The sequence below is a fragment of the Podarcis bocagei genome, assembly GCF_964188305.1.
Source record: "Podarcis bocagei genome assembly, chromosome: 16".
Classification (NCBI taxonomy): domain Eukaryota; kingdom Metazoa; phylum Chordata; class Lepidosauria; order Squamata; family Lacertidae; genus Podarcis; species Podarcis bocagei.
The window spans coordinates 29,564,876-29,635,329 of NC_138142.1; the positions used below are offsets into that span (position 1 = coordinate 29,564,876).

The following is a 70,454-nucleotide window of genomic DNA, read 5'->3' on the forward strand; positions in this document are numbered from 1 at the left end:
GAAACGTGCACTTATCTGAATTTGGCAATGACGCTCTCTTGCCAAGTAATGTGTACAAAAAGAATTATGCATATGTAGTGCATACAGTGGTACCTGGGATTAAGAACTTAATTCATTTTGGAGGTCCGTACTTAACCTGAAACTGTTCTTAACCTGAAGCACCACTTTAGCTAATGGGGCCTCCTGCTGCCGCCGCACTGCCACCACACGATTTCTGTTCTCATCCTGAAGCAAAGTTCTTAATCCAAGGTACTATTTCTGAGTTAGTGGAGTCTGTAACCTGAAGCGCCTGTAACCCGAGTCACCACTGTATACATTAGTGAAAGTAACATACCAAAAGGCATTGTATTAGGGGAAATTGCTTGGCAAAGATTTGTATATGAGGAAAAGATTGCACTGCAATGTTGATGAACTGTTTAGGAGGACTTTAAAAAAATAATTCACAAACTGTTTAGAAATGTTGAGAACTGAGCTTAAGAGTGGGGGGGGGGGAGGAGAAACTGGGAGAAATTGAAATTGGCAGATGGAATTTTCCACCCCACTGATCTCATTTGCCCCTGCATGGCATTCCCACCATGCAAAGATGCCACCGCCTCCACCCCTTCTCATGAGCAGTGACTGGGCAGCACGGGCTTCAGATAAGAGATGGGGGAGCCTGAGCATCTCACTTTTGGATCCCTTAAAGTTGGTCGGTAAGCAAGCAATGGAGTCCCCACTGAGACACTCGCAGCCTCAGTCACATGGCTGTGTAAGAGAGCCCTGCTGTTCCATAACACAAGAGCGCAAGAAAACAAAGGGAAGGCAGAAGGGGGGAGGAAGGAAGGGTGTTAACCGATCTGTGTGAAGTGCCTTGGAGCCTTTAGAAAAAAAACCCCACTGAGCCTTTTTTCCCCTTGCATTGCATTTCCGTCTCTGTAGTCTCCAAACCACCGGCCAAGAGCAACAGGGCCAGAGACTAAGCTGAACTGTGTTCTTATTTGTTCCAGGGCTTCATGAAGGACAAGCAGATCCTGGGAGGGAAGAAAATGAATGTGGAGGTGGCTGCCTAGGAAGCAACTTCCAGGTGGGGGCAGAGGAGAGGCCCAGGTGGAAAGAGGTGGAAGGCAGGATTGGGCTCACTGTTTTGGAGGACGGATTCAAGTGCATACTGGACGAGTCCAGGTTTGCACAGTTGAAGCACAACAAATCCATTGACAGCAACAAGAAGAAAACAGTGAGACTTTTTACAGTGAGGAAAGCAATGGGGAAATGTGCTGGAACATGTGGGATGGACTGAATGATGAACAGGAAGACGTGTGAATGCAAATTAAAACAGGATGAATGTTCAATGAAGAAAGACAATAGGAAAAAATAAGCACCCTTAGATGTACTGCTGGGTAAATGTTTCGTGGTTATTGTGTTTGTATTTGTTTAAAAACCAATAAAAATTGTGTTGGGTTTTGTTGTTGTTGTTGCTTTTTAAAAAAAGACTGGACAATGGGGTTCCTTCAGACAATATGTTTATTCAGGATTTATCCCGACTTGCCTGCACAAAGCTTAAGCAGAGCTTAGATTATTGCAGATCTTTATTGCACATTTGTTATTATTTGTCCGCAGGGAGGTTATACAAGGTCCTGCATTCATCCCAATTTGTTCGCATGGCAGTTATATGTCTTCCAGTAAATCATCTGTTCGTCCCACACTTTGCATTTCCCTGGCCACTGAATACACTACAGCCACCATCTCATTAAAATGCAAACGATATTCATTTCCTCTGCTAGCTCTCTTCAGCATCTCCTGTTAAGGTTGAGGGTGGGAGGAAGCCCCGTAGCTCTACTGTTCTTCAGTGTAGGTCAGCCTTCACCAGCCTGGGTCACCCCCCCCCCCGAATGTTTTGTTCTCTGAATCACCCATTGCCCCTGGTCATTAGCTGTGCTGATGGGAGTTGGAGTCCCAAACACCTGGAGGTGTCCAGTTTGGCAAAGGCTGGTGTAGACAATACTGACCTAGTAGGATTTGGCTTGGTAAGAAGCAGCTTCCTATATTCCACCTCACATTTTAGAAATGAAGTTTCATCAGCCTGGAGGAAAGCAGGTCAAGAATGCAAGCCAAACAGAATCAGAGTCCAAATACCATCAAGTCCACCCATTACAGGAAGTCCAGATTTTTTGTCCCCTTGAGTGATGCCATCCAGTCTGTCTTTCTGAACACAGAGCACGGAGCACGTCAGCCTTTTTCCAAAGGGTAAGATTAACCTCAAGCAGCAAGAACTGAACATCCCCCAAAGTCAGTCCACAAGCCATTCTCTCCTCTCCTTAAACAGCATCCTTTGTGGTTTCAGGCTTGGTGGTGTTGAGAAGGGCCTCCATCTGCTGTTGCTGCTTTGGGTCCTTCTGGCCCTGAGATCTGAACAAGACAGAAGGTCCATGAAATACAGTTTGCTACTCCCCCCAATAATGATATAATGTATGCCTGTGCATCTGACGGCACTTTGTAGATCAAACCCATTTGTTTCTCCTGTTCACATAAGTAAGGGGTGCTGTGTGTGTATGTAAGGTCCACAGCTCACTGGTAGAGCATCTAGTGGGATAAGAGAGCTGAAAATAATGCCAATGTATTTCACAACTGGCAACCCATGCACCCCTTTGTGAAACAAAAATGCTTGTTTACAAAGCTATTGCACTACCAACCTTATTGTATGCTTGTGAAACATGGACCACTTATAAACACCATCTCCAACTCCTTGAAAGATTTCATCAACGGTGTCTCCAAAAAAATTTACATATCACTTGGAAACACAGGAGAACTAATACCAGTGTACTGGAAGAGGCAAGCATCACCAGTATCAAAGCAATTCTTCAGCATCAACTTCTTGGACTGGTTATATTGTTCAGATGCCTGATTATTGTCTTCCAAAGCAACTACTCTATTCCAAACTTAAAAACGGAAAGTGTAATGTTGATGGTCAACAAAAGAGGTTTAAAGACTCTCTCAAGGCAAATCTAAAAAAATGTAGTATAAACACAGACAATTGGGAAACACCGGCCTGTGAGTGCTCCAGTTGGAGAACAGCCTTTACCAAAGGTGCCGTGGACTTGGAAGATGCTTGAACTCAGCACAAAAGGGAGAAATGTGCTAAGAGGAAGGCATGTTTGGCAAACCTTCACCGTGATCAACTCCCACCCAGAAACCTATGTCCCCACTGTGGAACGATGTGTGGGTCCAGAATTGGCCTCCAAAGTCACCTATGGACACACCATTAAGACCATGTTCATGGAAGACAATCTTACTCAGCTATGAGTGATCGCCAAAGAAGAAGATAAGGCAGCTTCCCTTCCTCCTATGAGGAATGTTGGGAAGTGTCCTGACAGCTTCAGTGCTCACCTGTTCTCAACCTGCTCGATTGTTTCTGGCAGCGAGGCATTGCGGGTTTCTGGCAGGAAGATGGCAGCGATCCCAGACACCACGGGGGCAGTACCGTAGATCAGGTGCGGCAGGTAAGGGAAGTACTCACCGGATATCTTCACCAGGGGGGCTGATATGCCACCCAAGCGAGACAAGGTGTTGCCTAGACCCATGCCAGTCTGCCTGCAAGTCAAGAAGCAAAAGCATTATCCACACAGCTTAGTGGACCCATCCGGCATCCGCAAAGGAGGCACAGTAAATGCAGCCCCACTCCCTGTAACAGGAACTGGAAAACCCACACACTCCAAGGTACACCGCAGAATAAAGGCTCAGTCCTCCCTCCCCCTCAACAGGGGGTAGTTATCAGCCTTTTTTTAACCTTCAGAGCAGGTGTGATGTTGTCATCTACCCGAACGCAGTGATAAAGAGGCCTTCAACTTTGCTTATTACAGTTTAGCCATAGAGGAAGTCAGCAAATGAAGCAAGGAACCAAACTGAGGCTGGCTGCCCTTTTCTTTGATGGGGTTCCTGCTTCATGCTAGCAGTTGAAATGGTGGTGCTTCTCTGCAAGATTACTTGCATTTCTACTTAAAAGCTAAAGGCTGCACTTCCGCTGGTTGTCGATCTTTGGTGAAAGCTCCTTGTATTTCAAAGCATGCAATCAGAAGAAAGTACCATTGAGGTTAGTGGAGCTTGCTCCTGCGAAACTATGCATAGGATTGCGGCCATCACTGATCCTAACAAATTGGGTAGCTGCTGCTGTTTGGTGTGTGCATAATAATAACAGAGGGAATTTTTGGACTCTTGTGAAGTGTTTGGCTACAGTGAGCTCTTGCACCTCAAAACCTCCCATTCTAGTTTAGTGCAAGGGTGGGGGGGCTTCTGCCCCAGAGGCTAATTGTGACCGTCTCCCCAGACCACCCCCCTCACTGGCCTGGCTTCACATCCTGAGTGCCTTTGCCTGGCTGGAATGTGTCCTTGGACTCTGTTAATGCCCCTAGCTTGCCTGGCAGAGAAAGTTGTGTGTGTAGAAGTTCACCTACCATGCAAATGGGGGGGGAATCACATTCATTGCTCTGCCCACTTTTACCTCTGGCTCCACCCACCACTGGCATGTGGCCCCCAGAAGATTTTCCAGAAGGGAATGTGGCCCCTGGTCTGAAAAAGCTTCCTCACCCCTAGAGGAAAAGGGTAGCACTGAAGAGGAGGTGAGCAAGGGATGTGAAAGGGCCACACCCCCAGGCCACAGGTGTCCCCTGCTTTTTGAGGCCAATCTATTCTTCAGCAGCCCCCTAGAAGACGTGTCTCTCTCACACACCTATTCTCCTCACTTACCGGAGCACCGTTGGATAAAGTTCTCCAGTGTACAAATAGATGCAGTTGAAAGCAGCAGCCAAACACCCCTTCCCGAAGACAGCCAAGGCAGCCCGTGTGGTGGGCATATCTGGGGCAAAGGAAGGAAAAGCTTGGTGATACATTAAGGGATCTCCACTGGCCCATTTCCTGGAATGAAGCCTTGCACTCTTCTCTGTGACAGAAGCTACGTTGGGAGGCAGCAGCTCTTCGTGCAGTCTTCCCTGGACCTATGTGGAGATGCGAGGGATTGAACCTGCGACTGTCTGCACTCTGGCATGGAGCTACAGGCCTCCATCGTGCAGGCTGAATGAGGCCTTCCAGTCCTCTCTGTGCCCTGGAACTGGGATCATGGGTGGTCGTCAACTAATTTTTACACAGAGCAGACTCAGTGAAATCCATGGGCCTACTCTGGATGAAGAGTGAGTTGCCTACCACCTAATGTCTCCTGTTTACCTGGTTGTTAGACATGTGTATGTGTGGAAACTCCCAGCTTCTGTGTGGCTGGAATGCCACCTATTGTGAAATGGTAAGGGTCAGATCTGTTGCTTTGCCTCCACTTTGGGGCTGCAGCTCAGTGGTAGAGCATCTGCCTTGCATGTAGAAGGTCCCAGGTTCAATCCCTAATGGCATCCCCAGGTAGGACTGGGAAAGGTTGAAACCTTGAAGAGCCACTGCTGCTCAGTGTAGTCAGTGTTGACATAGATGGAGCAATGATCTGACTTGGTGTAAGGTAGCTTCCCGTTGCTTCTGACCCACTTTTGTCTCTGGCTCTGCAAATGTGGCCCCCAGAATGCTGCCCAGAGAAGAATGCAGCCTTCCGGGTGAATAGGCTCCCCAACCCCTAACATCAGCCCTCAATTGACTCCAGATCCTTGCTGGAGCTACATGCTGGGTTGCCTCGATTCCTTTTCTGTATCCGTTCTAAATCTACCCTTCTCCACGGGGAACTGTCTGAGGTCCTGAAGGTTCACACAATGTGCAACTTCAAGCCCAGAAGAGACCCCCGTTGTTCCATCTCCAGGATAACACAGCACTTCTCCATTCCACACCATCCATTGCCAATTGGCTTGATGTGGTGTGCTCAGATAATTCTTAGCACCACCCACACCTCTAGGCAGAAGAAGAACCTCCTCTCTGACCTTGTGGAACAAAGATGTTAGCCAGGATGGTCAGCCCTGCAAGGACGAGTGTGGCAGCTTGGGTGAACCGGCGCCCAATGTAACTGATGGTGAGGACCGAGATAAACTTGGCTGGGAAGTCAACCGCCCCAAAAACCAGCTGGATCAAGTAGATGTTGACGCCGAAGTGCTGGAGGTCCATGACCAGCCCATAATAGGCAAAACTGGTGGAGAACCTGGGGGTGGAAGAATGAGAGAGCTGGAAGGGAACTCAAGGGTCATTTAGTCCAACCCCACATCAAATGGCTCAGGACTGCAATACCTCAAGGCCCTTCTTTGTGTGCCTCCTCCACGAGAGGTCTGGGAGCGGCAACACAAGAACAGGCCTTTTTTGCAGTGGCTCCCCCTTTGTGAAATGCTCCCCCAGGGAGGTTCAGCTGGCACCTTCATTATTCACCATTAGGTGCCTGGCGAAAACGTTCCTCTTTAACCAGGCCTTTAGCTGATTGACATCCAATGCTCTTTTAAAATGTGTGTGGTGTGTGGGTGGGTGGGTGTTATTTGGTTGTTTTTGTTATGTATTTTGTGTTTTTATATTGCGATTTTATGTTGTAACCGCCCTGAGACCTGTGGTTATAGGGTGGTATACAAATTTAAGAATTCATAATCACCATTCTCATCCTAATGATCCTTGTTGTCGTTGGCTATGCTAGCTAGAAGCCTGGTGGAAGCTGGAGTCTAACAACACTTGGAGGGTGAAATTTTGGCTACCACTCTGGTAACGTACAGAAGGACATGGCTAGCTGGAATGATGAGCCAAGAATGCTCCACCCTCCAGCATTTTCTTTCAAGTCCCACTTTGCCTATATCTGCAACTGTTAACTAACATCCACATTTCATGGTACTGACAGTGGGTGGGGGCAGGTTTTGAGAATTCTACCCCTGCCACTGCCATTCAATGTAATTTCATGATTTGAGGGCTGGAGCCTTTCAGTGTGGTTTTACACTACTAGAAACTGCACAGCAAAGGGAGACTCCACTAATTGTGGAATTGCACGGCCCATGGACAACTCTCCAGTCAGAACTCACCACACAAAGCAGAGGCAGCAAGAGATCCTGCGCATGGTTGGAGTCCGTACCAAGTCCACAATGGTATAGCTGGATTTCAGGGACGCCATTTCTTCCTTCATGTTGGATCTCAAGAGCTGGCAGGGAGAAAAAAATGAATTCTCTGGTTACTGGGCACAAGCAGGAAATATCTGGAGGGGGAACTGAGGTTTTGCTTCTCCCCACTCCCAGTTTTTATAAGTATCAAAGCTGGAAGGTTTGAAGGTATAGCAAGAAGATAGAAACCACTATGGGCTCTTGAATCTTTGCCAGAATCAAATAGTTGGCCATTTCCTCTCTTTGCCTGCACTAAGAGTACTGTTAGCCAAATCTATTTTGCAGATAAGAACACTTACATTTGATTCCGTTCTCATTTAAAGGCAAATCTACCTGATTCACATTTTCTGAAACAATATGTGAGCAAAAACATTGCCTTCCTTTGAATTTCACACCTCCAAATATTGCAATTTGCTTCTCCAGACAAGTAATTTGTACAAAAAATGCATAAGGTGTCCATAGAAATGCACACATTAGTGAAAATAGTTTGCAAAAAAAAACATTATTTAATGGGAAATTTATTTGCAAACAGTGCAAATCAGGTCAGTTCCAATCAAAATACAAACCCAGCCAAATTTCTTCCCCATCCTTATCTCAGACTGGTCTACCACTCAAGGTTATTGTGGGGATAGAATTTTGGAGAGAATTGTGTACACAGCCTTGGTTTCCTTAGAGGAAAGGTCAGCTACAAATGTAATACATGAACAAGTTAGTTGGTGTGTGTGTCCTCCCAATTTCACCTCGACATTTAGCTTGTCGCTGGCTTCAGGCTTCCCGTTCATCCTGGCTGCCCTCTTCAGCTCCTTCACAGCCTGCTCTGGCTTGCCAGCCAACACCAGCCAGCGGGCTGATTCAGAAAACCACCTGTTGGGTTAGGTGCAAGACAGTGAAGTAAGGAATATAAAGATGAGGTACACATTCCAGAGTCAACAAGGGCCCCTCCAGACTGAGGGACATTTAGGCGAGGCGTCATGGCTATGGGAAAATGTGCCTTTTAGGTATCAGAGAAATCAGTAAGATTGGAGATATGGACTCTGCTCTAGTTCGAAAATGAGAAGAAGAATGAAGCTGACAGCTAGCAATATAAAAAAAGTGTGAAATTCCTGCTTCCACCTGTGACCACAAACTGCCAGAACAGGAAAGTGCTGCCATATAGATGGTTTATTTTTGAAAACGTTTCCTTGTACCTTCTGCTTCATTTTGAGGAAGTGAACATTATATTTCATATGATGGGACTATGCATTAAAAATCTTTTGAATTCTGCGTGTCGGCAGAGGACTCTGTGGCTCTTATAAGGTCAGAGACTTCTCTTTCTCAGGTACCCAAATAAAGAGCTAAGAGGAATCTTTGCATGGTTGTTTGTTTTTTTAATCAAGATAGGCATATTTGTATATAATTTTGCCTATGTCAGGAGAAATTCACACTAAAATGCTGCGGAATCTTTATTGTAGAGATTGCAGACGGATGTGAACCAAAGACTGGGAGGGGGGGGGGAGGACAATGAGAAACTGAGAGGAACCCAACTTGACAGGTTTGCTCCTTCCCTTCTCCACCCTAAAACCACAGCTACGCAAAGACATTACCAGGAGTAGATGAAGAAGAGGAAATAGGGCAAGGAGACAGCCAGCTGCAGCCAGCGCCACTCTGGGATGAGGTAGGCCAACCCTGCCAGGATCATCTGTCCAATCGTGTAGGCCAAGCCGTTGTAGGTTGACAGCAAGGGCCGGGTCCTTGTGGGCGTCCATTCCACACCTGGCGGGGGGAGCAGGGAGAGAAACGGAAGCTGTGGGAGGCAGTCTGCCCCCTCCAGGTGACACCTTACTGGATTGTGGTGCTGCTATTCACTTCATGTACCTCAAGGAAAGAGAATCTCAGTCCCCAAGGGCCAAATGTGGCCCTCCAGGCCCCTCTACCTAGCCTTTGGGACTCACCTCAGACTATTACCTCTGCAGCCACACTCATTTATCCTGAGTCAGTCCCCCACCCCACTTTTTGGCATGAGGGTCATGTTTCCATACCCTCCAATATGACGTGGCCAAAATCTAGACACCATCTTCTGGGTCATGTGATGGGGGGGAAATGCTTTTTTCGGGGTGAGATCTTGGCTCACAAGAGAGCAAGCTGCTGCTGCTGCTGCTGCTTCTTCTTCTTCTCCTTCTTCTTCTTCTTCTTCATTTTATTTGAATTTATATACCACCCTATACCTGGAGGTCTCAGGGCAGCTCACATAACAAAATGGCTGCCATGCTCTCACAGGAAAAAACCCCAGGATGTCCCAGTTTTTCCAGGGCAGTTGACAGGTACGCATTTCCTTCTGGACAACCTTTCCTATTCTGTGAAGCATCCTGAGATCTTTTGACAAAGGGCGGTATATAAATTTAATAAATTGAAAATGATAAATAATAACCTCCTGGGGCCCACATGCCAGTGGTGAGTGGGGCCAGAAGCAAAAGCAGACACAGCCAGAAAAAGGCAAATCTTACCTTTCTACAGCAGCCTAGTTTCTACACACATGATTTGCTCGCTCACACCCCTCTCTATCCAGGCCAGCAAGATGTTCAAGGACATGTTCCAGACAGGCCAAAACATTTACAGGGGGTGGGGGGCAGGCAGGATCAGTGAGGAGCATAGCCTGGGGAGAGTCCTGCGGGCCAGGCAAAGAGAACTGAAGGGCCACATTTCTGGCTTAAAGTGAGGAGTGGGTGTAAACGGGAAGGGGAGGGGAATCCAACTCACACAGAGAGAAGATATTGAGGACAGTGCCAGAGTAGGCCATCCCTGTCAGGAAGCGAAGGGTGCAGTAGGCACTGAAGGTGGGGGAAAAGGCGGAGGCCGTCCCTGTGACAGCCAGTTGCAGGCAGGACCAGATGAGAATCAGCCGCCGTCCAAACCTGCGAGGTAGCAGAGGAAGGGAGAAGAGAGGAAGAAAGAGAGAGACTTTTGAGAAGCAACTCCTGGTAGGGACATTGGAAGGTCCCTTAAAGGTAAAGGGGCCCCTGTCCGTTTGGCCCAGTCACGGATGACTCTGGGGTTGTGACGCTCATCTCACTTTATTGGCCGAGGGAGCCGGCGTACAGCTTCCGGGTCATGTGGCCAGCATGACTAAGCCGCTTCTGGCGAACCAGAGCAGTGCCCGGAAACGCCGTTTACCTCTCCGCCAAAGCAGTACCTATTTATCTACTTGCACTGTGTGCTTTTGAACTGCTAGGTTGACAGGAGCTGGGACTGAGCAACGGGAGCTCACCCCGTCGCGGGGATTCGAACCGCCAACCTTCTGATCGGCAAGCCCTAGGCTCTGTGGTTTAACCCACAGCGCCACCCGTGTCCCTGGAAGGTCCCTTAGACAGCATCAAAGGCTATGTCTGTCTAGCCCTTTTTTGGCTGGAGGGCCACATTTTCCCCAAGGCAACCATCCAGGGGCAACTTGGCATTTGGTGTGTGTGACCAGAGGCAAAACCAGGAGCAATAATGGATGCACAGTTGACCTTGGTACTTGTAGGCTCACATGCACACACATGTTTCTCTAGACTCTGTCTAGGCAAGAAAAGAGTCGTTATCAGAGTTCAGGCACACATGCCAGCCATCTCACTGAGAGCCAGTGTGGTGTAGTGGTTAAGAGTGGTAGACTCGTAATCTGGGGAACCGGGTTCACGTCTCCGCTCCTCCACATGCAGCTGCTGGGTGACCTTGGGCCAGTCACACTTCTGTGAAGTCTCTCAGCCCCACTCACCTCACAGAGTGTTTGTTGTGGGGGAGGAAGGGAAAGGAGAATATGTTAGCCGCTTTGAGACTCCTTCGGGTAGTGATAAAGCAGGATATCAAATCCAAACTCTTCTTCTTCTTCTTCTCATACCACAAACACTCCATTTTATTTATTTATTTTATTTGTCCCGCTTTTTTGTGCTATAGCGTAAAAGTTCGCCTCCAGACAGCAACAGTGTGGCGACTATTGGGGAAGGTGGTAGAGGGACAGACGAAGGATGAGGATGAGGAATTTGCAGAAAAAGAGAAATTGATATTAATTAGAGACAAATCTGTGCAGCGTGTAAAAGTGGATGAATTGGAATATATCTGAGAGAGTGGGAAACCAGTTTTTTTGGGGGGGTGTATTAAATTAATATTAAATTGGTTTTGCTGTGTTATAAATTAATCAGCAAAAATTTTTTTAAGCTGATGAGTGGACAGTCACCGCTGATGTGTTGCTATTGGGTCAATTACATCTCACAGAGCACACCCTCCAAAGAAAACTCAACAATCTTCTGTATCTGCAGCTGGAGGACATTGTGCCTGGTGGTGTCCAAGGTGCTGCCTCTGCCTTGATTTCGCCTGTGGGCCTCAAGCTCCCCCAGAACTGGGCACATGTAGAGCAAATGCTCCACCTCTGACCTCCCTCACAGCAGGACAGGCTGCTTCTCTGTCTGGCCTGGTGTTGTCGGCTCTGGTTGGCAGTAGCTATCCTGGTTCTCTGGGAACTCAGGCAGGAAAGGGTCTTTCCCACTGCCTACTATTTGAGGACAGTTGCTGCCTGTCAGTGTATGCAGTACTGAGCAAGATGGATCCATGGCTTCCTATATTTTCCTTGAACTGTGGGTGCCCAGCATTGAACCTGGAAGCTTCAGCAATGGAATGCATGTGTCCTTCCACAGAGCCCTTAAATTGTGTGTGTGTAAAATGGGATTTGTATGCATTAAATAAAATATACATTATCAATAAAATTCGGAGTTTAAAACAAGATAACTTTAAAAAAAAGTTTTAAAACACAATAATTAATTTGATACATGTTAAAATACATGTCAACTTTGTGCTATCTGGATAGGCTTGTCTAAGCAAAAACAATTTCTAGGAGGCATCAAAAGCAGTATGGAATCCTGCAATTTAAGCATCCTTCACAGGTGAGTTTCGAAAACCATCACCAACAGTGGCTGAAATTCTAAAAGTTGGCTTTGAAAATGCTGCCACATTTCAGATGTGTGCAAAATTTAATTATGTGATGATAATGATGATGATTTTACAAAATGTTGAGACCACTAAACATCAAAGGCTGTACCTACTCAGAGTAGGCCCATTGAAAGCAACAACCCTACATTAGTCATGCCCTTTAATTTCTGTGAGTCTACTCTGAGCAGCACTAACATTGGATACAACCTTAGGATACCCTAGAAGTGCAAAAAAGAGAGAAATGCATAATATAAAGCCAATAAAACACCATAAAAACAAAATAAAACAAATAGCAGGCATATCTTCAATGCAATACTAGTGTAGCTCTGTAAAGGCATTTATTTATAGTCTTTTAAACAATTTGTATACTCTCTCTGCGTACTACTGCAGTTGCCTCTAAAGTATGTTGTTAACAAGCAAGCTAAGGCTGCTCTGTCAATTGCAGAACAGCACTTTGTACATGCTCCATAGACATTTCTCAGCATCTCAGAATCTCTAGAGAATTCCAGTAGGCCCAGAATATGGCCTAAGGGCACATCAAGTCATCACTCTGCTGAAGCTGAGCTGGTCTGGATCTGGCGTGTTTGCTTGGATGAACACCTGGGAAACTTAAACACATCGCCTTGGCTTCCATGTTGGAAGGAAGGTGGGAGAACCATTGAAATAACATAAATGAATGAAAACAAACAATTTGCTCCCTCTCCTCACCTGTCTGAGAGGCCTCCATAGACAATTCCTCCCACCAGCACGCCAGCCATGTAGAGGGACTGAGCCATCTGCTTCAAAGTTCGCGCAGAGCACACCAGGTCCCACTGCAACAGGGCGGGAGGGGGCGGCAGAGAAGAAAAAACAAAACGATTCATAAAGCACTGGGTGGTGTTGAATCTCTTCCCTCCTTAGTTAGACCACAAAGGCTAGTGACTTCAAGCCCTGCTTCTGGGTTTCCTCCAGGAGTCTGATTGGCCACCGTGAGAAGAAAGATGCCGCACTAGATGATCTAGTGCGCTCCTTTGACGCTCTGATGTTGTGGCGTCTATCAACAACATTGAACTAGGGAAGATGGAGCAAGCTCGTTTTCTCCTGCTCTGGAGGGTAAGGATCTGAACCAATGGATTCAAGTTATAAGAAAGGAGGTTTTCTGACAATAAGAGCAGTTTGACAGCAGAACAGACACCCTCAGGAGGTGGTGGGCTCTCCTTCCTTGCAAGGTTTTTAAGCAGAGGTTGGGTGGCCATCTCTCAGAGATTCTTTAGCTGCAATTCCTGCACTGCAGGGGGTTGGACTAGATGGCTCTCAGGGTCCTTTCCAACTCTCTGGTTCTATGATTATAGGGCAGCTAAATGGAGTCCCCATGAACAAGATGTGTCTACCATTAATTACCAAATGTGCAGGGAGGGATCAGGTATTTACCCCAGCAAATTATTTGTCAAAATTACAAATACAGTACCTAAATGCAGACGGTCATTTCCCCTCGCTAGATTCAACGTGCTGCCATCTGCCTTATTGCAGGGCAGATTTGAGGGTAAATCATACGTAGAAGGAGTCTGCCCCTGCAGCTTGATATAGGTAGAAACTGTCTCTCATGCCTTGTTACGCTGCCATTTCTATGGGGATATACACTCAGTATTTATTACCCCTGCTATGCAAAAATACCCAAATGAATCTGAACTTCAATGTCTAAAATCCCTGGTAGAGGACAAGGATCCTGAGATTACATTAAGGGTAGCCAAATTCTGTGTGATTGCCATAAAACTTAGGGAACAAGCTGTACTATCATAATGATTAAGGTTTTAAATGATAATTTTAGGTTATATGTTAATGACCAAGTTTTAATTTATATATTTTTTAACTGTTGCTATATCTGTATTGTCCCTGTTATACCTAATTGCAAATTCAAATGTATCCCTGTCGTTTTTTATGACTTCCTTGATATTGTATGTGGACTGGAACTGGTCTGCGACCGAAATAATAAATTCATTCATTCAAAAAGGGAAGGACTTTTGTCCTCATGCTGTGCTGGAAGCCTCCCAGAGTGGCTGAGGAAACCCAGCCAGATGGTGGGGCATAAATTTTTTATTATTATTATTATTATTATTATTATTATTATTATTATTATTATTTCCTTCTGAAGCCTGCTCCGATCCAGTAGGGTTCTCCTTAGACTTGTGACTATACAACATGAGGTGCTTCTAGCTTGCCTACCACAGGCATGGTGGGTAGACATATGCCTGCCAATTGAGATCTCAAGAAAGCTAAATTCTGCACCTACCTGGGACCCTACTCTGTGCTGGTGTGTGATGCAAACTTCAGCAGTCCACGATACACGCAAGCCCTGACCTCAAAATGCCTCTTGGTGTGCTTAGTAAAGGAACAGGCAACCTGCCTAAATTCCTGCAGCCCTTGATCTAAGAACGTAAGAGCACAATAGGAGCTTGAGCTGCTGGATCAGGCCAAAGGGGTCCCGTCTAATCCAGTTCTCACAGTGGCTAACTAGCTGCCTCTGGGAAGCCCTGAGAGCAACAGCAACACCCTCTGCTCTTGCAATTTCCGGCAACTGGTAGAATAATAGAATTGTAGAGTTGGAAGGAACCACAAGTGTCATCTTGTCCAAAGCCCTGCAATGCAGGAGTCTTTTGCCCAACGTGGGGCTCAAACCCATGACCCTGAGATTATGAGCCCAACGCTCTACCAGCTGAGCTATCCAGGAGAAGCATACCACCTCTGAGTATGGAGGCAGAGCATAGCCATCATAGTTGCTAGCCCCTGACAGCCGTTACCTCCATGAATTTGTCTAAACCTCTTTTCAATCCATCCAAGTTGGTGGCCATCACCAATTCTTGTAGGGGGCGGGGCGGTTTCCATAGTTCCAACTATGCACTGTGCGAAGAAGGACTTTCTTTTGTCAGTCCTGAATCTTAAGTGCCAAAAGCCCTCTCTGTGGCTGATTGGAAAGATGGCAAGCACAATCTGTCCCTCTCAGGGCATCCTGCTGGATGGGAGGAAGATACAAAGAGAAGAGGACTTCAGAAAGGGAAAGACAGAAGAGGGGGCCACAGAAAGAGCAGGATAGTAGGAAAAGAGAAGAGGGGGTAGAATCCTAGAACTGTAGAGTTGGAAGGGACCACAAGCAAGGCTGGGCGATATCTGGTTTTCAACATTGTGTAATATCACCAGCTAAACATCGTGATATACCGATAGATCACGATGTCTGAAGTAAGCATGGAGCTATGGAGAGGCATTGGCTGGATTCATGTTTTTTCCTGAATCGTGCTTTTGCCAGCGCCTGCCCTTGTGACTCTCTGCCCCCTGGCAGGAGGCAGGGGAGAGCTGAGCCGGCAGAGATAACAGGGGCTGCAGGAATCGAGAAAAGCATTGGCTGACTTCACAGTTTTCCCCACATTGTGATTTTTGCAGGGCACACACACACATATCATGATATGTGATAAACTGCCGGGTCAAAAATTATGAAGCCGATATCACTTCACATTGGTTTTGGATGATATAGCGATATATCTCCCAGCCCTAACCACAAGAGTTATCTAGTCCAATCTCCTGCAATGCAGGAATCTTTTGCCCAAGGTGGGAAACGAACCCACAACCTTGAGATTAAGAATCTCATGCTCTACCAAATGAGCTGCAGCCTGGTAGCACCTCCCACTTCTGAATCTGGCCCCACCTCTTTCGGTGGCCTTGCCCATTACCACCATGCGGCCCCAAAGGGATCACCTCAAAGGAAGCGTGGCCCTTGGATGGAGAAAAGGCTGCTCACCCCTGACTTAGAACAACACCCACCAACTCAGCAGCCTGGCCCTGAGCAACGCTGGTCCTCACCTCGGTGACGATGGTGCTTGGGAAGACCGTCTTGTCGTACACCCACCCATCCTTGCATGTCTCCGTGTCCATCTCGGTCCAGTTCGCTATGGTGGCATTCAGGAGCTGCCCCTGGTGGTGGATGAAGCGGCGACATTGCTCGGGCTGCCCTTTCTCATCCATGGGGATGGAGACTTTGAGGAGATCTTCTGCTTCCAGGCTTTGGTTCCCGGAAGTGCCATTGGGGTGGTGGACCAAGCAGTGGTGGCCTGGGGTACCTGCGGTGAAGTTCTGCAGGATCATGTGACTGGCCATCATGAAAATGGGGAGGGACAACAAGACCACATGGATGATCTGGAAGCGTCCCATGCTGCCAACGTGTTCCAGGAGCTCGGCAAAACCCATTGTGCCTGGCTGGAGAGCACGATGCTCTGGTTTAAGATGCAGTTATCAGTTTATGACAAGTCTACCAATCACCGGCAACCAAAACCGGATGCCTGGCAATCAACACAACAATGGGACTAGACACCCGTTGGCCACTAAGATGGGTTTTGGAGGTTGCCATAAAACCTTGCCAAGACCTTCGGAGGTGCGTTGGAATTTATCTCCTTGGATCACGAGATAAACATCTTTCCGACTTAGGGCAGTGTGGTACATCCCATGGGAGAAGCCTTCTTGATGGTGGCAACCTTTGCTGAGAGCCTCTCAAAGGGGCTGGGCTTTATTTCTGCCCCGTGAGTCTCAACCTCCAACAAACCGGCTGGGGAGGAAGCATCACTTGGGGGCGATATTTAAAGTCCATCATCAATGCCCTGGTTAAAGGATGACAGTGGTTTGGTGGTGGTGGAGGGGGTCAGAGAGTGCCAAAAGGGGGAGAGTTGAGAGGAAACATCTGGGTTGTATTCTAGCACAAAGTGCGCCTGGGGCTCTTTCTGACCCTGATTTCACGAGGGTGAGTGTATGATTCACACGTCAGTGTTAGGGATTAACTTTAACTGGGACCGATCCAGGCTGTCCTGAGAGCCACCCCTCAACTTGCCATTCCGGGGTGTGGGCTGAAGTGACCCACAGACTTTGCAGCCCTGTAGCGATTAGGTGGCTGCTCTGGAAGTCATACCGTCAATACCCTCCCCACCAAGGCTCCCTCATTACATGACTCATTACACAACTCTCTCATTTTGACAGACATTCCAGGCTTTTAATGAGTCATAGAATCACAGAATTGTAGAGTTGGAAATGTTCCCGAGGGTCATCTAGTCCAACCCCCTGCAGTGCAGGGATCTCAGCTAAAGCATCCATGACAGATGGCCATCCAACCTCTTCTTTAAAACATCCAAGGAAGGAGAGGCCAGCACCTTCCAAGGGAGTCCGTTCCACTGCCACTTACCATCAGAAAGTTCTTCCTAACATTTAGTCGGACTCTCCTTTCTTGTAACTTGAATCCTTTTTTTTTTTTTAAAAAAATGCTTTTTATTAAGTTTTCTATAATTTGAATCCAATGGTTGAGTCCTACCCTCCAGAGCAGCAAAAAACAAGCTTTCTTCATCTTCCATGTATTACAAGCATAGGTATTGTGCCACTAGGCTGCATCTTTTCAACTCCTACTCAGAGTAGACCCACTGGCATCAACAGACATGGAGGATTTAAGTCCATTAATTTTCAGTTCAGTTCAGATTTAAATATACACCTGCCTAAGAAACCAGCTAAACTGCATATAAATAGGTCCAGGGACTTTTGTTCTAGGCACCTTTCAAGTTGATTCAGGTGTGTGCGAAACTAAAAGGGAATACACTTGCCAGGTATGTTTTCTTCCAGTTACAAGCTTCACCTATCAGTTGCAGCAGAGCTCCCTCTCCTGATCCTGGTGGTTTCCTTAGGCTAAAGACATAAATTTCTATTTTGAAAAGCTGTTCCCTCTCCCCCCGCCACCCTCTTTTTTTTCTTACAAGTTAAGCTAAGAGAATTAATTTCACTTTTAGCAGATGCTTGTCTGCATCTTTTTTTTTATTACTGGCTCACCGAGATGCCACAAAGGGGCTTCAGAAGCTCCCTCTTTCAACTCGTGCCGCTTCGTACATATCTATTTTCTCTTCATACACACTACAAATCCCTCTGATTTCCCCCTGGCATGGGGATTAAGTGGAGCACTTCACCTGTTGGGTTTCTGCCTGTCAAGCATCTGTGGAGGGCACAGGAGCCCTGCCAGGGAGATGAAGGGCCCCTGCAGCTTCATGACTCCACTTTCCCCATCTACTCTCCCCCTCATCTTGCTTCCTCAGCTTTCCTGAGGGGCTATTGTTTTATTGCTCTTGTCCCGCTCTCCTTTTCCAAAGAGGCAAATTGCTAGACCTCAATCAGAAAAAACTGACTGAGTTGGGGCTGGAAGGAAAAGATGTGGGGAAATGCAGGTGGGGCAAGCTGACCTCCGCCTTGTGATTCTTGACAAATGACCACTGGCTCCCTTCTCATATGCTCCCCTCTCCCTCTTCTCTTTCCTTGCACTTCATAGACAATATGAGAGGAAACAATATGTCAGGCCCACCCCTCCCCTGACAGACATAAAATGGCCGCCTTATCCATTGCTATGGAGATGGGAGATGTAATTACCTGCAGGGAAAGGAGGTTGCAGTTGGGAAGGGGACTTGGAACTGGTTCCAAATTTTGGAAAAGAGAAGTAAGCGTTTGTGTGGGTTTATTATTATTATTACTATTGCAATCCAACCCAGCAGTCCTGTTATCCTTCCTTCCTTCCATCCTTCCTTCCTTTAGCCACACAGGTGGCGTTGGACACAGGCCTTCAGAGCCGGCCTTTACAGTGCTTTATGTCAGAAAGGAGAAACCAGCTGGACAGTGTGTGCTTTTTAAAAAACAACAGCGCTTCCTTTAAGGAAAAAGATTCCTGCTTTCTGCCAGTATTAACAGAAGCAAAGATCTTGGCCAGGCAGTATTTCTTACCCACCAACATTTCTCAGATTAAAACAGGGATGTGCTTGTAAAAAAGAAAACAAAAACTCTTATCTTAACTCAGGATTTATTTCTATGGTGCTGCAAGGCCACAGAAGGGGCCTGATTATTGCCACCTACAGGCCAGAATGCTATTTCTCCTGAGTTATAATTGTTTCTAAAGCCTGGTCTCTCGCAAAAACTTCCAAAAGATCTCTAGCACTGGATAAAGGTTTTGGTCTGGGAAGCACATTGCAAAGTACGGGATGAACGAATGGTTAACAGGAAGACATGTAAACACCCTGCAAGCAAGTTAGGGTGAACACAGGACAAATGCTTATTGTTGTATTACTGCCCTGCAAACAAGTCAGAACAAATGCTCACTAAAGACCAGTCTAAGGGCCCCTTCAGACATCCTTTTTATTCTGCATTCATGATCATTTGTGCTCATGATGGTAATATCAGGGCAGTTAGACACGTCTGATAATTTTGAGGTAGACAAACAGCTTCATCTCCAATCAGTGCATGTCCTGTACCTTCCTGATAAAATCCTGTAACTTTGTATAACATAAATGCCTAGGCCGCTGGTAGGATGTTCCCCACTTTTGCTGAGCTATCGTGCAGAAGTGCCCATCTGGATAGCAGCAACACATTTTCTTGGAATGAAGGGGAGCAGAGACTGTGGTGTCTTTAGGCTATATGGTTTCATTTGCACATAACCTGAGCGTTAGATGGAGGGGCTCACAGTATCCCCGCAAATATTCCTTCTCCCTTAGTCTCAGCTTTGGATTCCATCACACATCTCTCTTTCTGCTAGGCAGTGCTTTGTCCTGGATCTTTTAAAAAAAGCTCAACAATTTTGGGGTGTCCTGGTTTTTACTTATTAAAATATGGCAACCCTAGCTCAACAGATGACATTAAACTTCTGGCAGTCCAACAATGTATTTTGTGGTGTTATGTCCACCTGCTCTTCTGATGGCAGGGTGTGATCCTGCTTCGGGCTGAGTTTGGATGTCCACCCAAACTCAACAGGATCCCTCTTTCTTTGTGTCAGCTTGTGTGAGAAGGGGGATCGATCCTGCTTAGCGCTAGGTCCTCGCTTTGTGCGGTGCTGTTGGTCAGGCTCTTTGGGAGCTACACAAAGCAGCATTGGGCTAGCCCCACCCTTTCGGTCAAGCTCTGCCGTTACTTATGGCTTGCCCCAAATTTCCTCATGGGCCAAATGGGGAAGCCTGGTGGGCCAAGGCTGGCCCATGGGTTGGAGGGTCCCCACTCCTGATCTAGGGATACAAAAATTCACCTCATGAGCTGAAGGCCTCTTGCCTTGCCTTGCCTCAGGCAACAATACAACTTCAGTAAAGGTTAAAGGCAGGTCTGAACACAAAGTGTGAATGAGTTTTAACATAATATTTCAACAAACACCACTAACACAAAGAATAATGTCCTGATGGGAAATGTAATTGTGCTGAAATAAAATGCAGAAGCAGGAACAGTTGCAGAAGTACTTGTGTCAGTTGGCAGCTTTGTTATTGTTGAATGTGAGACTAGGAAATTGGAAAGAAAGCAGTTAGCCAATATGATATTCATTAGTATGAAATCTTTTTAAAGATGGGGACTTCTGTGACATTTGTCTTCCCTGCAAATGATAAAAATTGGGTGGAAAACAGACAAATCACATGGGTATTGCCATAGCTAAGTGTAAATTGCCACAGGCATTGAAACTTCCCACATGATCTTGATGTTGATCTGCAACTTGTTGAATGCATAGTAAAATGTCACATGCACAGGGTCTTGCTTTGGAGGCATTTATTTGTGGGTGTCTGTCAATGAATTTTCACATGTTATATTGGTCACGTTACATTGGTCACAAGTTATTTGCCAGAAAAGCTCCCCCCCCCCCCACATTTCCCAATTTCCAATATTACCATAAGTTTGACACTTGCCCATGAAACATTAGCTGATTATGTATATTTCCACAGGTGGAAAAAAGTTGATTTATACCAGAGCTTTCTAAACTGTGTGTTGAGACATGTTAGCGTGTTGACTGCAGTGTGCAGTTGTGTCACGCGAAGGCTCCCCGTGTTCCTCCTGGGAATGGAAAGGGGTTAGTTTAACCTCCAGTTTGCTAGTAAAACTGAAATACTGTGTTGGGAAACAATGCTTGTCTAAAAAGTGTGCCACCAGCATGAAAAGTATGAAAAACTCTGATTATACTTTTTGAGAAAACACTTATCCAAGTTACAGATAAGATTCTCAAGGATGCAAAAGTTTTGCATGGGTCACATTTTTCAAAACATAATAAAAAGAAAGCATTGAAACTACCTGTGGCATGTTTCTTGAGTATTACTGTAGGGAAGGTGAAGATAGTTAAGAGTTTAATGTTAATTGGAATTAAATAATATAAGCTAAAACACAAAATATGATATAAAGGAGCTTACAAATGTTACATAGGTCACCACAGAATTCTCCAACTTCTCGAAAGATTCCATCAATGGTGTCTCCGAAAATTTTTACACATCACTTTGGAAGACAGGCGAACTAATATCAGTGTACTGGAAGAAGCAAAGATCACCAGTGTTGAAGCAATGATTCTTCAACATCAATTTTGTTGGACTAGTCATGTTGTATGGATGGCTGATCATCTTCCAAAGCAACTACTCTATTCCGAACTTAAAAATGGAAAGCGGAATGCTGGTGGGTCAACAAAAGAGGTTTAAAGACTGTCTCAAGGCAAATCTAAAAATATGTAGTATAAACACCGTCAACTGGGAAACACAGGCCTGTGAGCGCTCCAGTTGGAGAACAGCCTTTACCAAAGGTGTCATGGGTTTTGAAGACACTCAAACTCAGGGAGAAACGTGCTAAAAGAAAGGCATGCTTGGCAAATCCACACCGTGATCAACTCCCACCTGGAAACCAACAGAGTCCAGTCAACCCCTCTTCACAGGGAACTCTGGGAATTGTAGCTCTGTGAGGGGAAATAGGGATCTCCTACAACTTTCAACACCCTTAAAAATACTGGAATTCTTTGGGGAAAGCCATGGCATCATAGTGCCTTTAATCTATGGTATGAATGTGGCCCTAGAAGGAGCAATGGTAGTTTGTTTCGTTTCTAGGTATGAGATAGGTGTAGGTTGGGACTGCTTTCTAAAATGATAAGTGGGCCCCTTAGAATGAGGAAATGCACTCTGCACGTGTTCAGAGGCACCTTCATCTTTATTGTTATTGCACTGAGTCCTCCCAGCAACTGAAAATGGGAGAGTCCTATTCCCTTTCCCCCCTGGGGTATAAAAGGAAAAAGTAAAGATCAAATTATAAGACGCTAGCGCTCTCTCTCTCTCTCTCTCTAGCTCTCTTTTTAAAAGTGCCTTCAAAAATGCCCAGAATCTTCCCACACCTTCACAGTTTCCCCCTTCATAAAGCATTCCCCAGGATTAGCTCAAAACAAGCAATCAGCAAAGTATCGTGAAGACTTCTTTCCACAGAATCAAGCATCAGGGAAACATGAAAGGTCGGAGGCCTCTGGATCAGCAAGCCTCTTTGAACAGGGCCTTGTCTGGGCTCTGGAGCAAAATCTTCTCCTGGGCTATTTCTTCCACTGTCTTCTTTCTGGACCTTTCAGGGGGGAAAGAAAGAAAGATCAGCAATGGGGCTGAAAAAGGCTCAGTATCTGGGACACCCAATCATGTTTAGAGCACAGAAATAAATTTGGAAGGTTCCCCTCTATGTTCAAATATATGTAAACATTGCTATAAGGCAGGTCTGGAGAATCCCCAGATATTGGTGGCCTCTGGGTGCTCCAGACCTCCTGTACATTCAGAATTAATCTTGATTTGTTTGAGCAGTCACTTGATTTGCTTCCAGGCAGTCACTGTTATCGGTGTTGTTACGGAAATTACCGGGGGACGGGACGGGGGGGACATCTTTAAAGTTCTTAAATGTTACAAATATTATGCATAAATGTATGCTTTTGACTTGACAGCTCAGGGAAGCTTTAACAATCATATAAAATCAACTCCTTTGCCAGTTTCCTCCATTTCAACACTGTTTTGCCTTTGGAAAAACGACTCTTTTCCCTGCCATAATCCCTCAAGAGTGAGGACACGATACACGTACCCCACCCAGGGAAGTGCCCAGGGGTAACAGTTGCTGAGCAGATAGTTTCCAAAAGCCTATCACCGGGCTTGCCCCAGGTTATGGATGTACAAAGAGAGCTCTATTGTCCTTTAATGATGGGTACTTGAGAGGTGCATGGACATGTTTTGCCTATGCTAACCTTGTACCAAGGACTTGTCTGGACATGTTTGCCAAGGTTGAACTAGTGTAGCCCCTGTCTACCTCTCCCCTTTTGTGACATGTCAGTGATGTAGCAATGATGCTGTACGAACTGTATTCCGGGATATGGTGGGAAACATTTAAAAGTCCTTGTCACCCCATCCTCGGAGTTCAAACTTTCTTTTTTGAACCTGTTGCGCAATAAACTTTGGTCTACAGCCATTTGCTCTGGTTGGTGGCTGGACTCCTTCCCTTATTCCGCAGGGACCCGCGGGCTCTGCCCAACGAGCTAGGTGACTGAGCAGCCTCGCACCTAGATTTTTCCGTAACACTGTGAAATTCAGTCACATAATCTGCAAATTCAGGTTGTACAATTATAGTCAATTTGGAGCTCTTCAGAAGGAAGCCTTGCTGCCCCTAAGATAAGACTTTTTGCAAGAAGGGAAATGACGGGGCCGTAAAGCAGAAAGTGTGGGATGAGAATTTCACTTTCTCTCCATTTATCATTTTTCTAATCTTACTTTCCCTCCTCCACATTTCCACACCAGTGGGTGGGTGGTTTTTGTTGCCCTTGTGACAATTCCTCAGCATCTCCGTGCAAATTTCTCCTAATATTCTCACTTTTGTATGCAATTATACACCTTTCTGCAAAGCAATTTTTTTAATGCATTAGTGCATTTTGCACTGATATATGCATTCTTATGCACACTTTACCCTAACATGGGGGTTGGACTAGATGACCCTCAGGATCCCTTCCAACTCTAAAATTCTATGATGCTATGTGCATTTTTGCTGACATTGCTTGGCTGGAGACCTGCACAGCAAGAGCCAAGGAAGTGTGAATTCCAAAGGACAGCTGTGCTTCAATTCTTACGTCTTCTGGAATGTGTGAATTAGGTAAATTCACCTTTAAATGTGAACCGAATCTGAGTTCTCCCTAACTTCAAACCCTCTGCTCCTATGATTTCAAGCCCAAGCATGAAAACTGAGCTCTGGAGTTCAGCTTCACCTTCTCCCAGAAGGGCCAGTGTTTTGAAATCAAAAGTTGATGACTCAACACTTCTCCCTAAACCACAAAATGCCATGCTTTTTCTTCCCTCTGTTTCACATGCTCCACCAAATCCATTTTGCAAGGGATGCAGCAGGACTGATGGGCATTTGACTAACACGTATTTAATCTGCCGCCCTTCATCATGAAAATTCCAAGGATGGGATACACAAATATTTTGTTCTGAATTATCCTATTCAAAAGTATACAAGCTGTTAGCAGCAGCTAAGGGTTCCTTATGTGGGAAAAGTGGAGGTAATCTACTATACAGTCTGTCCAAGACTGGAATGATGAACAGTGGGAATTGGCCGCAAAAATGCTAAGTTAACGCACTGTTTGAGAAGTAGATAGATGGGTAAATGTTATTTCTTATTATAAAAGGAAGAGATAGTTGCCTGATACAGGCTATGGACTGACAGTGCTTTGACACATTCAGATGACTTGTGGAACCATTATGGTAAAGTTATAAAAGAATATGAAACAATATGATCCATCAGGATGAATGAGGTAGAACACTTCGTTGTATCAAGGCGTATATGATATAAAATGTTCTTGTCTTGTTCAGTTGAGCTGTTTGAGGTTTATGGATTACTTCGGAACCACTGAATGGGGTCATCCAGAGTTTTGGAGTATGTTGTCAGCAATCCTAGAGCTGGGAGGGATTCTGAGGGTGATTTAATCCAACTCTCTGCAGTGCAGGAATGTGTAAGTGGTTCATACGGGGATCAAAGCCACAACCTTGGCATTATCAGCACCATGCTCTAACCAACTGAGGCAACTGGTATGCTAATGGCACACAGCTCTACTTCTCTTTCACATCTGCAGGTGAGGCAGTGGATGTGCTGGACTGAAATATTGTCTTATAATGGATGAGAGCCAACAAACTGAAGCTTAATCCAGATAAGACCGAGGGACTATTAGTGGGCAGATCTCTAGACCGGATGGATGGGATGCTGCCTACTCTTGATTGGATTACACCCCCTCTGAAGGAGCAGGTGAGCAGCTTGGGGGTACTCCTGAATCCTTTGCTGTTGCTTGAGGCTCAGGTGGCGTGGAGGCATTCCACCATCTTGGGCTGGTGACCCAGCTGTGCCCATATCTGGACAGGGACAGCCTAATTTCTGTTGTCTATTCTCTGATAAGGGATGCAGGTGGCGCTGTGGGTTAAACCACAGAGCCTAGGGCTTGCCGATCAGAAGGTCGCCGGTTCGAATCCCCGCAACAGGGTGAGCTCCCGTTGCTCAGTCCCTGCTCCTGCCAACCTAGCAGTTTGAAAGCATGTCAAAGTGCAAGTAGATAAATAGGTACTGCTCCGGCAGGAAGGTAAACGGCATTTCAGTGCGCTGCTCTGGTTTGCCAGAAGCGGCTTAGTCATGCTGGCCACATGACCCAGAAGCTGTACGCCTGCTCTCTTGGCCAGTAAAGCGAGATGAGCACCACAACCCCAGAGTCGGCCACAACTAGACCCAATGGTCAGGGGTCCCTTTACCTTTACCTTTATGCCCTGATAACCTCTAGGTTATAGTACTACAATATGTTATATGTGGAGCTGCCTCTGGAGATCATGTAGAAAATTCAGCTGGTGCAGAATTCAGTGTCTAGGTTGCTCACTGAGGCAAGACAGTTTGAACATATTACACTGATCCTGGCCCAACTGCACTGGCTGCCAATTGGTTTCCAGACTCAATTCAGAGTGCTAGGTTTGACCTTTAAAGCCTTAAACACTTCAAGGACCATGTTTTCCCTATTAACCAACCCGGACCCTGCAATCACCATCCGAGGCCTTTCTTCATGTGCCCCCTTCACAAGAAATCGGGAGGGTGGCAACACGAGAACGGGCCATTTCTGTGGTGGCTCCCCATTTATGGAATACTCTACTCAGGGAGGCCTGCCTGGCACCTTCATTGCATATCTTTAGGCGCCAGGCCAAAATGTTTCTATATAACCAGGTATTTGGCTGATTAAAGAATATACAGCCTTTTAAAAGTGTGTGGGAGGGGAGGTTATTGCTCTTGGGGTTTTTTGTACATATTTTGTATTTTTATGTTGTAAACCACCCACAACATTCAGACAAAGGGCAGTATATAAATGTAATTAAAAATAAATACTTTGCAACAAATAATATCTGTGTGAATATAGTACAATGAAATAAATAAAAGTGTATTTGCCACAAATAACAGAGTCACTTACCTGTTCTCTACTTCTTCAATGGTATCTGGAAGGGGGACATTAAGGGTTTCGGGCAGAAAGCAAGCTATGATGCCAGAAAGGATGGGAGCTGCTCCATACATGATTGGCGGCAGGGCGACAGAGTAGTCCTCCATCATCTTGGCCAACGGGGCGACAATGCCTCCCACCCGGGCCATGGTGCTGCCAAAACCGAGCCCAGTCTGCCTAGGATGGGGGTGGGGGGCAGGGTAAGAAAAGCAGGCAAGAGATACGGCTGGGTCAAGGGATCTCTGGCAAACCTCAAGAAAAGGGCACCTGCCTGCCATGCGATCGCCGCCAACGGATGCACAGCAGCGGCGACACACCTCCAAGCCGTCCAGAGTCTGCCATCCTGTGGCAACCACCTACCCATGCCCCATGGACAGGCCAGCTCTGCTGAGGGGGCATGTTCCTTCTAGGAAGAGAAAACCCAGCCTCTTGTGCATTCAGGCGTTTTGTCAGTTTGCATTTCTTAGTGCAGAAAGCATTGAGCTGATATGTAGAGATCTTTCCTATTCTACTTAATTCAAGAGGGTTCTGGAAGCTTCTCTGTGTGAAAGAAAAAAGCAGAAGGTTACTGATGTTTGGGTTATTCCTTCTGAGAAGCTGAGTACAGCTGGCTCAAACTGGTTCTGTTATCTCTTCTGTCAAGGTCATGCTGACTATAATAGTGAGGCTGGGAGGAGGCTGGGTTTCCTTCTCCCTCTTTCTGTCTCTCTTTCTTGCTGGTGTGATGTTCTGTATATAGTGTTACGGTTTTAGTCTTATTGTAAGTTATTGTAAGTTTAAGTTAAGTCTGCTGCAACTGGATTTCTTATGGACAGGGCCAAGCCTGAATGTATTGGATTTGTGACTATTATGCTCGTTTGCCTTCAGTATCAGTAAAGCTCTGCTGGATGAAATGCCTCTGGTCTATTTTTCTGGAATCCTGCAACGTTTTTACTCTGCTAACTATACATTGCAATCTGCACTGGATCAATACTGAGTAGAATTTCAATGACAGGTATTTATTGAGATTGTTCAAGGGCACCCTAGGAGGTAGCGAGGGGCTCACCTTAGTGCCCACAGGTCCCAGGTTGGAGACCCCTGCTTTAAAGCTACCTCCATTTCCACAGGAGCCCCAGAAGTGGGTAAACAAGGGAGAAATGGTGTTGAAAAGCAGCTCCTCACCTGACAGGCGTGGGGTAGAGTTCCGTCGTGAAAAGGAAAGTGCAGTTGAAGGCCGCTGCCAAGCACCCCTTGCCAATGACGGCCAGCGTTGTCCGGATCGTCTGCAAATCTTTGGGGGAAAGGTGGGATGGGTCAGAGAGAGTGTGGCATGAACAAAGTGCGCAGCTGAGGGACTTCCTCCCCCTCCCGCTTTCTATAGGGTTGATGTGCTGATTTGTCAAGAATAATTAACAGACTAACACATTGGTTTCTCGTTTTCCCCCACTTAAACTTGGCTCTCCACATTTCTGCAGCAATTTGCGATTTTAATTTCTAGTCTCACATTTTAGTGCTGATTTCTCCTAATGAATTGGCCCGCCCACCCGTGTCCTCCACACATGCAAGTAAGAAGCATTATCAGAGTTCAAGGACACATTTCCAGCCAAAACACTCAGGAAGATATGGCTGGGGAGGAACTGTAGCCCAGAAAGAGTTCCAGAGGGCCAGATAGGGAGGTCTTGAGGGCCGCATTCAGCTCCTTGGCCTGAGGTTCCTTATACCTGCTGGAAAGGTTGTGCTTTGGGTTTATAAACTTGCTGTGGCTGTAATATTGATGCAGAGGCACCGCCACTCAATGGCTGCAGTGCTGATAATAAATTGGAATCACAGAATTATAGAGTTGGAAGGGACCACAAGAGTTATCTTGTGCTTTGTGAGAGTGACAAAAACATTTAGCTTTGTGGAGATCTCGGAAATGAAGGAGATCAGAGGCTCAGCATATCTGTGGGAGGTGGTCTCTTTGGGCCTTCAGCCTGTGCCAAAATGTCTCCAGCTGGACATCTTGCAGTGTATCTAAAAGTGAAAGGTGAGGCCTGGCGGAAAGTGAGCCAACACTCACCTGGGGGCACAAAGATGTTGATGATGATGATGATGCCAGCCAGGATGAGGAAGGACGCGAGGCTGATTCTCCTCCCAATGTAGCTCATGGTAATGGTCACGATCACCTTGGCTGGGAAGTCAACGGCCCCGAAGATGACCTGGATGAGGTAGATGCTGACACCAAAATTCTGGAGGTCCATGGCCAGCCCGTAGTAGGAGAAGCTGACTGAGAACCTGACATGAAGATAGAGACAAGGCAAGATTCAAGAAGGTGTGAGAAGAGGCTCATCCTGCTCTGTCACCTGACAGCAGCCATTTCCTCAGGCTGCAGCAGAAAGGGAGATGCAAAGCAGGGCTACTTCATCAACTCTTGAGTGGCCAGCTCCACTGAGTTCCTCTCCCTGGACTGTTTCATTCGTGTGGGTCATTACGTTATGCAACTTTAGGAACTGGAGCCCAAACTTACTTGCCTTCCCTTTCCCTCCTCGTCACTTTTTTGCTTTTGTCATGTCTCTTAGACTGTAAGCCTACAGGCAGCAAAGGCCTTATTTTTACTGAGCGTACGTAAGCCACTCTTGGGACCTCCTTGGCTGAATAAATAAATAAATAAATAAATTGATAATTTATGGGATGCTTTTGGAAAAGTCTTCCTAACAGACAACATTAACGAGTCTTTGACAAATCAATCTCTAAACTGTAGCTTCCCATTTATGGTGCCTGCCCTGTGGAACAAACAATTACATAACTTTCCGAAGACATCTGAAGGCAGCCCTGTATCGGGAAGTTTTTAATGTTTTATGTCTCATAATGTTTTTATATTCTGTTGGTAGCCACCCAGAATGGCCAGGGCAACCCAGTTGGATGGGTGGGGTTTAAGTAATAAATTAATAATACTAATATTAACACTACTAATAATAAATTAAATGAAAGGGGAGCATTTAGTCCAGAAAATCTTGATTTTCTGTCTCTTAAATAATCAGACAAATTCCGTAACCTTTGACATTTCCATGAACCTTCACGTTTTCCTTCCACGGAGGAGAAAGGGGTCTGTGCTCCTTTTCTCCAACCAGTGGGGACTAGCTTCAGTGAACCAATCAACCAACTAGCTTCAGTGACTATACTCCAAAGTAGCTCCTTGTTTTGCAAATCTTAGACCTTCAGCTGGCCTTTCAAGACCTGAGCTGCTAGTTCAAAGGAGGAATCTTTATAAGGCTTGTCCTGAGCAGTTTTAAGGCACATAAAGATTGCTCAGTCAGAGCTATTACACAGCTCAGATCTAAGGTACTGCAAGTGGATTTTGCTGGAGATGTAATAGTTCAGAGCTTTATGAACAAGAGTTGAACCAAACAATATAGTTTTCTGTTAGGATGTCCTAAAGCATGCTGTATGAAAGCTGCAGTTTGATAGTTTTAAAGCAGGAGTGGAGAATGTTTTTCAAACCAAGGGCTGTGAACTGCCCTGAGACCTGTGGTATACATAGAGAAGTATATATAGGGCAGTATACTACTACTACTACTACTACTACTACTAATAATAATAATAATAATAATAATAATAGCTTTCCAGACAACTTTCTGGAGTCCATGTACCAGTGATGCATGAGGTCATAGGCAAAGGTGGGCAGAGATATGAAGGTAAATGTTGCCTTTGTGTAGTAGACTAGTTTCTGCACGTTATGTACTAAGCTTGGATCCTAGAACAACAGGCAAGTAGGATCCTAGAATGCAACAACTGATTGGCCTGCAGTAGCAGCCCAATCAGGCTCCAGGAGAGAAGCAGAATCAGCCAATCAGATGGGACTCGTTGTGTAAAGAATGTATATAAAAGCCTGAGGTTGTTTTTTTTGGGGGGGGGATTCATCATTGTTTTACAAGCTGCAATAAAGAGCATGAAATCACTGCAGGACTCCGAGTATATTTCACTGCACATGCTCAATCATACTGCCGCATCCTCCATCCAGGCAACCAAGAAGCAAGGGCATGTTTCCAAGCCAGGCCAAACAACTCTTAAGAGGGTGCAAAACCAGGCTGGTAAGAGGTGTGGTTCAGGAGGGAGACTCTTAAGGGCCAGATAGAGAGACTTGTAGGGTCACATTTGACCCTGGGGCTTGATGTCCCCCATCTCTATTTTACAGCAATAAATATTGGTGCCTATGCTTTGATAATGGGTCACATTGTCAGGCAGTTCCTAAACCTCCCTCTCCTCAGGTTCCCGAAGTTGGAATGGAACTCCCTCCTTCCTGAGTCTGCTCAGATGGAACAAGTTCTCTCACCACACTATGGAGAGGCAGCAGAAAATGCGCCGGATGGCTGGTGTGCGCACCAGGTCAGAGATGGTGTAAGAGGCCTTGGCTGTGGACAGTTCTTTCTCCATGTTGGAAAGCAGAACCTGTGGTGGGTGTGTAAAAACAGGTGGGTGAGCTCCAGTGATGTCCTTAAGCACGGGCGTAGCCAGGATTTATTTTAGAGGGGGGGCAGGCATTAGGTTGGGAGAGCAGAACAGACATAAATGGTGATGTAATTGGTCAGTTAGTTAAGTATTTTTAATTATTTGCTTGATTTAGGGGGGACAGCAGCTGCCTCTCTGGCCCCCAGCTACGCCCATGTCCTTAAGCAGCCTTTCTGAGCCTGAGACCTTGAGACATCATTGGACTACAACTCCAATGAGCCTCTGCCAGTCAGGGATGATGGGAGTTGTAGTCCAACAACATGAGGAGGGCACAAGGCTGGGGAAGGCTGACCTTCAGAATCAGCCGCTGCTCTTCCTCCTAAAAAGCACAATCAATGCACAGCACAAAACTAGATTTTGGTGAGAATTGATCGTGTGATTTACCCCAGGGAAATTTGGGTTAACATTATCAAACAGGAAGTTCTAGGGCCTGTTTTACACAGGCAGCTTCCCTTCAGTGAAAGCGGGAATTTCCAGATGACCTGTTTATTGAGCATTTATCCCAATTCCCCCCACCCACAAAGTTTGGCTGTTTATTGAGAAATTACACTGATTTGCCTGCAGGGAACGTGGTTGCTATTGTGTCAAACAAAATGTGATCCCACACCTTCCATTGTGCATTTCCTCACTGTATTCCTCATATCTCAAATAAAGTCCAAATTTGGGAGGGAAGTGAGTTACAGGATTTCAGCAGCGACTTGCAGGTCAGTATGACTTGCCCCAAAAGTTTTGCAGGAGCAAATAAACGCGGGACTGCACATAACTGCTGCAATTCTACCAACAGGACCAAATCATCATGAATGCACAATAAAAAGGATGTCTAGAGGAGCCCATAATCTAACTTCTGTGTAAGCTTTGTGCGAGCAAATCAGTGTAAATGCTGCATATCAGCTTCACCAGGAGGTGCCCTGATTCTAGCAGGCTTTGCTCTCCAGAGGCTCCCAAGACTTCTATTTTCTACATAGATTCATCTGGATTGACAGCCACCTGGATATGGAGAGCCACCTCCCTCCACCGGCTTCATACCTCTGTGGTGATGCTGGCTCCAGCTTCCTCCTTGCCATTGACCCGGGCAACCCTCTGGAGGACCTTGACAGCTGTGCTCGCCTTTCCCGAAAGGAGCAGCCAGCGAGCTGACTCTGCAAACCACCTGTGCCAAAGAAGCCAAGACTCGTCATCTTGGCCAACAGTAAAATCCATCCACAAACCTTCAGGTGGTAAAACGGAACTGAATCCTTTTGTTGTTGTTTTCTCAACGAGGGAGAATTCGATTAAAGAAAATGAAGAAGAGAAAAGAATCCTGACTTGAATATGCTTGCAAACATTTGAATTGACCCTGTTTTCTCATTCTAATCCAGTTCTCTGTCTGTGGTCTTTTTTAAAAAATGTTTTTATTCATTTTTCATGGTACAGAAAACACCTTTTGCGGAAACAATTGTTACAAAAGTAAACCACAAATGACTTGTCCTGATAAAATTACAGACTTTTGTCATGCTACGTAATAAAATTTCGTTTGATCGCTCTAAAAGATCACGCCACATTTTCTCCATGAGCGCTGGGTGTATTCCTGCCACAGTCCAAACAATTTATGTATTCAGTAAACATTTGCCATATGTTATAAAAGGAATAGGGATCCTGCTTGCCCTTTGCCGCTCTGACTTGACATGTCAATTTCTCAGCCAGTTCTATTGACCATACACTGGTGTACCACAAATCGATATTAAGCCCAGTGCCAGTTTCTCCAGCATCTGGCTATCTCCATATGGACGGCTGTCAATAGAAAGACCAAGAGGTCATCATTGGGGTAATCTTGAGCAGGTGAGAGCATAAGGCCAAGCGCAGGATACATTTCAATTGTTTTGTTATATATATCAAGCTTATTTATTTGAAAACAGCATTCCAGCATCTCTTTGTACCCCAACACAGCACCCTGAGGAAGAGGAGGGGTCCGATCTGAGCAGCAGCAGAAGAAGAGGAGTTTGGATTTGATATCCCGCTTTATCACTACCCGAAGGAGTCTCAAAGCAGCTAACATTCTCCTTTTTCTTCCTCCTCCACAACAAACACTCTGTGAGGTGAGTGAGGCTGAGAGACTTCAGAGAAGTGTGACTGGCCCAAGGCCACCCAGCAGCTGCACGTGGAGGAGCGGGGAAGCGAACCCAGTTCCCCAGATTACGAGTCTGTCGCTCTTAACCACTACACTACATTGGCAGCACAACATACCAAGAGTAGAGGAGAAAAACAAAGAAGGGCACCGAGAAAGTCAGCTGCAGCCATTGCCAGTCTGGGATGCCGTAGGCCAAGCCAGCCAGCAGGATCTGGCCCAGCGTGTACACGAAGCCAGTGATCGCAATGGTGATGGTGCGGTACTTGGTGGGAATCCACTCCACAACTAGAAGGGAAAGGAAAACACTTTCAGGTTTTTGCCTTGCCACTCACACCCGACAGATCATCCGCCTGGGCCTTCCGGTATGGAATTTAGACCCTGCACCAGGAGTTGCCGACCTTTCTCGGGCAAGTGGTAGATTTGGAATTCTGAGAAAGTGCTGAAGCACCACTTTAGCTAATGGGGCCTCCCGCTGCCGCTGCGCCACCAGAGCACGATTTCTGTTCTCATCCTGAAGCAAAGTTCTTAACCTGAAGCACTATTTCTGGGTTAACAGAGTCTGTAACCTGAAGCGTATGTAACCTGAGGTACCACTGTACTTTGAGAAGTGTCCACACAACTGGCTGGCCTTGGTCTAGGCTGCTTTGCTACTAATTATTGACAGACATATCCTCCATTGATGAATCAAATATAGAATGTTCAGATAAATCCCTACATTGCGCAAAAGTTCCCAGCCAGCACCACTAGCTCTGCTCTTACCCAAACAGGCAATGCTGAGGCCAAATCCAGAGAGCGCCATGCCGCTCAGGAACCGGAAGATGCAGTAGGAGATAAAGTTGGGCGAAAAGGCTGCACAGGTCCCCATCACTGCCATTTGCATAAAGGACCAAATGAGGAGAGGCTTGCGGCCGTACCTGCAGGCACAGAGAAGCGAAAACAGCTGGAATACCAAGGCATTGGTGATGTTGGGGTGGCCTTCGTCTTGTGCCTCCTCTGCAAGAGGTCCTGAGAGTAGCAACACGAGAACAGGCCTTTTCTGTGGTGGCCCCCCATTTGTGGAATGCTCTCCCCATGGAGGCTCGCCTGGCACCTTCATTATATATCTTTAGGCACCAGCTGAAAACATTTCTCTTCTCCCAGGCCTTTGGCATTTAACTATCTTTGGTCTTTTAGAAATGGGCAATATGTTTTTAATGTATTTTTTTTTCTCCCCCCCCCTTGGTTTTAATGTATCCATGTGGGGTTTGGGGGGGGCTGACTGGCTGGCTGGCTGGTTGGTTGTAAGTCACTTTGGATTGCCTTGGGGAAGATAAAGCCACTACCAGATTCACAAAATAAATAAAATGATATATTTTTTAAAAAAAACTGTAAACTGCTTGAGGGCAGAGACTGCCTTATTACCAGTCATTTAAGCAGCTCCAGGAGCCTTTTCTCAGTTAAAGAGCGGGTAAAAATTGCTCCTCATAAGATATGTTGATTAATTGACTAACATTCCTTGGGACAGTCCTATAGCTAATTTATAACGTGGACGATATCATTTGGATTCCCCAGAACTCCATCTTGCCTGCAGCTTCCTCTCCCAACAGTGCCAACCCACAAGTAGGCCGTACCACCCAACTTGTTAGTATTTATATTGTATTGTATTTGTCTTATATTTCACAAAGAATAAGTGGTATCGGGGTAATGAGGTGGCAGTTGGCAGTTGGTTAGTTATTCTTTGACTAAGACTGTGGGAATGTGGTGACTTCAAGCTGACACCTAGGTGTTGTGACCTGGGACCCAGGTGAATGTTGTGGCCCAGGAAGTATGCCAGAACCCACAGCACACGCAAACCTATGCTTATATCCTCTTCCCTCATTTAACTGTCCACTTGCTAATTAAAACCTTGAAACTAAAACCAGATGCAGGTGTGTTAGTTAGTTGGGAAACGTTTATATATCTGTTTTCCACACTTAATGCAACGAGTGTTCATTTTAAGAATTGAAAAATCCGTTTTCTTGTGTCCCTGCACCCCCAGTTAGTGAGCAGAAGACGCATTTCTGCTATGCAAAGCAGCGCCCTTTCACTCATTACCTGGCAAGAAGCTGTCGACCTTCCAAAGCAGAAACTTCCAAGTCAAGGGGACAATGAATTCTCCTGACTTGGACAAGTCTTCATGTAGCAGATAGCAGAAAAGCAACATTTTGTATGAGGCAGAAGGGTAGTGAACTGATCAACTCTGTTCAGAACTATTGGTTGCCATGGTGCGGCTAGTAGATAGCAGCTCTTTGTAAACCAATTATAAGTGAACATAGGTTTTGAAAGAAAAAGGACTAAACCCTCTCTTGGGCTCAAGGGTAGTTCAACCGTTGCCAAGATTTCTTTATCTCCAACCATTGCCAAGATTTCTTTACCTTCAAGTCTTGTTTAAGGTGTCTGTTTTATCACAAAAAGCGAATTCAGCTTACCTATCGGAGAACCCCCCAAGGACCACTGCTCCAACCAGCACACCAGCCATGTAGATCGATTGGGCCATATCCCGAAGCTTCCGTCGCTCACAGACTAGATCCCACTGTTGTAGGAGAAGGAGACTAGGTTAGGGGACAGAAGCTTGAGGGGAGCATCCTGGGCCACAGAGCCATGGCTTTGGGAGGGGCTAAGGTTGCCATTGCACCCAGGATTGTTGCAGTTGCACCCTCGACAGGCAATGGGACCCTTTACTTCTTCTTTTTCTCTTCTTTTATTAAAGATTTTCTCGATTTACGAAAGTGTTTGCAATGTCTCTCATTTTTTTTTCCCATGTAACATTTTTACAAATCAGTTTCGTTTGTTGAGACATTAGGAAGAAAAGGGAGAAAGAGGTGGAGGGGGGGAAGATGGGTCGGGGTGGGGTCAGGTGGCAATGTTTCTATTTTACTTACTATATGTAGGGTTTGGTGTCAGCGTTGCTTGTGCAGGTTCTTTGCTGTTCGCTTGTGTTCCTTTGGTGGTGAGAGAGGTTGGGGTTGGCCGAGGGTGTGGCTATTCATTTGTGGTTGGCTGTGGTGGTCTTTGTTTTCATGTGTGAGTGGTGTGTGTGTGTTTTGGATCAGGTTAGCCATATTGATTTGTATGCTGGTGGATTTTTGTCGTTGTCTTGTTGGGCTGTGTATGTGATAAAGGCAGTGGCGTAGCATGGGGGGTGCAGGGGGGGCCGGCCGCACCGGGCGCAACATCTGGGGGTTAGGGTTAGGGTGCGCAAATCCACGGGTTAGGGGGCGCAAATCCACGGGTTAGGGGGCACAAATTACTTGCCTTGCCCCGGGTGCTGACAACCCACGCTACGCCACTGGATAAAGGGACCCTTTGCTTCTGTCCACACCTAGTGCTCAGCTCTCAAACCTGAGAAGCTAGCCTTTTGCACGTGTGATTCTGAGCATGTGCAGAGGGCCTTTCCCTAGTTACCAAATGACAGCAGTGATTTCTGTACAGAACAAACTTTGGTGTGCAAAGCTACCCAGATACAAGGCTGAATGAATGCTGAGTCTGGCTCGACTGCCTGCACATCTATCTGTTTTTATAAGAAGGCCTGGCAGAGCACAGAATCGCCTCCAGCACCCACCTTCCCACCCCTGTGGCTTGTTATAACACGACAAGGATGAAGGGGGAGCTGAAGGACTAGAATGTAGGACAAAAAATTTTGCTGTCTCCTGAAAAACCAGCTGCTCCCTTGGCTCAAGATCACTGCCAGCAGCAGTGCCTGCTGGCTTTGAATTATTCTCTTCCCAGCAGGGCTGTCAATTACCACCCTGTTTATCCACCGGACGCAAACACCCCATGCGGATCCTGTTGCTGAACCCCTTGTTTGCTGGAAAGTCCCAAAGGCTCACTTTCCTTCTCTCTCCCACCTTCTCCCTCTTCCTTGTGGGGCAGAAGTGGGGTATCAGTGGACCTCCAGATGTTGCTAAGCTCCCATCGTCCCTGATCATTGGCCATGCCGGCTGGGGCTTATGGGATTTGTAGTCCAATTGAAGGGATACAGGTCCCCCCACCACACCTGAAGGGCTCTGCAACAGTTGTTGTTCTTCTACGCTCTGGGCTGAAGGAAGCTGAAGCCCACAAAACCCTGTAAGGCACACACACACAGATTTCTCATCCACTTACAGAAATGCATGGAGATGGCCAATTACTGATTATTGTTATTCAAGATAGAACAGAGCCTCCATGCAGAGGAACAGTGTACCACTGAGTACTGCCTGCCCTGCTTGAGGGCTTTCCAAACAATCGAGAACACAGGTTGATGGACTAGATTTCATCAGATCCAGCAGTGGAGGCTCTCGGCTATCGCCTGCTCCGGAGTGGTGCAGTAGTGAGAGATATGGGCTGGGGCTTGGGAGACCAGGGTTCGAATCCTCACTCAGACATGAATAACTTTGGGCCAGGTGCATGGCTTTCAGCCCAGCCGTCCTCACAGGGTTGATGTGCGGATAAAAATGGGGAGGGGGGGGAAGAACCAGGAACACCACCTTGAGCTCCTTGGAAGATGGGATATAAATGGAGTAATAAATAAAGTAACATTTGGTTCTCTGGACAGATTATGTTGGGCTTGGCTCCAGATTTAAATCCCACCATTCTCATTTCTGTTGCACAAATCTGTCTACCTATCTATTCCCACCTCACCCCATCTTTCTTCCCCGCCTCAGTTTCCTATTTGTAAAATGAGAACAACTTCTTTCTTAATTATATTTACATCCCATCATTTCTCCAAGGAGCTCAAGGCACCCCATTTTAACCTTGCAACAACCTTGTGAAGTAAGTCGGGCTGACAGACGGCGACTGGCCCATTGGCACTGACTGAGAGAAGGGTCGGAGCATGTGCAGACTGCCCCAAATTCAATCGCCAACATAGCTGGAAAAGACCACTCCAGCCCCAATCCCACACTGGCTCCTGTTTAGCCCTTAAACGAGATGAGACAGGACCACCCGAAAAGTTTACATCAAGAGGAGAGGAGGGGAATAGCAAAGATATGACCTTGGGAGGAGTTGGACAATGGTTAAAGCAAAGCTACACAGCGACAAGTGAGGAAACAGTGAGGCTTTCAAAAGGCATTTAAAAACAATGTGATGTACTTTATGGACAGTCTCAAACCTGGAAGGCCTCTCCAAAGGAGCTCAGCAATTGACGCAGAGGTGGGCCTCCAGACTACTCCTCTAGACTACAACACCCATCATTCCTGACCATTGGCCTTTCTGAAGAACCAGGAAGACCTTACCCTTTTCTTTTAAATAAAAGGGGGGGGGGAGAGAAGTGCTGTAGCTCAGTGGTAAAGCATCTGCTTTTCATGCAAAAAGTCCTGGGTTCAAATCACGTCTCTGGGGAAAGCTTGGGAAGTTCCCTGCCTGAAACCCTGGAGAGCCACAGCCAATCAGTGTGGCCCAACTGTGCATAAGACACCTGCATTGCTATGCTGTTATTATTGCTTTCCAAACTCCAACTAAGGATGTAAGGAGGCAGACATTTCCGTCCCATTCCATGTTCCTCGCAATCAGCAGCGTTTCTGTCCTGCTGCAGCTCGGCTTCTGCTGAAACCAGTGCTATTTGTCTCACTATCTGCTGTGGCCGAAACCAACATAATTAATTGCGTAAATGGCTATATAACGAACTTCCATGCATTTCAGCGGAAGGGGGATGTCAGAAACAATGCAGAAAACAATGTAATTATTTATGTAACATTTGTGGACCGAATAAACCCAACAGTAGCAATTTGCTTGCATGATTTCCCTTCCTGACCTCGAGCGCACATGCAAAGGGTGGTGATTTCTGCTCCCGTTCCCATTTCTGGTGCAGTTATCTGAAATCCTCAGATGCAACACTGGAAACCACTCCCAGAACTGCTCAGACTAAAACCCTGCATCTGTGTTTCTCAAACTTAGGTCTGTAGCTGTTGTTGGACTACAGCTCCCATCATTCCTGACCACTGGTTCTGCTAGCTAAGGATGATGGGAGTTGTAGTCCAACAACAGCTGAGGAACCCAAGTTTGAGCAACATTGCCCTCCATCAATATGCATTCATTTGGCATATAATATGCTCCCTTACGTACCTGCTTCCTTTCAGACTTTTCCATTCCTCCAAGCTAGCCTTCCCCCTCTTCCCCTCTCACCTTGCTGACAATGGTGGAAGTGTATGTGGTCGTATCATACACCCATCCATCAGCACACAGCTCGGTTTCCGCCTCAGTCTGGTTTGCCTTGGTGGAATTGGAGTCAAGGAGATGCCACTGGGGATGGACAAAACGCCAACACTTTTCCAGCTCTTCTTTGCTGTTCGTGGGGATACCAACTCTGAGCAGGTCGCTGGCTTCCAGAGGCCAAGTGGTGTTGGGGTACCCACTGCTGTTGGTGGAGATGTGGATCTGGCAGTGATGTCCTGGGATGGCAGCGGTGAAGTTCTGGAGAAGGTTGTGACCTGCCATCAGCACAATGGGGATGGACAGAAGCATGGTGTGGATTAACTGAAAGCGGCCCATGCCTCCGACTTGGTCCAGGAACTCTGCAAAAGTCATGGTGTTCTGAGAGATTCCTTGCTTTGGGGAGTTGCAGGCGGCTTGTGTAGATCGATGGAGCGATGGACAGGCAGATAGACCTTGCGAGCCCAAAAAGCAAATTCTCTCGGCGTTAAGGTAAGATTCAAAACCCTGTCGTGGGAAAATTAAGGCAGATCAGCTTAGCAAATCCACCGCAGCTGGAAAGATTTGGTTTAATATGAGCCTGGTTGTGACCGCAGGACCTTGTGGAGGAGACAAACAAAACTGTCTCGCTAAGGGAGTGTCTTAATTTACCTAACAAACAGCTTTCAACAGGACGGCGGGATCGTTTTGGATAAAAAATGGCTCAAATTATCTCTCTGGGAAGCTGTGGGTCTTCTGCCAGTCTGGGAATGGAGCCACACACTTGCAAGAAGTCTGTGTGTCTTCTCTTCCACACTCACCATGTGCTACTCAGGCTTCTTCTGGAGGATATATATATATATATATAATCTCCCTGGTGTTTATTCTTCAATCCTGCAAGAGGAATCCACTCTTTGGTGAAGGAGGAAAACGTCAGAAGCAGCCACAGGTCAAATAATGTTCTCTCCTCACTTTTGCCAGGGAATCTTACTGGCTCTCCCCTTTACCAGGTCTTTGAGTGGATTATTTATGTAAAACAGTAAGCAGCTCACTCCGTTAAAGTTTTACTCTTGTTTTAAGGGATTAACTAAAAGTTTTAGAAAGCAAGTGGAGAGCCAGAGAGATGTGGAAGAAAGTGCAGCAACAGCCAGCAGAGATTTGTAACTGTTCTCATTTAGGGTTAGGAATGTGTCAATCATGTGCCACGACCACCCCTCATTCTCTGCCCCGCCGCCCAAAAGCTTGCTGGTCACTGGTCACCCAAACAGTGTAGATTGAAGATTTGCCTAACCAGGGTCTTCTTTAGCGGAACAGTTGATGCTCCGCAGTGCAGTGGATCTGGTGGTTGTGTGGCACGAAAGTTCAAAGTTGTAAGTGCCGTCCCATTGCTTATGTAGTATGACGATACATAGAAGGGGTCGGGGTGCATGCAAGTTTCTGGAGGAGAAGTGAGTCAGCAGAAAAGAAAGAGCAAGAGAGGGCCCAGGTATGCATAACTTCCCCATAAGCTCATAGATATGCATGGATTTAAATGAAGGGTGAGGAACCTCAGGCCAGGGGGAGGGTGCAGCCCCCTTCCCCAGGCCTCTTGATATGACCCTCTATCAGCCCCTCCAAGTGTCCCTATTTTCCAGGGACAGTCCCAGATTTACAGAAGCTGTTCCCATTTCTGATTTGATCCTGGAATGTCCTGCTTTTCCTTAGGACATCCCTATTTTCATCGGAGAAATACTGGAGGGCATGGAGTTGCGCAAACACTGAGATAAGTAACTATGCAACCTTTAGAAGACACCTGAAGGCAGCCCTGCCTAGGGAAGTTTTTAAACATTTACAGTGGTACCTCTGGATGCGAATGGGATCCGTTCCAGAGCCCCGTTCGCATCCTGAAGTGAATGCAACCTGCTTCTGCGCGTGCGCGGGTCGCGATTTGCTGCTTCTGCACATGTGCGTGACGTCATTTTGAGCATCTGCACATGCGCGAGTGGCGAAACCCAGAAGTAACGCGTTCCGTTACTTCCGGGTCGCCGCGGAGCGCAACCCGAAAAGGCTCAACCTGAAGCGTATTCAACCCGAGGTATGACTGTAATGCTTTACATATGTTGGAAGCTGCCCAGAGTGGCTGGGGCAACCCAGTCGGATGGGCGGGATATAAAAGAAATAACATTATTATTATTATTGCGGAATAGGATGTCCCTTTTCCCATCGGAGAAATATTGGAGGCTGTGCTCTATGGCTTCTCCATATGCCTCTGTGTTCTTTCCAGGACATGTCTCCATCCTCAGACTAGGCCTCTCAAAAGCCCTGCTTCTTCTTGCTTTTTTGTAAGGCGGGGTTGTGTCCTTGAACTCAGACACTACCTCTTGCTTACCCAATTGGAGGATGGAGAAATGTACAAGGGATCCGTGCATGTAGAAGCCAACCCCGTTGCTCCACCCACTTTGACTCCGCCCACTGCTGGATGGAAGGTAGAGAGAGGCGTGTGAGTACACTGACATTTGTTGCTTCTACTTGCACCCCCCCCCCCAGGGCATGTGGCTCCTGGAAGTGGAATATGGCCTTTGAGCTGAGAAAGGTCCCTCCCCGATTTCATCATAGCGGAAACAAGACATTGACCAGGTAACCTCATACCCCTCAACCATCCTGATTTGAATGGGACATCCTGGAATTACAGAAGCCATCTTGGCTTCTGATCGGATCCATCTTTTGGTCTGGTATTTTGGCACGAGTGAGCAGACTCCCACTAGAGCACCAGACCAAAGGACGCTCGTTTTGGGGGTCTCTCTCACGAGTCAGCTGGTTCCCGCAAGAGCACAGGACCAAAAATGAGCATCCCGATTTTGATCGGTGGGATGTTGGAGTCTGCCTGCTCAATACCTGCTCCCCATCCCTGTTATCCTTCCTTAAGGTTCTTTTGCTATTTAAAACAGATTTGGAGCAGGCATCCCAAACAAACAGAGGAACTGATCCCCTTTCAAATATAAGACCCTCCGCCATAAATTTGGCCAGGTGGCCCCTAGCACAGTGTTTCCCAACCACTGTTCCGTGGCACACTAGTGTGCCGCGAGATGTTGCCTGGTGTGCCGCGGGAAAAATTAAAAAATTCGAAAGATTTTTTTTTAAGTCAAATTTTCGATTGGGGCGCCGTCACTAGATGGCCCCTGGGGTTCCCTCCCTCCCTCCCGCTCTGCGCCTCCCTCCTCCTCCTCCTCTTCCGGGGAGGCCCTTCCTGGCTCTCGGCCAAGGCTTGGCGGCTGCCACTCACTCACTCGCTCGCCCACCCGTCCCTCCATCCCTGCACCCGGCCTCCCCCCCTCCGTCCCCGGCGCGGGGGCTGCCGGGATCCGTAGTCCCCTCGCCCTTGGGCTCCGCGCCCGCGCGGGGTGCGCAAACTACGTTTCCCAGCGTGGCCTGGCGGGCCGGGCGTTTTGTTTGAAGCGCTCTTCTCCCGGCCATGGAATGAGCGCAGCGGTGGCGGCCGGGCGGGCAGGGGCTCTTCCGCGCAGACCCCGCGCAGCCTGCCTGCGCCCCCGCGGAGATTGGGCGGCAGGATGGAGCCCGGGGATCCCCGCGGAGGCGGAGCGGCGGAGGCGGAGGCTGCCCCCCAGGTAGGGCTGCGTCGGGGGGGGGGTTATTTTTGCAATGCTGCATCCGCGCCGGAGGGGATGCATCGGACCGCGGGGAGACCCCTTGGCGGGCGTGCAAGGCAATGCATGCGTGCAGGCGTTGCATGGAGTGCAGTGCAATGCAATGGCAATGCGGTGCCCTGCATGCATGCATGCAACTTCCACCGGCGCTCCGGACTTGGCAGGTGAGGGGGGTCCCCAGTGGGCGGCAGAGAGAGCCGGGAGGGCGAAGGGGAGCCGGGGGGGAGCAGCGCTGCTCCCCGAGCCGAGCCCGGGGGGAAACTTTGGCGTCGTTGCGCCGGGTGTTGGAAGCGGAGGCTGGCGGGGGCCCCTCACCTGCAAAACCTGGTCGCCTCTCATATATTTCGTGCATTGCATTCATCGCCCGCTTTCTCCTCCAAGGAGCTCCCGGGGGCGCGCGTGGTTCTCCCCGTGTTATCCTCGCAACAACAGCCCTGCGAGGTGGGTCAGGCGAGTGGCCCAAGGGAGCACCCAGGGATTGTCCTGGCCAGGTGGGGTAATTTGAACCCTGCTCTCTGCCCGGTCTTCGTCCTCATTTAGCCCCCACATGTGCATGACTGTGCATGACTGAGGTTTTCCCCCCTCGTCTTGGCTATGGTGTGAGTCTGTGCTGTTAATTAATGGGGTTCTGCCTTCGGAGAAGATGAGCCAGCCCTCAAGGAGGTGATTATGTAATTTGCTAGCAATTCATGTCCCTCCCAGCGTGACACTGCGCGCTGACGTCACGGGGCTGTAATGGTGGTGTGCCTCGAGATTTTTTTCATGAAACAAGTGTGCCTTTGCCCAAAAAAGGTTGGGAAACACTGCCCTAGCAAAAGGCAAGAAAGGCACAAGCAGAGCCAACAGCTCCATCTGCTGTGAAAGGGCCATAGTGCATGCAGAAGGCCTCGTGGCCGATCCATGAGGACTCCCGATTTGGCTGGGAAAAGCTCTTGTCTTAAACCTTGGAGAGCCATTGACCCAGGTGGGAAACCTTAAGCCCAGGGACCAAATGTGGCCTCCTAGGGCTCTCTATCTGACCCTCACAATTATCCCTCAGGCCACACCCCCTCTCTGCAGGCCACGCCCCTCGCTGGCTTTGCTATGCATCCCAAATGTTCTTGCCTGGCTGAACTCTGATCATGCCTCTCACTTGTCTAGATCAGGGTTTCCCAAACTTGGGTCTCCAGCTGTTTTTGGACTACAACTCCCATGATACCTGAGCACTGGTCCTGCTAGCTAAGAATGATGGGAGTTGTAGTACAACAGCAACTGGAGAACCAAGTTTGGGGAACCCTGGTCCAGGTGGATGATAGGCAGGTGTGTGGCGATTGTGTAGACATCATTGTGTAGAGATTTGTATCAGTAGCTCCACCCTCTTTTGCCTCTGGCCACGCCCCCACTGGTGTGTGGCCCCCTGGAAAGTTGCGTAGAAGTGAATGTGGCCCTTGGGTTACAAGGTTTTCCCAACCCCTGCTTTAAGTCTATGCCTGATGAGAGACAAGCATCCCCTTCTGAGCTTCTTTCAAGGGTTTCAATTAATAATAATAATAATTTATTATTATTCAACACTTTTGTGATCTAAAAGCAAGAGTCCGAGTGTTTGTGCTGACTTGTGTGCAGCACCTCCAGAGTTCTGGTGTCTGCACAAGCACGGAATCCTCAGGTCCGCAGCAGCACTCAGTGGTTCCACCAAAGGCATCTCCAGAGCCAGACATAAAATGTTCCGATTTCAATTAAGTGCCAAAATGTTGCAACTACATCCTCATTACTTGTGCATGCTCCCATTACAAGGGACATATGACTTAGTTGTCTGCATCGCTGACCAGTGTTTGGACTCTGCTCTTCAACCTCAGTGGAATAAGAATTTAAGTACCCAATGAAGGGACAGACATCAAGTTCGGGGAAACCACGCAGGCAGGGGGGAAACCTTCACCCAAATCCTGGACTTTAAATCGGGTCACTAGTTCCTCGATGCCCAGGGTCAAAGTTGAGAGGAAAGATGGGGAGCACTTTCAGCCCAAAGGAGCACTGGAAACTGTTGTATTGTCTACACGGACTGGCAGCAACTCTCAAGGCTACATGAGTGTTCCGCTCACAACGAAGAGACAACATTTCTAGATTCCCCAAATGACTGTGCTTTTGAACAGCTGATTCAGAAACCAACCAGAGGGAAGGCAACCCTGGACTTCATATTGAGTGGCGCCCAGGAGCTGGTGTGAGATATCAGTGGGATTTCTCCAAACCCTACTTGGCGATGCCACTAGGGACTGAACCCAGGGCTTCTGCCTGCTCTGCCAATGAGCCACTGCCCTCCCACAAGGGCTGCGTTGCCTCTTTGCATTGACATCATGCCAGAGGTGGACAGGGGGCCAAAGACAACAAGTAGATGAAGCAATGGTGTCTTCCAGCCACCCAACAGTCAATGCTTTCTACACACATGCCTCCATCCACCTTGAGGACACATTCCTGTCTGACAAACACACTTGGGGAGCAGTGCTGCTGAGGGGTGTGGCCTGCTATGGGGAGTGGCATCGGGAGAGTTCCAGGGGCCAGGCAGAGAGGTCTGGAGGGCCACATTCAGCCCTGAAGCTGAGGTTCCCCATCCCTGACATTCCCCATGCCTGATCTATGGGTTGAATTTGCACTGGGGTAGGGACGCGGGTGGCACTGTGGGTTAAACCACAGAGCCTAGGACTTGCCGATCAGAAGGTCAGTGGTTCGAATCCCCGTGACGGGGTGAGCTCCCGTTGCTCGGTCCCTGCTCCTGCCAACCTAGCAGTTCGAAAACATGTCAAAGTGCAAGTAGATAAATAGGTACCACTCCAGCGGGAGGGTAAACGGTGTTTCTGTGCTGTGCTCCGGTTCGCCAGAAGCGGCTTAGTCATGCTGGCCACATGACCCGGAAGCTGAACGCCGGCTCCCTTGGCCAATAAAGCGAGATGAGCGCCGCAACCCCAGAGTCGGTCAAGACTGGACCTAATGGTCAGGGGTCCCTTTACCTAAAAGCAATATTTCTGAAGCCTGAAGTGCTATTTTCTTTGTTTTCAGATGCTCCAGATATCTGCTGCCGCAAGTGTCATCTTAGAACATACCATTGCAATTGGCGTGAGAGAGAAAATTTGCAGTTGGTGTGTGGCATTTGTAGTTATTCTAGAATTATTTAAGACCTATATAGATTGGTGGGCAGAACCCCTAGCTCAATTGTTTACTCTCATAGACAAAGATGGGATCATACCGGAGATATGGTTAAGATCAATAATTATCCCAATCTTTAAAAATGGCGACCCAAAAGAACCAAAGAATTACAGACCGATAAGCTTACTATCAGTGATAGGGAAAATCTACGCTAAGCACCTCCTATCTAAACTCCTTATATGGATGAAAAATTTAAATTTACCAGGGAAAGAACAAATAGGTTTCTCTAAAGGTTGCTCTACATTAGACCACTGCCTTATACTTATGCATTTGGTTGAAAAATATAGATCTCAAAGGCAATCTAAGATATATGCTGCTTTTGTAGATTTTCGTGGTGCATTCGACTCAATTGACCGCCCAAAGCTGTGGAGGAAACTCGCAGAACTAAAAATTGATCAGCGCTTATTGATTCTAATACAAAATCTATACTCTTCCAATGTCTGTCAAGTCAAACTTAACACCATAGGTCATCTTTCATCAGACATCCCAATCTCGAAAGGGGTAAAACAAGGATGTATTCTTGCCCCCTTTCTATTTAACTTATTCTTATCAGACTTGCCAGATCACCTTCAAAAAATAGAATCACATGCCCCTAAACTTAATCAGAAACCAGTTCCTCTCTTATTATACGCAGACGATGCAGTCCTACTATCATTAACGAGCTTGGGTCTGAAACGTCTTATATCTTCTCTGACCCTTTACTGCGAATGTAATAAACTCTCTATAAATTACGAGAAGACAAAAATTTTGGTCTTCTCAAATGGTTGGAAACTAGAGAAATGGAAAATAAGAGGGCAAGAAATCCAACAAGTAAAAATCTATAGGTATCTGGGAATCTTATTCCAGAGCAATCTAGGGTGGGCAAGTCATCGCACAAATGCCATAAAACAGGCAAAGTGCACCTCATCAGCAGTTGCCCGGTTTTATTATCAGAAAGGTAATCAATTTATTCCTGCGGCCAATCAGATTTTTCAAACAAAAGTGCAAGCCCAGATATTCTATGGAATCCCGCTATGGATTCAAGCATATAACAGTGATTTAAATAAGATTCACTCCAGCTTTCTGAGACGTATTCTTGGACTCCCAGCTGCGATCAAATATGAGACAATGTGTGCAGAAATAGGCATACACACAATGGAATATTGGGCCTGGTCCACCTCAATAAAGTACTGGTTACGCTGCCACTTTCGCTGCTCTCCATCAAGCCTGCTCGCTGATCTGCTCAAGGACTCCTATAAATCAAGATGGTATCAGTACCTCGAAAAAAAGATTGAATCTTTAGGCATCGAGCTGGAGCCCCTGTATAATTCTAATGAGCAATACATTTTCCAAAATATCCTAGCTAGACTAAAGGATGTGGAGAGACAAAATATTATGGCGGCTGTAAACAAAATTTGCTCCCCCATATTCTATGATTTAAATATCTTAGATAGCAGAGTCAATTACGTCACTAAATTAATAATCCCAGCCCAACGTAGGGCTTTTATGCTGGCCCGGTTGAATGTCTTTCCCTCAGCATTTGTCTGGGGAAGATATCAAAACATCCCTAGAAACAAGAGATTCTGCAGATGCTCTATGAATGTCCCGGACACTGTAGAGCATATTCTCTTTCATTGCCCATTGTACAGTACGCTCCGTCAACGCGTGCTGTCCCCTCTTTTGGGTGGTCTGGAACCCCAGCAAGGTAAATGTGCGGGATTCTGCCTATCCGACGTTGACCAAAGGGTTACGGCGGGGGTAGCCGAGTTTTTGGCTGCAGTCCTCCAAGGAGCAGGTTAACAAGGAAAACCACTGATTTTATATGTATATATATATATATATGATTGTAGCCAACTGCTGCCTTTTTATATATATTTTAAGGCTTTTACATGTTATTTTCCTTCTTACGGTTTTATTTGCATAATGCCTAATAAAGGTTTGATTTTCGTTATTCTAGGTGCTTGTCTTATAATCTTCAAAATCCACGGCGTATGTGTAATATCTGTGCACCCTCTGCTGGCCACAGCAAGTATTCCATGTGCAGGTTGTTTTTTTTTTATAATAATTTTTATTGCGTTTTTTCCAAATTACAGATAGAAAAGAAAGAACATAAACAGTAAAAAGAAAGAAAGAAAAAACAGAGAATCTCAACCATTTCATCAACTTATTTCAGAATTCTATCGGACTTCCCCACATCTCCCGCACAATGCATTCTTAACAATAAAATTGTCAGCAAATTATAACCTTGTTTCATATGTTTCTTTTTTACTTTCAATTGCAGTTTAAGTTTAAATCTCTTGTTTTCCATTTACTCTTAAAATATAACATATTGTCGTTTTTACCCATTTAAACCTTGATTCTTTCATGAAAATTATCCAATTTCTTATATAAACCACTTTTGTTGCTGGAGCTAACATTCCAAATCATACGGCGTCTTAAGATTCATATAACTTATAATACTTTTGCAAATAGTCCTTAAATTTTTTCCAATCCTCCTCCATAGCTTCTTCTCCCAGATCTCGGATCCTTGCAGTCATCTCGGCTAGTTCCATGTAGTTCATCAGTTGCGTCTGCCAGTCCTCCAGTGTGGGCAAATCTTGAGTCTTCCAATGTTTAGCGATAAGAATCCTTGCTGCAGTAGTAGCGTACATGAAAAGAGTTCTATCCTTCTTTAACACCTTCTGGCCGACAATGCCCAGGAGGAATGCCTCCGGTTTCTTAGGGAAAGTGTATTTAAACACCTTTTTTAACTCGTTATATATCATTTCCCAGAAGGCCTTCACTCTTGGGCAGGTCCACCAGAGGTGAAAGAATGTCCCTTCAGCCTCCTTACATTTCCAGCATTTATTATCGGACAAATGGTAAATCTTAGCAAGCTTGACTGGGGTCATGTACCACCTGTATACCATTTTCATAATGTTTTCTTTCAAGGCATTACATGCCGTAAACTTCATACCGGTGGTCCATAACCTTTCCCAGTCCTCAGACATGATGTTATAACCAATGTCCTGAGCCCATTTTATCATGGCTGATTTAACTGTCTCGTCCTGAGTGTTCCATTTAAGCAGCAAGTTATACATTCTCGATAATAGCTTGGTCTTTGGTTCTAACAATTCTGTCTCAAGTTTCGATTTTTCCACCTGGAATCCTGTTTTTTTATCTAGCTTAAAAACCTCATTAATTTGGGCATAGTGAAACTAATCTTGCACCTTACCCTTTAACCTTTCAAAGCTCTGCAACCTCCAGTTGTCTCCAATGTTCTCTATTATTTCCCAATATTTCGGCCATCCGGCCTCCATATTGGGTTTTTTCCGAGCCTTGGCCTCTATTGGTGATACCCACCTCGGAGTTTTGCTCTCTAATAAGTCTTTGTATTTTTTCCAGACCATAAATATTGCTCTCCTGACAATATGGTTTTTAAACATTCCATGTGTTTTTGCCTTGTCATACCACAAATACGCATGCCAACCTAACGAGTTATTAAAGCCTTCCAGATCCAGGACATCAGTGTTTTCCAACAAAATCCAATCTCTCATCCAGCAGAAGGCTGCAGCTTCGTAATATATCCTTAAGTCCGGCAGGGCAAATCCCCCTCTCTCCTTTGCATCAGTTAGTATTTTAAACTTTATTCGGGGCTTTTTGCCCTGCCAGACAAATTTAGAGATATCCTTCTGCCACTTTCCAAAACATTCCACTCTGTCCACAATCTGTAAGGCCTGAAACAAAAACAACATCTTTGGCAAAACGTTCATTTTTATAGCTGCAATTCGACCTAACAAGGATAACTTCAGTCTTGACCAAATTTCTAAATCTTTTTTAACTTCTAACCAACATTTCTCGTAATTATCTTTAAATAGGTTCAGGTTCTTGGAAGAGAGATTGACCCCCAGGTATTTCACTTTTTTAACAATGTTTAGTTCTGTTTCCTTCTGAAACTCTTCTGTTTCATTAGCTGTCAAATTTTTCCCTAACACCTTAGTTTTTTGTTTGTTCAACTTGAAACCCGCCACCCGACCAAATTTCTGTATCAGTTCTAGAACTCTTTTTGTACTAGATTCTGGCTCCTGTAATGTTAAAACCAAGTCATCTGCAAATGCTTTCAGTTTATATTGTTTCACTCCGACCCGTATTCCTTGTACCTGCCGATCCTTCCTTATCATGTTCAGCAAAACCTCCAGGACTGAAATAAACAATAAAGGGGACAGGGGACACCCCTGACGTGTTCCTTTTTCAATCTGAAGTTCTTCTGTCACCACATTGTTCACTATCAACTTAGCTTTTTGTTCGGAATAGATTGCTTCTATTCCGTTCTCAAACCCCCTTCCCACTCCCATCCCTTCCAAGTTTCTCTTCATAAATTTCCAAGAAATATTGTCAAAGGCTTTCTCCGCATCAATAAAAATTAACACTGCTTTAGTGTTGATATTTGTTTGTAAAAGTTCCAAAATATCAATAATGTTCCTGGTGTTATCAAACAAATGTCTACCAGGGAGAAAGCCTGCTTGGTCCTTATGAATTACTTCATTTAAAACCTTTTTAAATCTATTTGCCAAAATGTCTGCAAATATTTTGTAATCCACGTTCAGGAGTGAGATGGGACGGTAGTTCTTGAGTTGAGTCTTTTCAGTTTCCACTTTAGGTATCAGAGTGATTAATGCTTCTTTCCACGTATCTGGTGCCCTCCCTCCCCCCATAATCTGGTTGCAAACCTCCACTAATGGTTGTGTCAAGTAGTCCTTTAACATCCTGTAGTACTTGGAGGTAAGTCCATCAGGGCCTGGGGATTTGCCTAACTGCATATTCTGTATGGCAACCTCAATTTCCTGTTGTGTTATTTTACAATTCAAGATTGATTTCTTCTCTTGAGATAATTCTGGTAGGCCATTATCTTTCAGAAATTGTTCTATCTCAGTCACTTCCTCAGGCCCTTGGGTATACAATTTTTTGAAATATTTCTGGAAACACTTTCTAATTTCTCCTGGTTTCTGAATATTTTTTCCTTCCACTTCTAGATTGGTAACATAGTTTAATTTTTGTCTCTTTTTCAACTGCCAAGCTAACAGCTTCCCACATTTATTCGCAGATTCAAAAGATCTTTGGTTCATTTGTTTAATTTTCCATTCCACTTCTTGGTTGATCAGTTTCATATATTGTGACTGGTGAAATTTAATTTCTCTTAAAGTCTCTTTTGATTTTGGATTCAGTCTTAGTTTTTTCTCTCCGGCTGTTATCTTCTCTAATATCTTATCCTTTTTCCCATTCCAAAGTTTTTTCTTGATCGTATTTTGTTGTATCAGAAACCATCTCATAACAGCTTTGCTTGCGTCCCAGATTATTCTTTTTTCCACCGAGGTGTTGAGGTTAATTTCAAAGTAGTCCTTTAAAGTTTTTTGGGCCTTCTTTACAATCTCTTGATCTCTTAGCAGGTTGTCATTCATTTTCCATCTGAAGGAGTCGGCAGTAGTAAATCTCATTTCCATTTTCATAGCGTTATGGTCGGAGCATGTCTTTGGGCAGATTTCTACTCTTGTGGTCTTAGGTGCCAGACCTCTAGTTGTCCAAATTTGGTCGATTCTTGTCCATGACAGATGGGCCTCAGAAAAGAAAGTTCCTTCTTTACCTAGGGGGTTTCTCGTCCTCCATAGATCAATCAAATCCATATTGTCAGTTAGTTCGAAAAAAGTCTTTGGTAGTCTTCCATCTTTGGTCAGGTTCTGGTTCTGTGACTTATCCATATAGGTAGAGACCACCCCTCCATGTGCAGGTTTTAATGCCAAAATAGTTGAGGAATACAAAGCTACCTACTAAAAAAAAAAAATCACCAGTCTGTTTCTTGGCAAATAGAATTGGTCTTGGGAAGGGTTAAAAGCAACATGCCAACCAAAACTCAAATGGCCTTCAAAAATTCACACTTCTCCAAATTTTGTGGTGAAGCTCTCCAACAAAATCATGTTCTCCGGGCCGCTTTTAAAAAGCAAGGATTAGAAGAGGTTTCCGCCTGTCAATGTCAATCATTTCAGATCCTCAGACAAAATAATTTTGTGTGTGTGTGTGTGTGTATCTCCACACTGTCCTTCTTTCCTCTGCTCCCTAAACTGTTTAACCAGAAGGGGATGTTTAGCTAAGTGTAAGGAACAGTTTCTGACTGGCTGTGTGTGCATTTACAACTTGGATTGTTCTTTGCAGGTATTTGTCCAGATAGAAGAGGATGCAAACCCAGTTTACAGTATAATGCATCCTCATTTTAAAGAAGAAAAGAACATGTGCCTCGTGGGCAAGCCATCTCCTCCTCCTCCATTTTCCTGGCAAAGCCAATCTCATTCTCACCGCCGATAACCCCAAAATCTGCTCTCCTTCATTGTTTCTCTGTCCTCCAATTTATTTTTATTCTCCCCCACTCCTCACAAGGCATCTGTCTCCCCAGCACCCTAACCCTGTCAAAAGGAGGTTGCTTAGTTAACTTTGCATAACATAACATACAGTGGTATCTCAGGTTAAGTACTTAATTCGTTCCGGAGGTCCGTTCTTAACCTGAAACTGTTCTTAACCTGAAGCGCCACTTTAGCTAATGGGGCCTCCTGCTGCTGCAGCGCCACCAGAGCATGATTTCTGTTCTCATCCTGAAGCAAAGTTCTTAACTCGAGGTACTATTTCTGGGTTAGCGGAGTCTGTAACCTGAAGCGTCTGTAACCCAAAGTACCACTGTAATTATGTTCTGGTCTTCCCTCTCACTGCTCCCCTAGCTAAAAAAAAACCACCTCAACAAGAATTTTTATTCGGCCAAGAAACAAGCAGCACCAGGACTAGACTCCACAGGGCTTGTTTTAGAGTAAATCTCCTTGGGCTCACACTGATTTGTAAGCTTCACTATTGATAAACTTTCTTGTGAAGAAAGCTGCCACCCACCCATGCCTTAAAGGTGATATGTCAATTCATCCAATAACTAAATAAGAGTAACAAAACAGGCAGAAATGTGTGAAGGAGGGCCAGGCCGGGCCCACTCATGGGGCAAGGTGAGGCAACCACCTTAGGATCCACAGGGATGGCAGGATCCGGCCTCCAAGGAACGCATCACCTGCTGCCGCTTCCCCCCACCCCTTGTTTCTGAGGTAGATCTTCACTCCCAGCTTCTTCCCTGGTGGGAGGGCGCCATTTTGTGGTTTCCTCAGGTGCCAAAATGTATTGGGATGGCCTTGAGGAGGGCTTTCCTGCTCACCCTCTTTCAATAACTGTAAATCAAAGGGGAAAGACCAAACCCCAACTCTCTCTCTCTCTCTCTCTCTCTCTCTCACACACACACACACTTAGTCACACCCGCACATAAAAGCCTTTTCTGCCTCTGAATATGATGCCATGTGCAGTGGTGTAGCGTGGGGGGTGCAGGGGGGGCCGGCCGCACCGGGCGCAACATCTGGGGGTTAGGGTTAGGGGGCGCAAATCCACGGGTTAGGGGGTGCAAATCCACGGGTTAGGGGGCGCAAATTACTTGCCTTGCCCCGGGTGCTGACAACCCACGCTACGCCACTGGCCATGTGAGCCCTCCTTCCAGTAACCCCAAGGGACTACTCAGGCCTCGCATCCAAGCTTCCCAGACTGGGCATCTGATCGGCCACTGGGGAAGAGGAAGCTGGGCTAGGTGAGCCACTGGTCTTTGGTCCAGCAGGGTCCCTCTTCTTATGTAGACAGTTGAGGTTTTTGTGAGATGCCTTGGGTGCCTATAGCTGAAAGGGATTGCAGAAACCTTCCTGCATTAGCAACATTTTTTTCCTCTTCCCTACAAACCAAACTGGGCAGAAACCTTCTTATTCTTTGGAGGCCAAATCCAGCTTGTGGGCCTCAGTTTGGATCCAGAGCAAGACCCTTTGGGCCCAGCAAATGTAGCTGCAGCGTTCAGCCCTAGAGTTTTGCAGCCTGCATCAACCTGATGCCCTCCAGATGTTGTTGGTCTACAACTCCCATCTATTGGAGGTACCAGGATGCTGAAGGCTGCTTTGTTGGAATCCAAAAACACAACACACCCTACAGACTCGCAAAATATTCAGTTCCTTTATTTTCATTCATGAGAGGGAGAATCCTTGATTATGAATAATAATAATAATAATAATAATAATAATATAATAACATTAAAAATTCACAGGCCTGGCTCCTTTCCCAGCAGATCCGAGAAAGAAGACCAATATGTAAACAAAACTCACACCCTCATATAATTTACTTTATGCCCCGGTCCCATTAAGATGCTGATGTTCCCACTGTTCCATCACACCTGCGTGGCAACAACGCACCAGGCTAGTCCAGTTACTTTTGGCACCTAAGGCAGAATATCCCACAAGTGCCTTTCTCTCCCCCTCGCAATATAAAAAAAAATACAATTTACATTATTAACTTAAATAACTTTCACAATTTGCTGCCGTTTCATGACGCCCCAAATCAGCCAACCTCCCCAACGATAGGGCCGGCCCTATAGCAGCTTAGCACATAGATGTGAGAGGACAGTTAACTCCACCGCTGCTTTCCAAAGGAAAGCAGCTATGGGATGCAATCACAGCCATGGCACAAAGGCAAAACAGGATTTGCGGCTCCGGTAGAGGCTGGTTGGCAGGCCAGAACGGGGACTCGTACAGAGGCAGCCTCATGTTTAACATTTATTTCTTACAGTACACAAAGAGAGAAATCCATGTCTTAGAGGCTGCATCTGGTTCACAGAATCAGGAAAATGTGCAGCCACCCAAACCTCTGGATTCAACAGCTACATGTCTGTAGGAGGGACAGAGGCTGGACCGCCTCCTGTCAGGAATGCTGTAGCAGCACTTTTTCTGCATGGGCGGGGGGCTGAGCTAGAAGGCCTCTGAGGTCCCTTCCATGATTATATGACCATTGTGCAAAGAAAGAAGCCCTTTCCTGCACTATCTACTACTCTACTAAGGGTATGCTTTTTCATTTTTACAAAACCCATGAGATCACAGGGATGAGGAATCTGTGGCACCCCAAAAGTTGCTGGACTCCCTGACTTCTGAACTCGGTGACCTGGGGCTGATGGGAGTTGGGGTCCAACAACATCTCAAGGACGCCCCCCCCAGCTTCCCCACCCCTGTCTTAAGAGGGGTTTTCTTAAGGCACTCTTAGCATCACTCTGAAGAACAATGAAAAGTCCTAGGGGTGAGGCATACACATTGGCATAGTGTGTGTGTGTGTGTGTGTACACCACTGGGGCGGTTGCCCCGGGTGCAAAATTGTTAGGGGCACAAAATTTCAACACCCAGTGCTGCCTCAATACAGCTTTGCACTTCCGTTGTTGGGCTCCGTTGAAAACAACTTCTCCATGCAAACCAGGAAGTGACCTCTCTGGACAACAACTCTTTTAAAAAATCTCTGCAGCTGCAATTTCCTGGGTGACGTGGACACCATTAGGTAGTTGAATGCGCATGCGTACTCCATCTATTTCCCTCCCACCCACCCACTCCCTCCACATGGTCCCGGGTGCTAGCAACCCACGCTACACCACTGCCCACACAGCCAACCTCCCCCTTCCATTCCCTCCAAATAACTGGGTTTTTGGAGGGCAGGTCCTTGGAGGAATTGAAGGCAGCAACTGGAAAAGTCTCGTTCCTGGGCCTGAAAACCACTTTGAGTTCACGCTCCGGGTTTTGCTTTCCAGCTCCTTCCTCCCAGAGGAAAAAAAGGACATTTGACTTCATACTTCCAACATAGTCTCTTCTCCTTTTCCCTCTCGCTCTGTGCCGTGATTCAAAATAAAAATGTCAGCCCTGTCTCCCACTTGGAGCATAAGAAGTTTTGAGAATCGCTGAGCTAGGAAGAGGGTTGTGCTTGCCAGAGGGGGTGGGGGCACGGAGGGCAGAAGAGGGGTGCCAGAGGATCGCGGGACAGGGACAGGCACTTCCTCCCCATCCGCGTGAGAACACTCAGGCACACATTTCAGAGGCAAGGCCCCCCCTGCAGCAGAGTGGGTGCCGCGCCGGCGTGGACAGCAGCAGCCGTCTTGCGTGTGGCCTTGCGCAGCAGCGGGCTGTCAGGGTGACGTTCCTGGAGGTGGCGCAAGTGGCTTTCCTGGCTGTCGGCTGTGGAGCCGCACTCCTCGCAGACGTACAGCTTGGCGCGGCGCTCTTTGTAGGCGTAGCTCTGCTGCACCCCGTGGATCTTCTTCAGGTGAGACTCCAGCGAGCAGCGCTGGGTGAAAGCCTTGTCGCAGAGGTCACATTTGTAAGGGCGGACGCCTGCAAGGAGTGGGAAACAAAAGTCTTTTTTTTAGTGCACCGGTGGGCACAAAACACAGAGGCATTTGGGCGGGAGAAACAGTGCAACCGGAAAGCTTGAATGTGTTGTTTGAAACAATGAGATTACCTGAAAAAGAGTTAAATGCTTTTTTTTATTAAAAAAAAAAGTTAATTAAAATCAATGGCAAGCTAAAAACCAGATGGAAACACATGACAGCTCATACATGTCCGGACAGGCTTGCATATACAAAAACAATTTTAGCAGGTGCTGAAAAGGGCACAGGGAAGGCACCTGCCTGATATCAATAGGCGGGGAGTTCCAAAGTACAGGTGCTGGAACACTGAAAGACCTGTTTCTTACAACAGCAGAATGTGCTCCATTTCAACTTTCCAAATGGTATTAAAGCACCTTCTTGGGCTGGCACCCCCTCTCATTCGTCTTTGGGCAGGCAGATCAGTAACTGCTGCAAAAAGCAGAGCACTTTTACGTGTACTCAGAAGGGTGTGGTACTTTTGCAGCTGCTACTGAACTGGGGCAGATCCATAAATGAATCACTGCTGCATAGTAGAGAAGAGTAAGCGACTCCAAGGGGGCAAGACCTAGTGGAGCAGCTCTCTCCAGGTAGGTCTTGCCCCTATGAGGCAGTTGCTGAGACTAAAGGTCCCCTCCCGTCCTGCAGCTGCCTAAGTCTACGCCTCTCCAGAGTTTTCCCCAAGCAATCTGAGACTACGCCAGCATGCCTGACTTTGCTCCTCCCGTTTCACGTCTCTCCTGGTCCTGGGAGACCAGTGGGGAGAGGAGCTTGTCGCAGCAGGAGGGGGAGACACCCATGCTTCTTCACCGGCCTGCCTCAACTCTGCTCTCAAGTAAGAGAGGACTGCAGCTCACCTGTGTGCGTCCGGACATGGCGCTTGAGGTCAAAGGTGTCGTTGAAGCCCTTGTTGCAGTAGGGGCAGAGGTGGCGCTTCACCTGACTGTGGCATTTCAAGTGGCGGTTCAGCATGCGCTGGTAGGAGAAGCCCTTCTTGCAGTAGGGGCAGGAGAACTGCTCCCCCGGGCCGTCACCTTGCGTCACCTGCAGAGAAAAGATGATGGAAGAGGCTTCGTGAGACTCACTTGCACACATGGAGCCAGAGGGAGGCATGGGCAGCTGCCCGCAGATTGTGCAGATAAAACAGAATTCTACAGGATGGGGTATTAGTGTGTGAAAACAGTCAAGATCCAAGGATCCCCACACATACTCCTCCAGATGGTGGAGATGTCAGGCGCCATCCTGGAGCCCAGGAATCTTCACTTGGTCGCAAATGGCCGGAAGCCAGGTGCAAAACGCGCCTGGCGCCTGGCTACTTTCTAACAGACCCTTCCCACTAGAAGCTACCTGAAATCCCTTCAAACGTAGGACATCTCCCCCTCTTATCAGGTCATACCTTGATCTTGGGGTGCAAGAACCCCGGCTCTTCATCCTGATGCACCCCACTGGGGACCTGGGCTGTGCAATGGGGCTGGGCGGCCGTGTAGGTGGAGCTCCGTATCGTCATGTCCAAAGGCATCGGGTATGACGGCGGCTCGGCCACCGAAGGCTCCAGATCCTTCCACAGGGCATAGCCGCCCAAGGAGACTGTGGGGTGGGAAAGGGAGTGGTCACTTCCACTGGTACAAGAACATAGAAACAGTCACGCTGCATCCAGCCCAGCATTCACAGCAGATGCCCCAATAGGAAGCCTGCGGGCAGGACCTGGGTGCAAAAGCCCCTCTCTGCTTGCCCTTCCCAGCTGCTGGCCTTCAGCTGAAATCTCCTGTCCTGTAACTCGATCCTGTTAAGTCAGACCTGACCTCTGGGACAGCAGCAGGGAGCAAGTCTTTGACTCCACAGATGTGACACACCAGCAGTGGGGAACCTGTTGCACTCCAAGTGTTGCTGGACCACAACTCACCTCAGCAAGTAGGGCTAAGGCGTAGGGATGATGGAAGTTGTTGTGGTCCCAGAATCTTTGGAAGGGAAGACATTCCTCACTGCTGCAATAGGCCTTCAAGGATCTGAGAAGTGCCATGTTGTACCCCCTGGTCAAGGTTTCCCAAACTTGGGTCTCCATAGATTAAGGCAGAGGTTTTTAAACTGTGGTCACCAACCTGGTGCCCAGAAATCTCCAGCTAGTAGCAGTTGGACCCACAGCAGTAGCAAAATTGGACCCACACCAGTAGCAAAATGCGCCTGGCGCCTGGCTAATTTCTAACACGGCCCGAGGGGCATCAAGTCCAACCTCCTGCAATGCAGGGATCTCAACTAGAGCATCCATGGCATGTTGCTGGACCACTGGCCAGGCTGGCTGGGACTGGTCGGAGACAGAGTCCAAGAACACCTGAAAGGGTTGCAGGTTCCCCACTCCTTAGCTCCATTGAATTCAATGGGGATTACTCCCCGGTAAGGGGGTACAGGATTACAATATGTGTTCACTTAATCCTTAAATCAGAGATGGGGAACCTGTGGCCCATGCCACCGCAGCAACAACTCCCATTATCCCCAATTAATATTCTAAAGTATTTTAAATGTGTTTGTGGGAAGGAGGGTTACTGTTTTGTTGCTTCTGTTTTGACTATTTATTTGTGCTTTTTTCCTGTATTTTTATCTTGTGAACCGTCCCGAGATCTTTTGATGAAGGGTGGTATATATAAATCTAATAAAAATAAATAACAATAATAAATAATGGACATTGGCCATGCTGGCTGGGGCCATTGTGAGCTGGACTCCGAGAACATGCAAAAGGTTTCCTGAACCCTGCCCTAAAACTAAGGCCATGTACACACTATATCTTTAAAACGCATTTGAAGTACATCCTTTCCCTCAAAGAATTCTGGGTACTGTAGTTCCCCCTGCCACACACACAAACAGAGTTACAATTCCCAGCCTTCCTTAACAAACTACAGTGGCCAGTGTTCTTTGAGGGGGAATGAATGTGCTCTGAATGTGCTTTAAAGGTGTACATAGCCTAACTTTTAATTAAGAGGCTAATTAAGGAGTGGAGTAAGTGGATGCAATATTGAAAACACACGGAGACAGGAAGTGTAGAATAACACGTAACACCCATCTCCCCCCCCCCAAGGCGCTAGTCCTCATTACAGGAACACAACTGAAAATGTCACGGGGTTCCCTTCTCCATCCCACCACCGCAACTGACCCCCTTCCCTTCCACTATCATCCTCACCACCCAGGGTCAGCTGTAACAGCAAGTAAACAGCTCAGAACCGGTTAACCGGGATGTTATTGGAAAGTCCAACCCAGCCCAGGTAGTTAATTAAGCGTTTCCGGGCCGGCGCCACAATTCCATCTCCTGTCACCTGCCTGGGGGGGAAGCGGGGTGGGAGGGCACATGTCGCAATCGCCCTCCAGCCAACTGGAAGCACATCTTCCCGGCCTTCCCGTTCTTCTCGGCTCCGTTGGAAAGAGAAAGAACACCTCAGCACTAGGCAGCGGCCAAGTGGGAGTCACAAAAGGCTCAGGACACAACAAGCCAGGCTCAAAAGGCAACGTGGAGACAAAGGATGCCCAAGCTCTTCTAACCGGGTCTGCAGAAAAGGGCTGATCAATGGCCAGCCAAAGACTGATCAGTAGCCAAAATGGGGCTGATCAATGATAATTATATTAAAAGGAAAAGAAACTTAAGCAAAGTTTCAGATACACCTTGCAGACTGGAGAACCCATTTGTACCAAACTTTTTAAAAAAGAAAAATCTCCGCACATTTTCTTTGAGCCACTTTCTTCGCACGGAAACAGTATTAAGTTTCATTTTGATTTATCCGTCAAGGAGCCCGGAGTGAACTGGCAAGCTATTTGAAGCCTGTCAAATTTGTCAGGGTGTTCCTCCCCCCCCTTCTTTAATTAAAAAGAGTTTGATGAAACTGTTTTGTTCCAAAGCAGTTGCAATTTGAAAGGAGGGTCTGGAACTTAAATCTCCCTGGAAAGTCACATCTCTTCCTTCCTTCCCACCCACCCCCTATATTAATTGCAGATATATGTGTCAGGGCTGGCTGCAGGTACTCAGCACCTCTGCACGTGCTCAGAGGCATTGTACCACCTGGCACGTTCCAGAGCTGAAGCAAGGTTCCAACTGAGCCGCAATCAAAGCTGCTATTTTTCAAAGTTCCACAAAAAGGAGAGAAGTGTGGTCATCAATGGGGGGGGGGATGAACAAGGCAGAGAGGCCAGAGGGTTAGACTGGGACCTGAGACCAGGGTTCAAATTCCTGCTCAGCCATAAAACTCACTGGGTGACCTTGAGCCACTCACTGTCTCTCAGCCTAACCTCCCTTGTTGTGAGGATAAAGCAGACAGGGGAAGAACTGTGTATATCATCCAGGGGTGCCAACTTGAATAAAATATTGGGGGGGGCAGGTAAGCCCCACCCTGCGCCGATCAGAAGATGCAGTGCACACACACCATTTGAATGGCAATGCCCATCAACTGGGGGGGCAGCCTCCTCAAATTTTTTTGGGGGGGGCAAAGGGACCTCAGCTCAACGCCACATTGAGCTCTTTGGAGAAAAGGTGGGATATAATAAGAATAGTAAAATAAAATAACCATCCTCTCCAGATCTTCCGCTTTCTTTCCTTTTTTAAAAAAGTAATTTCTTAGTGTCTCTGAGCAGGTACAGAGTGCTTTTTTCACAGAACCCCCCAATATGCACAACTAGAACAATTAGTTATAGCATCTCGCTGCTGTGACTAGCAAAGTACCCAGCGTTATGAAAAGGGGACTGTGTGACTGGGACACGTTGGTCTCTCCTGTGAGAACACCAGCAGGAAGGGCCAAGGCACCCAATGCCAGCGGTGGAAGGTAGTTTTTAACCTCATCGTCACAGCGTCCTCCCTGACAGCTCATTAGTTTAGCACCCTTTCCCCAACTTGGTGCCCCTCCAGGTGTTTGGGCTCCTTACACTCATCACCCTCTCCCCCAGGCAGCAAGCCTGCTCTATTCAGTGGCCCACCAGATCCTGCCAGGACTACAACTCCCATCATTCCTGACCACTGGCTATGCTAGCTGGGGCTGATGGGAGTTGGAGTCCAGCCACATCTGGCAGGCCAGAGGCTCTCCAGCCTGGCACTGTAGGGGGGGAAATGGCACAGGGCCTTCTTGGTAGTGGCACCCACCCCGTGGAATGCCCTCCCATCAGATGTCAGGGAGATGAGTAACTATATAACCTTAAGAAGACATCTGAAGGCAGCCCTGTATAGGAAAGCTTTTTAATGTGTAATGTTTTACAGACCCACCAAGTGCCCCTATTTTCCAGTGCCCCTATTTCCCTGATTTAAAGAACACGTCCCGGTTTCTTATTTGATCTAGGAATGTTCCACTTTTCCTCAGGATGCCCCTATTTTCATCGGAGAAATGTTGGAGGGTATGGTTTGATTATGTTTTTATATATGTTGAAAGCCGCCCAGAGTGGTTGGGGTAACCCAGTCAGATGGGTGGGGTATAAATACTAAATTATTATTATTAGTTGTAATTGGGGAGAGGGCTAGATCAAATATCCTCATCACTGGTGGCCCAGTAACTTTCCCCAGCCCTAGACCTTAATCTGCATAGCTCCGCCCCAGGTTCACTTTCTTGGTCACACTAGTATGTGACACAGTTACAGGAGAGTGGGATGGAGCGTCAGAATGTGGGACTTAGAGAAGGCACGGTGTGGCTGTTTGTAGACTAGCAGAGGCACAACACAGGCCTCTGCCCCAGAGAGCTTGCAATCAAGATCAGGAAGGAGGAAACTGAACAACCTGCGGCTGTGGTGAGATTCGAACTCCGCTACGGCTGATGGCGGTTGTTCTCCAACAACCTCTGAAGGAAGGCTACAGACCACTCTCAAGAGAGGGGGTGACCCCACCCAAGCTACCTCAAAAGAGGTAGTGGTGGGAGAGGCAGCATGGCCTAGTGGTTAGAGTGTCAGACTAGGACCCCAAAGATTGAGTTTCAGTGCCTACTTAGCCATGAAGCACACAACTTCCTCTCAACCTCACAGGGAGAGGCAGATATTTTATTTTCATGGTGGAGGTTTCAAGGTGGTGTGCATGGCTGTCCGCCAGTTTATTCACACAACACCCCTGTGAGGTAGGTTAGGCTGAAAGACAGCAACTGGCCCAAGGTCACCTCAGCAAGTGTCATGGCTGAGTGGGGATTCGAACCCTGGTCTCTCAGGTCCTAGGCCAACACTCTAATCACCCCCCCATACTACATCATGTGCACTAGTTTGAGCTCCTTGTAGATAAGGCAGGATATTCAGGATATAGCAAAGTAATTGTGTGTGTGTGTCTCACACACACAGCCTCAATTTCCCTCCTGTTATCTTTAACCCAGACTCCCCGCGGAAACACTTTGCTAGTGAACTAATACAGCTCGTAGACAGATGAAAGGCAGGCTGTTTTCCTTTTGGTCCTCAGCAGAGGACCAGCAGGAACCAGTGGAATTCTTTTCCCCGTGTCAGCACATTGGAATCTATTGAGGAAACCAGGAGCAGGCTTCCAGCGTGATTAATTAAAAGCTAATTACAGACTCTCAAGTCAGGCCTTGTGATGCTTGCCAAGACAGACAGGGAGGTTTACGAGCAGAGCGCCAGGCGTCCGCCTAATTCCTTTGGGCTCCCCCTCCATCACCAAGCCAGGTGCCGCCACCACCACCACCACCCCGCTCTCTTCATGACCACCTTGCTGCTCTCTGTGGCCTCATAGCCCCGATCGCCAAATGGAACCTCCAAAGTCAGGGGCAGTCTACCACTGAATACCAGTCACCAGGAGCTGGCCACTGGAGGCTAGGCCAGATGGGCTTTTGGCTTGATCTGGCAGCAGTCAAGCTCTTCTTATGTTCCATTGGTAGAGCACAAGATTCTTAATCTCAAGGTTGTGGGTTCGAAAGATTCCTGCATTGCAGGGGTTGGACAAGATGACCCTCGTCATCCCTGCCAATGCTATGATTCTGTCTCTTACACACCTCAAGATTCTCCCACTACCCCATACAGTGTACAGTGGTACCTCAGGTTACATACGTTTCAGATTACATACACTTCCGGTTACAGACTCCACTAACCCAGAAATAGTACCTCGGGTTAAGAACTTTGCTTCAGGATGAGAACAGAAATCGTGCTCCAGCGGCGCAACGGCAGCAGAAGGCCCCATTAGCTAAAGCGGTGCTTCAGGTTAAGAACAGTTTCAGGTTAAGAACAGACCTCCAGAATGAATTAAGTACTTAACCCGAGGTACCACTGTATATGCACCTGCCAACAGAGGATTATGCAGCATGCATCTCATCAAAGCGAAGTGTGAGTTGCAAAACCTACGCCACAAGTAGTGCCATCAGGGGGAGAAGCCCAGGTCCCCACTCGGTAGAATGACCAGGAATGCCCCCCCAAAACCCCACACAGAAGGGCTGGCTTCCACATTCCAAAGTCAGTCAAGGAACACACATTACTGTCTTAAGATGGGGCACCCTCCCCATGTAACCAGACTGTAAAATTACTTAACCACACCACCGTATTGCTGTAATAAATGTGCTTGTTTTTGAAGATGTCACAAGACTGCTGTTACCACAGACTAAAGCTGTGCACACACCATATGTTAAAAGCACACGCACTGCAGAGACTCCTGGGAACTGTAGTTTACCCCCACAAAACTACAGTTCCCGGCAGCCTTAACAAGCTAGCATTCCCAGGATATGCTTTAAATATATGGTGTGTACACAGTCTGGCAGAGCTACCCTTACGGAAATGATCTCATACAGTAATGTGGTTGCGTCAAGTTCAGGGTTCTTCTATTAACTTACAAACTTGGGTCCAGGATAACCTCAGGACCACCTGATCCCTTAGCCTCCTGCCCAATCAATGAGATCTTCTTGTGGCATCTCTGTTTGTGGTCTCAGATGAGAAGCTCATCGTATCCACCAGGAACAGAGCATTCAGTTCTGTGGACCCAGTTCTGCAGAACTTCCTCCCTCCCAGGATGTGCTTGACTAAGACCTTTCTGCTTCAAAGACCATTTCAAGCAAGTTGTACTACGCCTGTTTATGATTCCCCCCGCCCCCACAATCTTGTCTGTAGTTTTCGTTTTCAACACAACATTACCTGATCAATTGTTTTATTGGTGGTGACACACTATGATGAAAAGTGGCCTACAATTATTGGAAGTAAAATGAAGTGACAAACATGTAGCAGCGTTCTTTAACCTTGGGTGCAACCTGGATGTTGCCGGACTACAACTCCCACCATCCCTAACCGTTGGCTAAGCTGGCTGTGGTTGATGGGAGTTGTAGTCCAACAGAAACTGGGGGACCAAGGCCGAGAAACACTGGACTAGGGCGCAAGGGCAGAGTAATTAGAGGGGAAAGTCAAGATGCAGTTTCTTCCTCTCTGTTGCTTGCTCCCTGAAGGGAAGTGACACCCAGTAGTTACTGCACTAACTATCGTTCTGGACCCTGTATTAAGGAAAGGAGTAGGGCCTAGCAGTTAGGGCAAGAGGTTGTAATCCAGAACTCACTCGCAGGGTTTTATTCTGTTGCAGAATGGTGAGCGGTGGAGATGCTATGAAGCAAGAATTAGGCAAAGGTTTCTGGTGTATGTTAGTGGGAGGATTATCATGGGTGATGGGGGGCAGTTAGCTGCCCACCCCCAAATCCAGTAAATAAAAATGTACTTAACAGCTCGGTTCTGCCTTCCCCCAACATAAAGCCATAAATCCTAGCTACACTGATTTATTAAAATATGTTATACTTTGCTTTTCTGCATGTTTCACAGCTGTAGGGCAGGCAGAAATTCATCAGGCCAATCACACACACTCATTGGGAATCCTGTTGTGCACCCAGCTCAGTTTCTGACTGTTGCATACCACTTCAAATTCCTGCAGTCTCTCTCTCTCTTGAAAGCAAGGGCTGTATTCAAATAAGTCCTATTCGGAATAGGCCCATAGAAATCAATGGCCATGACTACACTACCTTAAAGTCCATTGGTTTCAGTGGGTTTACTCCAAGCAGGACTCAGTTCAGGGCCGGATTTAGGTTTGATGAGGCCCTAAGCTACTGAAGGCAATGGGGCCCTTTATATGTCCAGCTGTCCTTTGTCAACAACAAATTGTCGCTGTTTTTGTGTTGAATATATGCTATACAGTATGGTAATTTATGGACCTACTACGTATCTAAAGCCATTTGCAGATAACAAAATATGTATTTTATCAAAGTAATTGTTGAACTGAAAAACAATTAAGAAGAAGTATATTAACAGTGAAATAATTATTAAGCTCTAACATAAAATGATTGGGGGCCCATTACTTACAACATAGGAGCCTACACAACACAAAACACTGTTGCTGTATGTAGGTTTTACTTTATTTGTCTTTTTTATCTTATATTTTGGAAATGTACATCCAGGGTTTTTTTCTTTAATTTTTTTGCCCCCCCCCCCCATTGAGTGGGTCCCTAATCTATAGCTTGTTGACCTTATACGTAAATCCGGCACTTGACTCAGTTAGATACAGCCCTAGGCTGCCAAAGTAGTCGTCTATGTTTTATTATTATTACTGGTGAAAATATTGCAGAAACTCAAATGTTTATGCCTTTTAAAAAATTCAGACCGTTTAACCCCAAATCAGCACAAACTCCGCCGGACGGCAGAAACACTGACATCTCAATCCGTAGCACGTAGCGAGACTTTAACTAACTTCTAAATTTGCTTGTTTGCATTTGTTTAATTAGCGTGGGAGCAGCAAGAGCGGCGTCCGCAGCGCCCAATCCCATCTTAGAAAAGGCGCCGCCGCCGCCACCCTTTGCGCCTCGATCTTCCCTGCCAACCAACCAGCCCCTTCGCCGGCGTGTTTAAACGCCGCACGCTCTGATCGAGCCGAGCCTTGTCGCGCATAACTGCCCTTTCCCAGCATTCTCAGGCGAGCGGCAGGTCTGGATGGCCCGGCGCGCCGCGCAGGTGCGATCCGCTCCGAGCCTCCGAGAAAAGGTCTGTGTGGGAGTTGCCATGAGTAAGGCAGCGATTCCCTTGTTTTGCCTGGAGGTGATTCATGGGGAACGGAGTTATGATCTCCTCCTGCCCCTCCTCCCCCTCACCCACTGCGCTCCCCCTTCCTCCCAGTTTCCCCTCAGACACCCCCCTCCTTCCTCCAGGAAACGAAGTGGGTGGGGATCGGAGCCTCTCCGGAATGCGCCGGAGCCCCGAAGGAGCCCGTAAGTTTGCCCTCCAACGATGGTGGCCGTTATGCGCCACCTGGTTCCTTCCTCTCCTTTCCTCCCCCACCCCGGAGGTATTTTCATCTCTAAACCAATTTTTTTTAAAAAAAAAAACCAAATAATAATAATAAAAATTAAAACTCGCTCGAAAGCAAAGGTTTTTTAATTCTAAAGCCGCGGCGGCCGTTGTTTCGCCGCACTCCAGATACCTCTCCTCCAAGACTCACCTGGGACGTAAATCTCGCCTCTTTCTTCATCGGGAAGTTCGCTCCAATTCCTCTTGCCGGTAGAAATGCAAGTTTTCTTCACGAGGAAAGCTCTGGGCATCTTAAGTTGTTTTGGTGAGCGCTTAAAAAATTTAAAAAATAAATAAACCCCCGCTACTCCCCAAAAAATGGCCTCTTTTCCTTACTCCTGGCCCACTTCCTCTTCCCCCGCTACTTCAAGACAAAACAAAGCAAAAAAAAAAAAAAAAGCCCTATTAGTTTTCGTTATTAACGGGCGCCCATGGAACGTTCAGACAAAAAAGTTTCCCGACGTTCTGCGGATAGAACGTTCAGAAAGACAAAAAAAGTTTCCCGGCGTTCTACGGATGGAACGCCCGCGCGCCGAACGTTCCAAAGCCGCTCGGTTTCGCCCGTCCCCGCGAGCCGGTTCGTCTTTGGCGCGCCGGGCTGAACTCGGAGGGTCAAGGTACAGCGAGCAAGGTGGGAGGGAGCCGGCAAGGCGGGCAGGTTAAGTCCCTCGCACTTCGCCGTCTCTTTTCCACCTCCACCTCGTCTGGGCAGCGGCTAGTTGCGCGCTCGCGGTGGAATTCGCTGTTGTTGTGGTGGTGGTGGGGGGGGGGGAGATGCTTTTTCCTCCACCCCAACGAGACGCGAGTTCGGCTGTTTGCGCCAGGAGAATGAGAGACTCCAGCAAAACTCGTCCCTCTCCTTGCCTCTAATTAGATCAGATGTTTGGGGGTGTGGTGGGGATGGCGCATGCGTTTGGAAATAACGGTGTCCTTACCTTTTGTTACCTGGCTGCCAAACCGGTTTGAGAGGGGGAAGGAGGGGGCGGGTGCTTAAAGCACCCACGATTTTCCAGGATGGCGCCTGGGTTTGGCTGTTGTTCCCCCACGCACACATTTCTTTTTCTTTTTTTGGAGGGTGGGGCAATTCGGTTTTTTATGCTCCCCCTCGGACTTTTCTTCCTAAATTGGGGGGAGCAATTGTCCCCCCCGCCACTCCCATGAACCCATATCCCATAATCCAGATATTTCGTATTGTACATTAGTATAAATGTTCTTGTTTTAATTGTTTTTGTCTGTTGCACTAAGTCACTTTCAGACTTTTTTTGGTAGCTAACTAACTAAACAAGCAAACAAACCCAGATTCTCTGTTTTCACCTAAAAAAGAAAAAAGGAGTAAGGCCACCATACATTTAAGGCACATAGTTCTCTGCAGAGAATCCTGAAAGCTGTAGTTTCTTAAGGGCGCTGGGAACTGTAGCTCTGTGAGAGGGTATACTACAGTTCCCATGGTTCTTTGGGGGAAGCCATGTGCCTGCCTTTTGGGGGGGCGGCATTTGTGGAACCTGAGATGTGAGATAAAGTGTGCAAGCACTAGTCCCCTAATTTGCTGGAAAACCAGGCTACACTGTTGGGTTGGAATAACGACCACCAGGAAAAAATCTCTGTTCATTTAGGAATAAACGAAAACAAAAGGTGAGGTTTGCTTGTGCGGAGGCGGGAAATCATGCATATGACCAGGCTGTGCTGTCTTATCAATATTCTCCCCTCCAGTCCCACCCAAAGAAAAGAGGAACCAACCAAGGGGATTTGGATAAGGGGCCTTGATGGAGAAAAAGGCTGGGAGTGGGGCAGGGCTGCATTCTCCCCAGCCCCCTTTCCTCCCTACCTGGAATGGGAAACTTCAGTAAACACGGAGAACAAAGCTCAGTCAAACAATTGAAGGGGGTGGGTGGGAGGGAGAGAGTTCAGATGCACTGATCCCAAGCAAAGGCCATGGGAGGGGTGGAATTTGGGATCGGTAGGGTCTGTTTCAAGGGGGAATCAAATGAGACTTTTGAAATAATCAAGGGTTGAGTCAGTGCTTTCCCATTATGTTATGCCCCCCCCCATGGATTAAGTGGCACTGTAAGTGTCTAGATCACCCCGTCCCCATCCTCTTTGTGCCCCCACCTCCTTGGCTGGGCACCAAATAGTTAGGCCAGTGGTTTTCAGCCAGTGTGCCAGGGCCCCCTGGGGTTCCTTCCAGGGGTGCCGTGCGCAACACTGGCCTCTGCCCCTCTTTCCTTCCCTCCCTCCTCTGATGCCCTCTCAGGTCTCTGCCTCCCAAAGGCTTGTACAGCTGTTTGTTGCAGTTTCCCAGGTGAATGGTGCCTCTGGGGCTGGGCAGGGGGTGGGGAGCCCTGGACTCAAAAAGGCTGAAAACCTCTGAGTTAGGCAATCTAGTGCCCTCCAGGCATTCAGGACCAAATCCAATCAGCCCAGCCCAGCTGTGGGAGACGTAATTCAGAGAATCCGGAGGGTGTGAGACTGGAGAAGGCTGAAACAATAGCATCAGTGGCAAACACATCAGTGGCCTGAAAAATCACTGAAGTCCAGTACATTTGATGAGTTTCTTATTCTTGGGGTTTTTTGTTTTGGCTACTGCTTCCTCTGAGACTAAACTTTCCCAAGTCCAGTTCGGCAATCTCAAAAAGAAAATCTTCCGTCACAGTCCTGTTTGTGCCACGTTAGGAAGTAACGGTGCGAGCCTAACACTGTGTCTACTTGGATGTCGGTCCTATTTAGTCACATTGACACCATACATTCAAAGTATTCCTATACCTTGTTAACAGTCACAACTCCCCCCCCCCCAAGAATCCTGGGAACTGTTAACAATGCTAATAGTTGACCCCCTACAGTTCCTAGAATATATATATATTGGGGGGAATCTGGCTATTAAAGTGGTATAAGACTGCTCTAAATATGCAGGGTGGAGGTGACCAAAATGCCTAGGAATCTTCCTTCTAAGCATGCATGGAATCAGGATGCAAGGCTTTCCAAAATTGCCCCAGGGTGTTGGGTTTTTTTGTGTTTTTTCACAGCAAACTGATTACATTGTATGCAATTGTAGGAGGTAACTCTGTATTCCTTGAGGCTTTTGTCCTTGCTGTTGTTAATTGTTGGACCCCAAATATGCTGCAGCCATACTTGGAAGTAATAAAAGTGTGACATTGAAACAAGGCTTCTCTTCACACTTGGAATACTGTGCCATGGACAGTTCTGGGTGCCTCACCTCCAAAAGGCCCTGGAAAAGCTTTGGAAAAGGGCAACATCAAGGAGGTGGTGGAGAGCAACTCCCCCTGCGAGGAAAAGTTATGACATTTTGGGTGGGCAGAGCAAGTGGGGTGTAGAATGTATCATGGTTTGAGGGAAAGTGGCTAGAGTGCTGTTTTGCTTCCTTACGTAAAACTAGAACTCAGGGCATCCAATGGAGTGGACTGTTGGGAGATTTGGGACAGAGAAAAATGACTTTTTCACATGGGGGACAGGTGAATTGCAGTCAGATCCACCCCATATATTCATTCAAAGCACATGACTTCTCCCAAAGAATCCTGGGAACTTGTTAAGGGTGCTGGGAGTTGTAGTATGGTGGGTGGGAACTACAGTTCCCACAATTCTTTTTTTGGGGGGGAGTCATGTGCATTGAATGTGCTTTAAATGTGCGGTGTGGATCTGCTGGTGGCATTTGATCGCACAGTGATGGCCACTGACTTGGGTGGCATTAAAAGAAGATTGGACAAATTGGTGGGCGATAAAACTGTTGGTGGCTACCAGCCACAGTGGCTGTTTGCCTTCCACTGTTGGAGGCTGTTTGCCTCTGTATCCCTAGCATGAAGATCAGGGGTCAGCAGACTTTTTCAGCAGGGGGCCGGTACACTGTCCCTCTGACCTTGTGGGTGGCCAGACTATATTGGAGGGGGGGAATAAATGAGTTCCTATGCCCCACAAATAACTCAGAGATGCATTTTAAATAAAATGGCACATTCTACTCATGTAAAAACACGCTGATTCCCGGACTGTCCGTGGGCCGGATTTAGAAGGTGATTGGCCTGGATCCGGCCCCCGGGCCTTCGTTTGCCTACCCGTGCTGAAGATTGTAACCTTTCCCCATAGGGGAGTTGCTTGATAGCAGTTGAGGCAGCCCTAAGTGGGATCCTGCAGTTGTAACACCTTGACAGATCCCCCACACTGTCTCCCCTTGATCCAG

The 70,454-nt window shown here is 47.0% G+C and overlaps 3 protein-coding genes across 3 annotated transcripts; all 3 read right to left on the reverse strand.

The window, feature by feature from the left end:
- Positions 1-1,482: 1,482 nt before the first annotated feature.
- On the reverse strand, positions 1,483-16,228 carry LOC308575452 (solute carrier family 22 member 6-A-like). Its single transcript, XM_081174125.1, has 10 exons — positions 15,792-16,228; positions 12,669-12,772; positions 9,759-9,913; positions 8,606-8,774; positions 7,763-7,886; positions 6,948-7,063; positions 5,880-6,094; positions 4,720-4,828; positions 3,364-3,567; positions 1,483-2,385 (listed from the first exon to the last, which is right to left on the reverse strand). Exons 1-10 carry the CDS (start codon positions 16,173-16,175, stop codon positions 2,295-2,297), a joined length of 1,671 nt encoding a protein of 556 aa, XP_081030251.1. The 5' UTR covers positions 16,176-16,228; the 3' UTR covers positions 1,483-2,294.
- Positions 16,229-21,910: 5,682 nt separating this feature from the next.
- Positions 21,911-39,534, reverse strand: LOC308575451 (solute carrier family 22 member 6-A-like). The gene is made up of 10 exons (XM_081174124.1): positions 38,948-39,534; positions 35,275-35,378; positions 33,587-33,741; positions 32,944-33,112; positions 31,747-31,870; positions 30,545-30,660; positions 28,292-28,506; positions 27,415-27,523; positions 26,227-26,430; positions 21,911-22,328 (listed from the first exon to the last, which is right to left on the reverse strand). Exons 1-10 carry the CDS (start codon positions 39,347-39,349, stop codon positions 22,241-22,243), a joined length of 1,686 nt encoding a protein of 561 aa, XP_081030250.1. The 5' UTR covers positions 39,350-39,534; the 3' UTR covers positions 21,911-22,240.
- A 15,678-nt stretch (positions 39,535-55,212) lies between these two features.
- OVOL1 (ovo like transcriptional repressor 1) lies at positions 55,213-67,096 on the reverse strand. Its single transcript, XM_081174264.1, has 4 exons — positions 66,420-67,096; positions 57,414-57,604; positions 56,875-57,061; positions 55,213-55,985 (listed from the first exon to the last, which is right to left on the reverse strand). The coding sequence occupies exons 1-4, from the start codon at positions 66,517-66,519 to the stop codon at positions 55,687-55,689; spliced, it is 777 nt and encodes a 258-aa protein (XP_081030390.1). The 5' UTR covers positions 66,520-67,096; the 3' UTR covers positions 55,213-55,686.
- Between the last annotated feature and the right edge of the window lie 3,358 nt (positions 67,097-70,454).

Bases quoted from the DNA above. Each gene is read 5' to 3' on its own strand.
- LOC308575452 (XM_081174125.1), bottom strand. From the start codon at position 16,175: ATGGGTTTTGCCGAGCTCCTGGAACACGTTGGCAGCATGGGACGCTTC. The intron at 8,775-9,758 runs GTGAGTTGGATT...TCCCCCCGCCAG, and splicing joins CCTCAATATCTTCTCTCTGT to GTGTGGAATGGACGCCCACA. The intron at 6,095-6,947 runs GTGAGTTCTGAC...TTCCACCCCCAG, and splicing joins TGCTGCCTCTGCTTTGTGTG to GTTCTCCACCAGTTTTGCCT.
- LOC308575451 (XM_081174124.1), bottom strand. From the start codon at position 39,349: ATGACTTTTGCAGAGTTCCTGGACCAAGTCGGAGGCATGGGCCGCTTT. The intron at 33,113-33,586 runs GTAAGAGCAGAG...TTTCCCTTCTAG, and splicing joins CCTCAGCATTGCCTGTTTGG to TTGTGGAGTGGATTCCCACC. The intron at 22,329-26,226 runs GTAAGTGACTCT...CCCCCCTGAAAG, and splicing joins ATTGAAGAAGTAGAGAACAG to GTCCAGAAAGAAGACAGTGG.
- OVOL1 (XM_081174264.1), bottom strand. From the start codon at position 66,519: ATGCCCAGAGCTTTCCTCGTGAAGAAAACTTGCATTTCTACCGGCAAG. The intron at 57,605-66,419 runs GTGAGTCTTGGA...CCCACCCCACAG, and splicing joins AGGCGAGATTTACGTCCCAG to TCTCCTTGGGCGGCTATGCC. The intron at 57,062-57,413 runs GTATGACCTGAT...TTTTCTCTGCAG, and splicing joins TCTTGCACCCCAAGATCAAG to GTGACGCAAGGTGACGGCCC.